The sequence below is a fragment of the Blastomyces dermatitidis genome (assembly GCF_000003525.1).
Source record: "Blastomyces dermatitidis ER-3 genomic scaffold supercont1.1, whole genome shotgun sequence".
NCBI classification, from domain to species: Eukaryota; Fungi; Ascomycota; class Eurotiomycetes; order Onygenales; family Ajellomycetaceae; genus Blastomyces; species Blastomyces dermatitidis.
The window spans coordinates 5,370,124-5,438,267 of NW_025544774.1; the positions used below are offsets into that span (position 1 = coordinate 5,370,124).

The 68,144-nt window shown below is 34.5% G+C and overlaps 7 protein-coding genes across 7 annotated transcripts; 2 read left to right on the plus strand and 5 right to left on the minus strand.

The window, feature by feature from the left end:
- Window positions 1–5,385: 5,385 nt before the first annotated feature.
- On the plus strand, window positions 5,386–8,492 carry BDCG_00709 (uncharacterized protein). Its single transcript, XM_045416223.1, has 6 exons — window positions 5,386–6,203; window positions 6,273–6,504; window positions 6,562–6,884; window positions 6,954–7,330; window positions 7,392–7,606; window positions 7,655–8,492. Exons 1-6 carry the CDS (start codon window positions 5,869–5,871, stop codon window positions 8,384–8,386), a joined length of 2,214 nt encoding a protein of 737 aa, XP_045272000.1. The 5' UTR covers window positions 5,386–5,868; the 3' UTR covers window positions 8,387–8,492.
- A 222-nt stretch (window positions 8,493–8,714) lies between these two features.
- Window positions 8,715–11,722, minus strand: BDCG_16188 (dynamin GTPase; the record flags this gene model as incomplete). Its single annotated transcript, XM_045425445.1, has 3 exons — window positions 8,715–9,250; window positions 9,563–9,803; window positions 9,863–11,722. The coding sequence occupies 3 exons, from the start codon at window positions 11,720–11,722 to the stop codon at window positions 8,715–8,717; spliced, it is 2,637 nt and encodes an 878-aa protein (XP_045279269.1).
- Window positions 11,723–12,884: 1,162 nt separating this feature from the next.
- On the minus strand, window positions 12,885–13,481 carry BDCG_16189 (uncharacterized protein; the record flags this gene model as incomplete). The annotated part of the gene is made up of 1 exon (XM_045425446.1): window positions 12,885–13,481. One exon carries the CDS (start codon window positions 13,479–13,481, stop codon window positions 13,218–13,220), a length of 264 nt encoding a protein of 87 aa, XP_045272001.1. The 3' UTR covers window positions 12,885–13,217.
- A 2,557-nt stretch (window positions 13,482–16,038) lies between these two features.
- On the minus strand, window positions 16,039–16,545 carry BDCG_16190 (uncharacterized protein). The gene has a single exon (XM_045425447.1). The coding sequence runs from the start codon at window positions 16,507–16,509 to the stop codon at window positions 16,222–16,224; it is 288 nt and encodes a 95-aa protein (XP_045279270.1). The 5' UTR covers window positions 16,510–16,545; the 3' UTR covers window positions 16,039–16,221.
- A 4,810-nt stretch (window positions 16,546–21,355) lies between these two features.
- Window positions 21,356–21,834, plus strand: BDCG_16191 (uncharacterized protein; the record flags this gene model as incomplete). The annotated part of the gene is made up of 2 exons (XM_045425448.1): window positions 21,356–21,565; window positions 21,637–21,834. The coding sequence occupies 2 exons, from the start codon at window positions 21,356–21,358 to the stop codon at window positions 21,832–21,834; spliced, it is 408 nt and encodes a 135-aa protein (XP_045279271.1).
- A 14,469-nt stretch (window positions 21,835–36,303) lies between these two features.
- Window positions 36,304–36,573, minus strand: BDCG_00713 (uncharacterized protein; the record flags this gene model as incomplete). The annotated part of the gene is made up of 1 exon (XM_045416224.1): window positions 36,304–36,573. The coding sequence occupies one exon, from the start codon at window positions 36,571–36,573 to the stop codon at window positions 36,304–36,306; it is 270 nt and encodes an 89-aa protein (XP_045272002.1).
- A 6,884-nt stretch (window positions 36,574–43,457) lies between these two features.
- On the minus strand, window positions 43,458–47,281 carry BDCG_00715 (uncharacterized protein). The gene has a single exon (XM_045416225.1). The coding sequence runs from the start codon at window positions 47,110–47,112 to the stop codon at window positions 44,713–44,715; it is 2,400 nt and encodes a 799-aa protein (XP_045272003.1). The 5' UTR covers window positions 47,113–47,281; the 3' UTR covers window positions 43,458–44,712.
- Between the last annotated feature and the right edge of the window lie 20,863 nt (window positions 47,282–68,144).

Genomic DNA, 68,144 nt, shown 5'->3' on the forward strand with positions numbered 1-68,144 from the left:
AATAAATTTCATGACCTGAAATCAGATGTAAAGAATGAAGTAGTATTATATAATTAAAAGAGAGTATTCTGTGTTAAATTGTAAATAATATAGACTTTGTAATTTATAGTAATTTCTTAAAGAGTTTATAAATCTTCAATAGAAGTAAAAAAAGTAAAAGAAGTGAATTCAGAAGATATAATAATAATTTAAGAAAGATAATAATTTATTTTTAATAACTGATCACTGATGTATGTAAGAAGAATTATTATAAGAGAAAATAATCTTCTTTCTTAACTTAGTTATAATTTTAGTACTAACTCAGATTGAATATTATCAATGTATAAAAGTAAATAAATAATCTTAATTAATTTCTATCATATTTCTTGAAATATCTTAATATTGTGAAAGAGAGTATTATTAAATTATATTATTAAATAATATTATTAAAAATATATTAATATTATAAATATCAATATTGAAAAAATGTTGATACTTATACATTATAGTGATTTATAAATTATGATAGTTAAATATATATATATATATTATTTCTGACATTGATTACAACTTGTACAATAATTTTTAAAAACTTAAAATTAATTTCAATTATTAATAATTATAAACTTATAACTAATTAATATAAAAAGAAAAAAACTTTTTCTATTTATTATCTTTCTTCTCTTTCTCATTCTTCTTATTATTCTTTATAATTTACTTCTTATTTTTATTCTTTCTCTTCTTCTTCTTATCTGAAATTATAATTATCTTAAAATCTTTCTCTGCTGTCTTCTCAGTGAAGAGTTTCTACTGCTCTCTCTCAGTCAGATTAATCTGTATTGCAAAATTCTGCATTTTCTAATCTACTATCTCAGGTTTCATTTCAGTAATAAGCAGATTGATATACTCAGAGATTAGAGCTATCTTCTTAATATTCTGAATTATGAAGTGTATTTGAGATCTGAATATTATCTTAATTCTCTTCTTCTCTATCAGCTTCTGCTAATCAATTAGAGAACAGAAATATTATTAAAAATTATTATCTTTTAATAAATAAAAAACTTATCAGTTTTAACTTCTTTATCTCTTACTTCAACACTCTCTCAATCTTCTTCTGCTATTACTTATTTATAGTAATACTCTTATTCTCTCTCTCTCTCTTTATCTTAATCTTAAATTATTCTCAGAACTTCTTCTGATTTTATTACTACTGTTTAAAACTCTTCACTGTCTTTTTTTTCATTCTTTTACATGTAGTATCATTTATATTATTTCTATACTTAGTTCAGTCTAAATTCATTAGAAGTGTTACTTAAAATCATTATTATTCTACTTTTTTACAGAGTCTTTTTAAGGTATTATAATATATCTTATAATCTGTCTCTTCTTACTTAAATACTTTCTTCTTCTCTTTCTTCAATCTGTGATAATACTCATGTGTCTTGATGATCTACAGAATCACAGAATATTTAAAAAGAGATGATATAATTAATTTCAGTAAGTGTTAAAGAGAGATAAAGACAGAAGAGACAGTTAGAAATAATATAATAATAATAATAATAATAATAATAATAATAATAATAATAATAATAATAATAATAATAATAATAATGAAAGAGAAAGTGTATTGAAATATATTACTAACTTATCAAATATAAAGAGACTTAAAGAAAATATTAACAGCTTTCAGAGATGTATAAAAACAGCTATAGTATTATATAGCAATATTATCTTTATTTAATACATATACTGTTGATATTCTTTATATATAGTTATTATATAATCTGTATCAGAAATACATGCAGAAAACAGATCTTTATTATTAGAGTAAATAATTGCAGCAATTCTCTGTTTTCATATTATAAAGATAAGTTATTTTCATTTCTTTCTTCTCTCTTTTCTCTTCTTCAAATTATCACTAATTTCAAGCTGGTATGAAAACTATTAAAACACTCTCAGAAATTCTCAAATTGAAGAGTATAGACTAATCAAATTTTTAATAAATATAGCAGAAATTAAATTATCTCTTATAATAATCAATTATTCACTTCTTCTTAATAAAACAGCAGTCACATTCCCTCTTCTCTTTTAAATGAACATGGTATAAGAAAAGTAAGTATTATATCAGATTATAATAATCAATACAGTCTTAGTACACTGAGCTGTATATATACAGTATATACTGAATTGAGAAGCTGTATGAGTTACACATTAGTATCAGCATCTCAATAAGAGCTGTATAATATGAAAAAGTCACAATTCTCACTTATATGCATAGAGAGTGAATCACTGAAGTAAGTGTATATATATTATATAAAAGTAATGCTTTTTAATAACACTCAGTCTCTGATATTATGAAAATAGAGTCTCTCTATGAGATCTCTTTTTATCAAAAGTCAGAGAATCTTATATTTCTCAAAATTATCTTTATACATCTTATCTGTGAAATTAATGAGAGAAATCATTGATTTCAGTATTCTACTCTTGATACTATTTAAGTGATAGCAGAGTTCACTCTGATCACACTTTTTAAGTGTATATTCTCTAATTATTCACATTTTTACAGATATATACTGATTATTTATTAGATAATATTAAGATAATAACTCATCACAGTCATATTACTCTTACTATGAGAAATACATAATTAATAAGAAATATTATAAAGACTCTGAAAAGTAAGTATTTTAAAAGTACTATAGCTCTATAATCTTGATTTTTTTTTATTTTTTTTTATTTTTTTATTTTTTTTATTTTTTTTCTTTTCTTTCTCTTTTTTTCTTCTCTTTTTTTTATTATAATTTTTTATTGTTTTTATTTTATTTTTTATTTTTTTTTATATTTTTTATTTTTTTTATAATTGAAATTATATAAATTATAATCTATATTTAGAAAAGTAATAATATTTAATAATACTCTCTATTAAATTTTCAACAAATAAGTACTATGTTATAATATTATGTAAGTGAGAAAAGATTTTGTAATCTTATTTAATATTATTTTTAATAATAAGATCAGAATGAAAATATAACTAAGAATTTAAATATATTTTTTATATAAGACTAGATTTTTATTTAAAAAGTAAATCTAAGATCTTTAATATTTAAAATAAAATGATTTAAAATCAATGTAATAAATACAAATTATAATTAGAAGTAATACTTTTAGATAATATAATAATTATAAAGTTTAATTCTAGTCTCAGACACAGTTATATAATTAGTCTATCTCTGAGTATATTAATCTACTTATCACTGAGATATAATCTGAGACAGTAGATTAAAAAATGCAGAATTTTAGAGTACAGATTAATCTAACTGAGAGTGAGCAGTAGAAACTCTTCTTTAAGAAGATAATAAAGCGAGATTTTGAGATGATCATTATCTCAGATAAGAAGAAGAAGAATAAGAATAAGAATAAGAAATAAATTATAAAGAATAATACAAAGAATAAGAAAGAGAAGAAAGATAATAAGTAGAAAAAGTTTTTTTCTTTTTATATTATTTAATTGTAAGTTCATAACTATTAGTTAATAATTGAAATTAATTTTAAGTTTTCAAAAATTATTATATAAGTTGTAATTAATTATCAATATCAGAAATAATATATATATATATATATTTCACTATTATAATTTACAAATCACTATAATATATATATATTAACATTTTTTCAACATTGATATTTATAATATTAATATATTTTTAATAATATTATCTAATAATATAATCTGATAATACTCTCTTTTACAATAATAATATATTTTAAGAAATATAACAGAGATTAATTAAGATTATTTATTTACTTTTATACAATATTCAATCTGAGTTAGTACTAAAATTATAACTAAGTTAAGAAAGAAGATTATTTTCTCTTATAATAATTCTTCTTATATATATCACTGATCAGTGATCAGTTATTATCTTTTATACATAGACTGACTGTGTGACCGTGTCTAAGATCAGAATCAGATTTTTTAATAGTTTTATTATCAATTTAACTAATCTCATTACATGATTTTAATATTAGATAGAAGTCTTATACTGTCTCAGTGAAACTTACTATTTACTCTTATTACATTTTTCAAATTAGATCATGATTTTCACTTCTCAATTTAAATTATTTTTATTACTTTAAATGACTTTAAATCTCATTTAAGTATTATCAAAAAGTGTTACTTTTTAAAAAATTAAAGATAGTCTAAAAAAAATCTTAAAATGTCTAAAAATAGTAACTTTATATCAAGAATAAGACTAAATGAGATCAAATGAAATCACTTTCTTATTTTTTTCAAGTCATGGTTTCATTTTAAGATCTGATATATAGTCACTTTACATGTTTTTTAAATAACTAGTCTTAGTGAGATTCATGCCAAGAAATGTATGAAATCAGATCAAATGAAATCAAATATGAAATTCATGATTTCAGCGGTCAGTCTACTGACCGCTGAAACTAGTCATTAAAAAAACATGCAAAGTAACTATATATCAGATTCTAAGATGAAATCATGACTTAAAAAAAATAAGAAAGTGATTTCATTTAATCTCATTTAGTCTCATTCTTAGTATAAAGTTACTATTTTTAAACATTTTAAGATTTTTTTTAGACTATTTTTAATTTTTTAAAAAGTAACACTTTTTAGTAATACTTAAATAAGATTTAAAGTTATTTAAAGCAATAAAAATAATTTAAATTGAGAAGTGAAAATCATAATCTCATTTGAAAAATGTGATAAGAGTAGACAGTAAGTCTCACTGAGACAGTATAAAACTACTATTTAATGTTAAAATCATGTAATGAGATCTGTTGAATTGGTAATGAGACTATTAAAAAATCTGATCCTGGTCTCAGACACAGTCACACAGTCAGTCTAGTGACTAGTCTATTTATACATACTTATCTGTAGACTGACCGTGTGACTGTGTCTGAGACCAGAATCAGATTTTTTGATAGTCTCATTATCAATTCAACTGCTTCCATTACACAGTTTTAACATTAAATAGTAGTTTCATACTGTCTCAGTGAGACTTACTATCTACTCTTATCACATTTTTCAAATGAGATCATGATTTTCACTTCTCAATTTAAATTATTTTTATTACTTTAAATGACTTTAAATCTTATTTGAGTGTTATCAAAAAGTGTTACTTTTTAAAAAATTAAAAATAGTCTAAAAAAACCTTAAAATGTCTAAAAATAGTAACTTTATACTAAGAATGGGACTAAATGAGACCAAATGAGACCACTTTCTCAATTTTTTCAAGTCATGGTTCCATTTTAAGATCTGATATATAGTCACTTTACCTGTTTTTTTGATAGCCAGTCCCAGCGGGATTCACGCCAAGAAATGTATGGGACCAGACCAAATGGGACCAAACGTGAAATTCATGGTCCCGGCGGCCAGTCTACTTATCTGGCGTGCAAATGGCCGAAAGCGGCCTTCCCGCACGGTCGCTTATGGCCGTTCCCTCGCCGGAATTGCCTCCACGCACCACGCATCTGTACCGCCCACGCACCTTCACCCCTGTTGCGCCAAGCACCATTCCAACTTTTTTCCTGTCTGATCGTAACGCTTCTCCCTTCATGTCGCAAGTTCAATCGCCCGTATGGTGGTTCCATCACAACTCTTTAGAACAGGACGAAAATGGCCTTCCCTTTGCTCGCCCAGGTCCAAATTGAGGGTGGGCAATCGCCCATCCCTCTCTCCTTCTGTGAAAGAGGTCACCAGCTGCAGTCTTTCCTCCAACTCTGATATTCACTACTCTCTAGCTCTGCCTCTATACACCATTTTCTATCAGACTGCTTTAGTTTGTCTATCTCTGTTGCTTCGCTCGATACTTTACTTTTCTTCCTGTCTTCGTTGTCCTTCTCAGTCCCCGGAAGAGAAGTATGATCCGTAGAGGTGAAGATGATCCCCGCCTGTCAGATAGCGATCCAGATAGCGGCTACAACAGTGGCTGCTTCTCGGATGCTGAGGACTCCCAGACGGACTGCTCGTCTGTCTCGGGCTGCGATGAAGATACCAAGGCTGGTGCCGACAGCGACATAAGCGACGACGAGAACAGTGACGACGACGGAGAGTGGCTGCAGAATCAAGAGGAAGAACATCCGCCCGAATATTATCTGCAGCTGGCAGCAAGCCTCGATACATCCAAGCTTCGACAACTGCGTTACAGTCCAAACACACAGGCGAGACTTGACTGGGTCGAAGAGCACTGGAAAGAGTAAGCCACCCTCCTCCTAACAGGGAGCCGCATTATCAACTTTTACTTACATCCCGTCTTTCCTACCAGACACTGCAGCTATGTCGGCTGGGACGTCACCGAGGCCTATCATGACATTACCATTCGGACCCTCTACTCGTTTCTCTCCTGGGTCTGTGACCGACGTTTTGGGAAGAACGGAAGACGAAGGGGGATCAAGCGCCTCAGCTCCCTGCAGACTTTCTGGAAATGGTTCCAGATGGTGTACAAAATCGGGGCCGGCAAGAGCATCGACCAGGAGATCATCACCAAATCCCAGGATGTAAGTTATTCGCCTATCCTCTCCACCCGAGAATCCGAGAACTGACCTTCAGCACAGCTCCTCAGGTTGATCGCAAAAGAAAAAGGCCTCAGCGAGGAGGCAATAGAGAAGGGAACAATGTATGTAGAGGATCTGGCGGAGTTTTGCCGGGTACTCCTCGCAACAACCGAGATGCTGTTCCTCGTTGGGTATCTGCGTATCCAGTTGATCCTATTCTGCCACTTCGCCGGGTACACGTCGAATCGACCGTCCGCGATGCTGGACATCCGTTTGGGGGATCTGGAGCTAACTCTGGTGAGAGACGCCGTGTTTGGACGGCCCCGCCTGGTGGTCAAGGTCACCTTCGACTATACGAAGAGATTTTTGGGCAAGAAAGCAAGGTAGGCCTTTGTTGACCCTGGTAGCAACGAACGCCACAGACCCTCAGCTGACTGAGTCTCACCGGGAAGCGACACCTTCCCTCTTCCAGAGATCATCTACGATCCATCGCTGATACTCAGCCCCCACGTCTTCCTCCTCGGTATGCTGTTTCACTTCAAAGCATTCAAAGACCCCAATATCACCTCACCTGAGAGCCTGTATAGATTGGATGTTCTTAAAGGGCTAAATCAGCAAAAGCTGCTCTTGCGGGAGGACCTGAGAGATAAGTTCCTGTTCTGCGAGGCTATCCGTGATGGGGAGACCGTCAAGCTACTCCAGGCGGTGCGGCTCTCGCCCAGGAAGGTGAGCTATCGAATGAAGAAGGGCGGTGAGCTGACGGGGTTTGAGCAAACGGTCAAGCCATATGTATTGCGCAATGGTGCCGCAAACAAATTGAATGAAAATCGTAAGATCCCATCACACCATATGCTTTCTCCCAACATCCACCGCCTCTAACATTCATGCAGCGGACGTGAGCGATTCAATGCAGAACCAGATTCTGAAACACTCCAACATCAGCACCTACGTAAAACACTATCAGAATCGTAACATAACCGTAAACACCTACCGGAATTACCGTGGACTCGACCCAAAAGCAGATGACTACCTCAATCTAAACTCAATGAGCTTATCCATTGACCCACGTCGACCCTGGAAGCTCACAGCCCAAGAGTCCCGATCAGTCAATGAACAGCCGAAGATCTGAAAACTTGCAAAATTGCTCAAGAAGCTCAAGCGGAGGCGCGACGCCACGGCTCCTGGAAAGAAGCGTGATGCGTTGGAAGACCGGTGCAGAGAAGCCCAGAGGCGCCTGAACAATGACAAGCAGCACGCAAGGGTGAAGCTGAAGAGGGAGAAACTGCAGAGATACAATGAAGAACAACCGGTCATTGACAGTAGACGCCAGCTTGAGGGCCAGATAGTCGACGAAGCGATGAAGAGTGTGCTGGAGCGGACGGAATATATGATGCCAGAGATGATAGTTCTCATCGATGCCCTCCTAACGCTCCCGAGGGACTCTTGGGATGCAGAGCAGCAGAGGCGAATCAACGCGATCAATGCAATCACATCATACTGCGGGGTCCAGGAGGGCTCCCTGCGCCAGTACCGAAGCCCGGACGTCAAAATGACTCAAGACAGAGAGGATGCACAACCGTCGGTAAATAAGCCACCAGTACCCGAGGAAGTTATTCGCTTGACTATCATCAAGTGCAGTGAAGCCAAGCGACCAACGATGTGTTTCCTCTGTCTTCAGAACGAGAAGTTGAAGCACCAGGAACGTATACACTCCTACCATGCGGGCAGTATAACCAAACACTTTGAGCGAAAGCACCTGAAGGATTTTAAGAAGCTCGATTGTAAGACCTGTAAAGTAACGCTTGACACCCTGAAGGACCTCCTGATCCATGCAGAGCAAAAGCACGGAACCGTCACTCGAAATCCGAGGTATCTAAGTCTCTGATGCTCGCGGGGGCCAGGGGCTAGGCTTCCCAGGCTGTTTGATCTCGACTGTGTTGCTGTTGTGTTTGGTTGAGCTGGATTCTCGACCAAAGTATGCTATTTATCGCGTGCTAGTTAATCATAAATCTCTAATAAATTTGAACGAGTTCGTCTACTTCCATAATGTAATCTTGATATCATCGAGAATAGCGACTTCATTCACTACTCAAATCCTTCACCATTCTATCTGATCTCGGATTCGTCTGGCACGTGGCCTAAAGCCACTTCGATCTCATATTGAAACGCCTCTCCAGTCGGCTTTACAGGACGCTGGTTCCGTCTACCTTCAGCTAACGAGGCCGTTTGAGAACCCGTTCCCCATGCCTGATCTGGCTGTCCAGCATCTGATCAAGAACATATTCCTCATCAAAAAACACCTGGTCCCCTGTTTCATCTTTCCAACAGCCCCTCGCAAAATACCTGAAGGCAGGATCGCGTGAAAACTGGATCATTTTGATATACTCCCAGTATTCTGGATACCAGCCCGCGAACTCCCAGTCGATAATTGCTGTAACCATGCCGTCTTCACTGACGAGGATGTTGTGGAGCCCAAGGTCACCATGTGCAAATCTTAGTTGGTGGTTATATTTTCTCAGGCAATTTTGGATTGTATCGATGTAGAATAGACCGCGATACTGCTTCGATTCCGGGTGGATTAGAGAGACAAGCCAATTATTGAACTCAGACTCGGTCCTAAATGGTCCACCGAATTCAGCGTGGCGGGCGCGAACATCGACTGCGGGCCCACCATCAACAGCACCAATCAAAGCCGTTGTTGGTGCCTGTATACTGTGCAGTTGCTGTAAAATTCCCTCCAGATCTTTAACTACTTGACAATTGCCCTATCGTAACCGGTGATATAGCCGACGATGATATGGTATGAGTTCTGCAAGAGGATAGTCGATATACTAATCGAATTCCGAGCAAATGCTACCAGACTCTGACATGATATGGCAATCAGAGTTATTGGTCAAACATTCGACATTGTCCTCTAGCGAATGAACCGTAGTGACCTGGTGTTCCGATGGATAGTCAACATCGGTTACGGATAGGCTGGGGACCGGGAGAGGGCTCGTTGCCATTCACTATATCAACCCATTAGATACCAAATATGTTCGGAATGGAATGCTCTTCATACAAAGACCACGGTTGCCAATGAATTGTTTGCACGTAAAAGCTCCTTTTGCGAGGATGTCAAGCTGTTTGTTCAATTCCTCTCGTTCAGCACGGTGTTCTTCTGACTCGCCTGCGATCCGCGTTACGATATCGTCTGGCATATTGAACACAGTAATGGGAGAGAGTATGGCACCCAGTGCCGAAACGAGCTTCATTTCAATAATTTCGATCGCAACATCGTCAATGAACCGTTTTAAAGCAACCTATGCCGCAGTTAGTCGAGAGTCACCTCTGCCGGATGGTTGCAAGCTTTGAGAGTCACCTTGTAATAAGCCATCATGTAATCCAAGGCCTCACTAGCGGCGAAAAATCTCATGTCCGGCTCCGTGCGTTCGACAAGGGAATCAAGAAGCTGGTGTAAGCTATCGTCGGAGCGTAGTTCCTTGTATTCAGTGTCGAGAGAAGATATGCTAAAGAAGTCCTTTAAGATTGTGGCGTACTCGGCTTTCTGCCGTTCGTTCCGTGTCTTCTGGTATGTTTCCGTGAAATAGTGATTGTAAGTAATTGGGTGGCCTCTTCTGTGTGGTGCAAGCAGCTCACTAGTCTTGCTGTTCAGCATTTTCAGCAACTCGTTTAAAGAAGGCTCTACCACGTCTTGCAAAACCTTTTTTGTGGTAGTAGCATCAGCAGTATGGGTAATGGCCAGGTGGAGAAAGTCTTTCGCAGCCTCCCAGACCATCGTGATATGCTCGCGACAAAGTTTCTCCCACGGAGCTGATTGTTCAAAAAACAGATCTTTCACAATCATAGGATTGAAAGTTCCAGGTAGCTCCCTGCCCTTCGACGTTTTCAAAAGTGCTTCTATGTGACGAACGAATCCTCCATGAGTGATATAAACTTGGTGCTCGTTCAGGCATTCAGTACTCTCGTTCTTCACAATTTGGCGATAGTTGCCGTATTGGCTAATTTTATCTGAAAAATCTTGATTGAGATTCTGTATCACCGCACGTATACGTTTCTGATAGCCAATGTTCGCGGTGGTTTCTTCGAAAAAGGGCTCGTTGTAAGTACCATCGACGGCTGCTTTAACTAAAGACTGATAGGATTGGCTAATCTGGAGGAGATAAGATTTTTGCTCCTGCAATGATGCCCGAGGCTCTCCAAGTTTCTCTAACTCGCGGTGTGCAGTGTCAATCTGAGCATTGATTTCTTCGATCAGGCTGGGCAACTCCGCTGCAATCTGACCTAGAAGAACTTTGCTCAGTCTTCCCCGTAATTTATCGATGCCTAAACTCGACCGGGGCATGTCTTCCCAAATGCCCTGAGAGAAAAATAGCCTTTCCTCGGAATCCCGTTCGGCCAAGGATGGTGACCCCTTATCAGAGTCCATGTTTTTCAAGGCATGCCATCCAAGACGAAACTCAACTTCTTGGTTTTTTGCGAGAGCGACAAAGGTTGATTCGCTATCCGACCCGACAGCCAGCGTATCAGGTTTTGTAATGACCCTTAGCGTCCGATGGCCTGATACATCGACTTCACGCGCGAGTTTCAGTACAATCTGGTTGGCAATATCATTTTTGGCGGATACCACAGCGAGGATAATGCTTCGTGGTTCTTTCATGTAGGCGCGGACGACATCCTGTACCAGTTCAACATCCGATGCAGACTGCTTTTTGGTCTCGGAATGTATGAGACCGGGGAGATCCACGATTGTAAGGTGCGGACGATCGGGCCCCGAAACTTCGACGCGAAGGAGATCTTTAGAGAAGGCTTTCCCATGTGTCGAGATCCCCATGGCCGCCTTAGCTTTCTCGACCAGTGCCGGAAAGCCTTCGAAGCTATCGAGCGTTTCACGAAAGGTTTCAAGCGAACGCTGTTCGGACTCACTTCGGGAGCCATGGGGGACGATTGATACGCTCACTCCTATCTGCGGACACTTGCGGAGCACTAACTCGGTTGGAAATCGAGTACACAGGTTGCTCTTAACGGGAAAGGAAACGCCAGAGATGGCTTCCAACGCCGAACTCTTTCCTGAGGATTGATCGCCACACACAATAATCTGTGGCAGCGAGATATAATGACTGATGCCCTGTGAACGGAGAGTATCCACAGAATTCAACAGATCAAGTTGGTCTTCAGTGCACAACCCTTCCAGGGCATCGGTGGTAAAGTGTCTTAGCATTATATCGCGAAGACCTTGGAACAAATATGTAATTCTTCTTGAAAGTATGAAACACAGGCTATATGGACACTAAAAGACACGAGAGAAATAGAGGCGTCACGAAAGTTGAGGAAGGTAACGAGGTGGGCAATACTTTACTATAAGTAGATGTGCAATCTGGTTATACCGCTGGTTCATCTTTGCATCCAGTATCGTCAGAGGATCTTTGTGCAACTGTGCCTGGTGGATTGTACCTCATAGTATAAACCTGCTTGGGGTACTCACAGTTCAAAGCGAGATAATGTCGCTATTTCTGCGTTGGATTTGTCATAGTACGCTGTCGCACCGCATAAACAAGAAAAATTCTCCAAAACCCGAGGTATAGTTTCTGTCTGGCAAGCCGGCAGTAAAGTGCTCTGGGATCTTGTAATGATCACACCGATAGTAACATTGCATCTTCGTGTATCATTTGTTCATAGCCTTTGAAATCCCGTGCCCTGTTCGGTAGGCAAATGGCTTTCCAAGTGTGAAGCTTCATCTCCATATATCGCCTTGGATTTTTTGTGCCAGTACTTCTCGAAGTAGCGGATAGGCAATTCAAATGCTTTTCGTGTGGGTGTCCCCATTTTGTTGAGTATGCGATATTAAGCCGCACTTGAGCAACGCATACTTGGAATTCATGTTACACGAAAATTCACTGTCTTTGTTACGACGCCCTTGCGCGTGAACTTGGCTTCAAGTCGCCCCAGATAGAAACATTGCTCGGAGCCACCCTGATAGGCTTATCGCTCGAAACGCTCTGCTCAAAGCTCGAAAACCGGGTCAATATCGATATTTCCCGGAAAAGTTCGACCTCCTAGTTGATCAAATCACTCAGTTTTTTCGGGAAGCACAAAGCTGCAAGACTGAATCAATTTATAAGTTGTTCGCTGATATCGTAAATAAAATTAAGGCTCGATGCGGACAGCCTACTGGCTTCTTAGAGGGGCTATCGACTCAAGTCGGTGGAAGTTTGAGGCAATAACAGGTCTGTGATGCCCTTAGATGTTTGGGCCGCACACGCGCTACATTGGCAGGGCCAGCGAGTTCATCACCTTGGTCGAGAGCTGCCAGCGGCAAGGTAGCCCGTATCTCTTTCTTGATGATCTTCACACCGGTAAAGGGAATATGACTGAGCCTGTCACGGGCCTATTTGTCCGACGCTGCGTGTATCTTGCGTTCTTTGGAAAGGTTTCCCAACCTGCTGCAAGCGGGCTGGAGGAGTCTGCCACGGGCGATATTCTAGATATCCCGCCATCATCAGCCGAAGAGAGTGCTCCCATGAGTGAAAATTGTCGGGTAAGCAGCAGGATTCAGATACGGTGGATGAGAGCGGCCGCGAGGCAAAGTGTTGGAAGCGCGCGAGCCAAGATATACAAGCAAAGAAAATAGAGCACCGGGAACAGCGCCAGAGAAGAAAAGAGAGGCGGGAAAAGCAAGATGGAGACCTAGGAATACCACTTAGGACAATATTTTTTTATAGCTCTTCCTCTTCCTCCGCTAGTTGATTCTCGAGTCTTGGGTCCTCGCACGCCCTAGATTTCAGCCGTTTTCGAATGTCCAACACCTGAGACGCAGACGCCACCATGTTCTCATCGACGTTCAACTCCCCGCCAATTGCCATGAAGACGGTGTTCGTGCCATCTTCGATCGCCGCATCCAAGCACTGCACGGGGGCGATCGGCTTGAGGTCCTTGTCGTAGAAGGTCGCGTGTCGGTTTCGCGCATCTTTCTTGGCCATTCGCTCCACAAGCGACCGATCGCATCCTAGCATCCAATACTCGCCCCAGCATCCACCAGTCGTCCTATATAGCTCCTAGGAGGTTTGGGTGAACATGAGGATCCTTCCAAGCGCCTGCACCGCTCAAGTGACTCTACTTAAGACGCTTCTAGTCACAGAAGGCAACTTGATTCAAACGGAAGTTCTTAGGAGTCACTTTGTAACAGCACTATCTTCTTATACTATAATTTGAAATATAAGAGCCTTTACGTGTAGACGGGAAGATACGTGATTTACTGTACATACATTAAATATTATGGCGATTGATAACAGAAGAGTAATTACTTGGAAAGGAGCTCCTATGATAGAAATCCTCACAAGAGGAATCTGCTGTGTGTAACGGCACGTTATAGTGATGCTGAGAAGCACTATGCTACCTAATAACTAAGATACAAAGCTGAGGAAGGGAAGAGAAAAGAGAAACAGAATCCCCTCAGTGGGACTATTATGTAGAGCTAGCGCCTGAAGCCCTAGCTCCAAGCCCTAGAATCCTGTAGGATAGTTGAAGGTTGTATTGATAGATCTATCTACAGGAACATAATATAGTGGTGGGTCACGTGATCTAGTGGGATCACTAACCGCAACGGCCGTAAGGGCCAACAAATCCTTCCATATCGGGAACTAGGAGCCAAAGCTCAGGCCAGGAAGCAGAAAACTTGACCTCGCTAAGTGCGCCACTTGACCTCGTTATGTAAGCTGACCTCGCAAATGTGGCCCGTGCCACTACCTGACCTCGCTTAATACATCTTTTCTTGTAATTTGAAACCACTCAATTATTTATCATCAATTCTACAATCAATTCTTAATTAATTCAAAATCAATTCAAAATCAATTTAATACTGAAATTATTCTTGAATTTAATAATAATACTGAATTGATTATTAACTGATTTTCAATCAATTATTAATTACTTAAATATATAGATTAAATCTATTTTTATTACTATAATCAATTCAGAATCAATTTAAAATCAATTCAAAATCAATTCAAAATTAATTTAATACTGAAATTATTCTTGAATTTAATAATAATACTGAATTGATTATTAACTGATTTTCAATCAATTATTAATTACTTAAATATATAGATTAAATCTATTTTTATTACTATAATCAATTCAGAATCAATTTAAAATCAATTTAAAATCAATTTAAAATTAATTATTAAATATTTTTATCTTGATATATTTTAAAATTCTGTAAAACATCTCTTTATATTCTATATGAATTTATCTGTTTATTTAATTGATTATGAATCAGCTATACATGCTTTGATTGATTGATGAGCTGAATGAATGAGTGGATTGAAAGGTTGAAAGTCAATTACCAACTGATTATTACTGTATTATGCGAGGTCAGGGTCATGATTATGTAACGAGGTCAAGTGGCGCACTTAGCGAGGTCAAGTTTTCTGTATACACAGCTCAGGCCCGTTACACTGTGAGGAAATTGCTCATATAAGCAACTAACTGGGAGAGCCTGTCTGCCAAGATTCAACCTAAAAAATAACTCACGTGAGCTAAATCCTCACAAGAGGAATCTCTGGTGAGAATTTCCGTCACATGAGCTTCCTCACAAAAAAGTATTCTTCAAAAGAGGGCCTTCAGAGGAATAGATAATTATGAGAACAAACATGTGTTTTTTTAATCAAGTTGTTATGCATATACAGATCCGCATATATCCGGTAGTTATCTAAGACAGCAATTTTGTGAAATATAGTGATTCAAGAAAGTCGACTTGAAACCAATTGCTTCATGTATCTGCAAATCTCTCGAGTTAGGCTACTTGGGTTTCTTCATGTCTTGAAATCTGATATCTATCGGTATTTTCTCAAGTCACCCAAAAGCATGGCTTTCGGAAAAATGCATGGCGTATGGGATTGTCCCAAGGAACCCTACTAGCATGCTTTGATCTTATTTCCCCAGGACATCGGTTATCAGAAATTATAGTAGTTTGTTTGGCTGAGATGTTCATTGTTTTATACAAGTCTCAAGCTGGAAGGAATCAAACAGGATAATTAGGGTAGAGCCGCATATCCCTGGGGCATTTCTGGGATATAGAGCACACATATCGGATAAACCCATTGCGAGCAATACCTGGGGCATTGCTAATTTGTAGAGCGCACATAGATAAATGAAATCATGCGTGCAATCCCTGGGACATTTCCGGGATGTATATCAAATGAAGTTATGCGTGCCATTCCTGAGAAAAGTAGGTTAGTCATGCTGATTTTTTCATCTAAAGTGTGAAAAGCGTATATCCTCGGGGGGTTTGAGTCCTTGGGGATTGCCATAGAGCGAGAAAGTATAACACTAATCCGGGGGGCATGGCTGTTGGCTCAGGGAATGTTGCACTTTTTGCAGAGTAATCATCTTTCTTGGGGCATTCTATTCACTCAGGACACGCCACATGTTTTGCGCGACAATTAGTTTTCCTGGGGCATCACCATCCTCGGGGGAGTTCTATCGTGAGGAATACCCCGTATATCAACCGAAATGTGTGAATCTCAGGACAAAACTCCACCTTGGGACAAATTTTGACCCAGGGCATACTGTCCCTCAAGGATTAAAATTTCCCAGGGAATGTGCAGATGACCATGCTTTTGTTCTGAAAGCCATGTATTTTAGTCTTTGCCTCGGGAAATTCAATTTACCAGGCATAGCCATATGTTTCGAAGAAAATATCCAGTGCCCCAGGGATCATCACAGAATTTTTTCGGGGTTGTCTTGACCAGGGATGGCTATGCATTCCAACAAACGGTCACATATCTGGACCCTGTTCAAAGAAAGGTTGAGATACGTGAACTGGCCAGGACTTACCATGTATGAATCCCATGGCAGAAGGAATCGGTTCCGGCCCAGGGATAACCACACTATGTTTCCTTTTTTGCGGGATCTTGTACGATGGTCACTTGGTTTCTCAAAACGTTGAGGCTTTTCTGTGCGGCCGTGATGTTGGCCGTAATCAAAGTTTCGAGAACGTTGGCACATCGAAGCTTCTACAAGAGCCGACGGACTCAAATGGGCTTATCGGTCTTCTATCCGAGTCAGGATTTCTTCCGGGAAATCTGTGTCATTAGCCATCGCTTGCTGTTGCACTTCTGCATTTTGGCTGGATGTTAGGGAAAGAAGTGAAGAAATTCCTGTTTTTTGACACTCATTCAGAATCGATGGCCATATTTATGCGTGGCCTCCATCTTGTCTGATCGCTCATCTGGTTATCCTCCACCAAAGGGATCATCATCCTCCCCACTAATGAACCGCGCATTTTACCTGTCGTCATCGATCACTCGCCTCAGGGGCGATTGGTGGATTCACTATAGTACCAACCCTAACTAGTTCAACGTGAACCTGTTAGAGCTGTATTTCTCAGATCTGGACCGTACGACGGTCTTCCGGCGTTAAACAATGTGTCGGATTGGGTGTCACGGATGAATATGTTGAAGACATATGAATCTTATTTGTATCAAGATCTGCTTGTTATATTATCTGTACACTATCTAATATATCTATTTCATACAAAAGATGGAGCTATTTATAGTAAAATATATGTGTGAGCCAAGAGAGCTAGCATAAGCAAGTATTAGATGAGTGTTGTAGTAAGCTGATGATGATGAGAAATATTGTAGTAATATGATGTTGATGGCATTCAATAGTGTATAACCTCTTTTTTCTGATACACCCCCTTCAGTGAATGTAACATGTAAATGAAAGTGTAAATGAAGCTGCAACAAAAAGAGTGTAGATGAATCTGTAGAGATTATATCAAGATAGGTCATTTATATCATCATTCTGCTTACACCTTGATGATATCTGATATATCAACTAGGCCTAGTATCTTGACAAATTCTGTATATTTCTGATGTGACAGAGCCTTAGTAAGGCCATCCGCTAGCATCTGAGCTATAGACACTCAATCAACTGTAATATCACTGAATTGAACATGTTCTCAGAGTCAGCTTTCATATATATCAATGTGGCAGAGCTTCATGATTATAGAGAAATCTTTCTTTCTAAGAATGTCAACAGTTTGACAGTTATTACATTAAATACAGATCTTATGACCAGATTTAAATTGAATATGTTGAAAGAATCTTTCTCATCAGATAGACTTCTTATTAACTTGTAAAATAGCTACAAGCTCAGCTTCTGTGATAGATGTAATTATAATTGTCTGTCTATTTAATTTTCAATCAACAGTCTCACTGAATAGTTTGAAGATATATTCTTATATAAAGCAGTAATTCAGATTATCTGTAAAAGAGACATCACTGACAGCTTTAATAATATCAGATTTGAGATCAATTTGTAGAGATCTATCAATATTATCATTATATTGAATAGTGAGATTCTTTATATTATATAGATAAGATATCATTCTATTCATCTCTAATAAGTGATGTTCTGATGAATTCATTATGAACATAGCTAGTTTATTCACTGTATATATGATATCAGAGTAAGTCATTATCACTGAATAGATGCAGAAGCTGATATATTATTGATAATAATAAATTTTTACAGATGTAGCTAACTTGTTAAAAGGCTCTAACAGAGCATTAGTTAGTGAGGTATATACCTTGCAGGTGTGTGTGAGATGATATGTATTAACTATCTTATCAATATAGATATTCTAGCATAGTCAGAGCTTTAAGTTAGAGTGATTGTGTATTATTTACATGTTAAGAAATCATTTCAAATCTCTCATCTAATGAATCTTATAGATGTTTTTAAAATCTTTGATTAGTTAATCTCTTTCTTTTGAATCTTCTCATTATGATAGAATGACAATATTATTCATATAGAAGAAGATGATTAATTAATTATTAGAGAAGAGATATCAATTCTCTGATATAAAGATGAAGTCTGATGTTCTCAATGTTAAAGATAGTTTATTTAACCAGAGAAGAGATGATCTGTATAATTCATATAGTGCTCATAGAAGTTTTAGCACATGATTTTGTAAGAAATCCCGCTTCTCGCGGATTCTTTACCTCTATTCCTATCTCTCATGTAATCAATAGAGCTAGCGGCCCTTGGCTATATATAACTATATAGACTGGAATTCGCGAATACTATTCATAACTCAGCTTGAATGCTATTATATATTTAATTTCTATATTTTATCTTTCTACTGTGAATACTTCTAGTAGTTAACAGTATATATTATATTAAGCTGCAAACATCTGAATAATCATCTGTAAGCACTTATTCTTACATTTCAAGCTCAGTCAGTCAGTAATCACTTATTATAACTGAAAGAATTAGAAACTTATATACTTTAATCTCTGTGAACTCTACTGCAGACACTCAGAAGCAGTTATCTGAATCATGAGTAATTTATGTAAAAGAAGTCTCAGAGAACTTATCAATTACTTATAGAATATCATTCTCTATATCTGTGATAGAGAAACTCTTTAAACTCATGAATAAATCAATCTTAGTGAAGAACATTCTTGAGTATCTTCTACAGAATTAAGCTATTTTTCTATAAGAAATACTTACTATTTATAAACACTCTTGCACTGAGTCTCTAGACATAATCTTCAGAGATATCTGTAAATTAAAAAGAAACTTTCTTAAGCTGTGATCACTTAAGATTACTTATTGAATTATAATCTATAAAAGCTTTTATAAGTTTGCATTTGAAATTGACTCACAAGCCTGACTATGTAATATGAAAGATGAAGAAGCTGTTATCTATATAATGACAGATCTCTATTACACTGAAGTCAAGAACTGGCTGAATTATCTAGAGAATGATTATAAGAGATTCTACTGATCTGTTCTTAAGATCTATCTAGAGAATAAGTTGAGAAACTTCATAAGCTGAATAGAGAATATCTGAACTACAATTATTAATATTAGAAAAAGAGATGAGAAATCTGATAAAGACTACTCACAGCACTTCATGAAATTATAATATAAATTGAGATCTGTAGAAACAGAGCTCTGAAACAAGATCTGAATAATAATATTTATAAAGAGACTGAATAAAGACATGCAGAATAAGCTTATTAAGTAAGACTTTAAGTTCTTAGCTCTGAAGAAACTGATAACTCTCATTCATTACTTATAAATCACTGTAAGAGTCACAGATCTGTAAAGAGCAGATCACTGATCAGTTCTGTAAGAGCTAGAATAACAGAGAACAGATTTATTAGAAAAAGATAACAAGATATAGAGAGATTCATATCTGACTACTGAGTAGAGAGAGAGAGCTTTACAAGCTTCTATAAATAGAGTATATAATAGAGAGATTAAGAAAAAGAGACTCTTCTTTATCTATTCTAAATCAGAACATCTTCACACAAACTGTTCAGATAAATTAAAATAGAAATTTAAGAAGTCATAGACAGAGTTAGTAACAGTCTTCTTAAGAGTCTTGAAGCTGATATCTGAATCTGTTACTCTCTTGATAAAAATGCTTACTTATGAGAAGAGATTATATCACAGTACTGCTGTCTCACAAGCATGAGAAGTATTAATAAACTCAGAATTCCAGGTCACTGTAATGTCTCTAAAGCTCATGAAATAAATAAGCTGAAAGATGAAAACTGGAAATCTGCTCTTATAACAAGTAGAGTGTGAGAACTCAGATCTGAGAGCTGAGAGACTTATAAGAGTTATCTTTGAATTACAAGATCTCTCTGAAATCTGAAGAAGATTTGTGAAAACTGTAATTATCACAGATATTATAGATAATATGTACTTAAGACTTGTATAACTTTAAAAACACAATCTACACATAGCTGTTTATAAGTGTAAGAATAAGTGCTCGCAGGCGATTATTCAGGTGTTTGCAGCTTGGCGTGATATGTACTGTTAACTACTAGAAGTATTCATGGTAGAAAGATAAAATGTAGAGATCAAATATATAATAGCATTTAAGCTGAGTTATGAATAGTATTCGCGAACTCCAGTCTATATAATTGTATGTAACCAAGGGCCGCTAGCCCTATTAATTACATAAGAGATAGGAATAGAGGTAAAGAATCTGTGAGAAGTGAGATTTCTTACATACTTCTTCCTCTCTAAGACTTCATCTGTGAAGCCTTTCACTGAGTGACTTCATAGTCAGCTCAGCACTGCAGTGATACTCACTAAAAACTCTTTACATCTATAAAAAATCTCAGTGAGAAAAAATCCCTTGTTATCACAAAGAGAAAAGAGTCTGTCACTCAGTTTCTTATTTTATGAGATTCTTTGTGATCTACAGATTCTTCTCTGACTATCACACAGATTCATCTCACATCTTTCATACAGAAGAGTTTCAGTTGACTCTCAATCATTTTCATGAGATTCTTGTGTGATCATCACACAGATTCATCTCACAGATGAATCACTCTCTGTGAGATCACTCTTATCAAAGAGAAACATTTGTGAGTTAATCTTTTATTCATTCTCACAAATCATTGCTCTTTGACACTGTAGAATTGTGAGGAATTTTTCATTCTTTTATCAACTCTGTAGAATTGTAGAATCAAGATATTCACAGTCTGCAATCACTCTTTATAGTCACATAGAAAGATTCAGGCCTGTGATTCACAATCACTCTTATTTACTAGAGTGATCTGACTGTTTCACAGAATCACTCACAGTGTAAGTAAATCTCTCTAGAGTAGTATAAATATCTCAGATCTGTCTGTGAAATCTCATCTTCTTTTCTCTTTTTCTATAACAGCTCTCATTCTTATAAACTGTGAGTATTCTCATTCATCTGTGAAGTGTTTTTATCTAGATGACAGAGAGAGAGTGTTTCTGACAGTGTCTGTATATTGATTCAAGAACTTCTCAAGAATAAAAAATTTTTTCAATTTCAATCTCTTTGCAAACAATGTCTGATCATTATCAAGCTTCTTATAGACATCTCTATAACTTCTCTGATCACTTTTTATCAGCTGATGAAGCAGGGGTACTGCTGTCTATAACCGCATCTTCATCTCTCTCAGCCCTGCCACTGCACCTGATCTTCAGACCAGTGATCAACTCTCTGCCTTTCTCAGACCAGTCTCTGACTTCAAGCAGTGCAGTTCCTCTCTTTACTGTAAGTCTTCTTACAAGTAATTTCTTACAGACTCTAGCTGACAGTTCTTACAAAGCTTCTGATGTTGTCAGTGTCTTCTGCAGTCTCACAGACCTATGATCATCTTCTTTCTGTCTGCACAATCTCTGACCAGGCATATGCAAATATGCCTAGGTTCTCTATCAATGGTCCTCACACCACAGTGCATTTCCACAATCTCATTGTCAATGAGAGATGAGTCCCCAGGTACCTGCAAAATCCAGGTAATCAAGGCAATGCAAATGTCATAAATTTATAACAGAAGTTGATCTGAACAGATAAGCTCTCTCTCTATATCTTCATTATTTCTGAGCTGAATACTTCAGTACAACTGAAAGAGTGAACACAGCTTTGTAAGAGATATCTGATCACATGTGCAGATGATCAGTCTTCAAGATTCTGCTGCAACTGTGCATGCTCTGATATCTGACTTCTCTGAAGTCTGTGCATTTCTGACAGTCTTCACATCAAATACAATAATTATCTGTATCACAGACATGATACTCTCTGCTTCTTTGAAGAGAGAAATTGATAGTTATGAGAGAGTTGAGTGTTACAGATGTTGATAATATGAGTGTGAATTTTCTTTATTTTTTCTTTATTAATCTCTAAATTGCATTTATGACCCTGTTTATTTTCTTGTTTTTTAGCTTTAATAAGAACATGTTTTCTTCTTCTCTTGTGTACACTGCAGACTGTTCATCTCAGTAGAAACTCATTATCTTATAGACTAGAATTTGCAAATGACAGTGTTAATGTCTTTATTATAATCAAGTTCTTAGTAAAGATTATATCATTCTGACTTGTCAGAATTTATAGTATGAAAGTCATGTTTCAGCTTCTGCAGATGTCTTATCTGCTCAGATGATTCTCAAGTGAACTTATTCATCTTGTCAGAATATTCTTGTCACTGAACCTTGAATCAGAGCTTACAATCTCACTTCTCTGAGTCAATAATCTCTTTAATCTGATATTCTCTTTCACTCTCTAGTGCTTCACAGACAGAGTGATGAGTCACAGAGTTCTCTTCTGAGAATTTCTTATATTCACAGAGCAAAGAGACATGAAAAACATTGTATATCTGCAACTTAGATGATAGTTTTAATCTGTAGAACTGCAAGCTAACTTTCTTTATAATCTTACAAGGCTCTGTCTGCAAGAGATTCAGCTTCTTACTAGATCTCTATATAATGATGTTTTCTAGACTCAGTCAGACTCTATCATCTTTCTTGAAACTCTTTATAATATACTTGAAGTTATAGTATCTCTTCTGATACTCTTGAGCCTTTCTCAAGAATTCACAGACTTTCTCTCAGATCTTCTGAATTCTCTCAGCTCATTCACAGACATTACCACACTCTATAGTATACTCTCGCGGGTTCATCAAGATCATCTGCAGATGAGTCTCAGTGAGCATCTCAAAGAGAGTTTTATCTGTACTGACATGCTTTGAGTTGTTGTATATGAACTCTGTGAGTGATAATCAATGTATTCAGTCATTCTGATTGTAATTGACAAAGTATTACAGATACTGTTTCAATATACTCATCAGATGTTCTGTCTGATCATCTGTCTGTTGATGAAAAGCTGTGCTTAGATCTCACAAGATCTTCAGTATAGTTATCAGATCAGATCAGAACTCTTCTGCAAAGATTGATTCTCTATCTGAGACAATGTTCACAGATAACTCATGCAACTGAATCACATTGCAGATGAAGATGTGAGTCAAATTCTTTGACTTCAAGTCCTTGCAGATGAATATAAAGTGTGCTATCTTGATAAAGCAATTCACTATCATCAGCACACTGTCAAAACAGGCATCATATATGTCCTTGCTTTCAGAGAGGCTTATAAGAGTATTCATTCCTAGCTGTTCTCAAGGTTCTCATGAGATAAGTAGAGAAGCAAGTTCTTCATATGATCTGAACTGCACTATCTGTAAATTCTGATAAACAGTATAAGAATTCACTATCTTCTTCACAAGTTCTTACATCTTCAGTCAGAAGTATTTTCTTATAAGTAACTCATGAGTTCTAGTATCTGCAAAATGACCTGCTAGAGAAGAGTCATGATGCCTTTTAATAAGTTCTATACATAGAAACTCATTCACAGACATATAAATTCAACCCTCTCTTTATAAGAGGTCATTTAAGTCTCTTCAATTCTTTATTTCTGCAGAGTTAATCTCTATCATAAGCAGTTTCTGAATATACTGAGCATATTCATTCTTCAGTTGCAGTTCAGACAATCTGAATAGAAGATCTTGCAAAGACTTATACTCTGTTTTCTCTTACATTAGGTCTTTCACAGCACTTCTCAAAGCCTGCAAATTCTTCAGATTATAGATACTCTCTTCAAGAATTCTCACAGAGATTCTCAGAGTGTTGACTCTCAGTATCACAGAGAGTAGTTGCACAGACTTCTTCTCTTTCTTCTCTCTCTTCTCTCATAGAGAATTGAGAGACTCTTCAGTCAATCTCTTCATAACACTCAGTCTGAGCATTCTGTGAAGCTTTTCTGTCTTCTCTAGTCTCTCTGTATCTGTCATCCTGGTCTTCTTAATATAGTCTGGCCTGTGAGAGAATTCATCTGCTGAGTTCTTAGTTCTCTTGATATATTCTATCTTGAATCAGAACTCACTCAGTCTCTGAGCTCAGTGAATCTATCACTGCAAGAGTTTCTTAATTGAAGTAAACTGTTATAAGCTGTCATAATCAGTTCTAACAGTAATCACTATTGCAAGGTTCTTGAAGTAGTGATACTAGTGACAGAAGAATTTCACTATCATAAGAAGCTTCTGATTATGAATGTCATAGTTGATCTCTGTGAGTTGCATCTTTCATGAGAAAAAGATCACTGAAACTCAGTTCTCATTTAACTGTAGTTATGAGACTATTTCTGAAATTGCAAAGAAGAAGACATCTGTCTTCAATCTGATTAAGAGTAAGAGATCAAAGTGAAACAGTATCACTGCATTCATGAATGTCTGTTTCAACCTTGTAAAGGCCTCATAAGCTTCTGAAATAAGAAAGTTCTCACAGTTCTCTCTTCTTAATAATCTTTTCATTCTCTGTTCACAGAATAACTTCTTCTTATTTTCACTCTTCAGCATGTCTGTAAGAGTCAAGGAGATTCTCATGAATACAAAGATAAATCATCTATAGAAATTCACAAAGCTCAGAAAGATCTGAATCTCATGAATACTAGTTGACTTCAGTTATAATAGAATAGTCTCAACTTACAAAGATTTCATCTGAATATCATCTGCAGTGATTACATATTCTAGGAAATTAATCTGATGAGCACTGAAGTTGCACTTCATAAGCTTAATATACAGTTCTGTCTCATCTAAGATCTTCAACACACTTTATATATACTCAGTGTGTTCTTCCTTCTTCATGAAGTACATCATCACATTATTCAGATATATTATCATGAAGACATTCAGATATGCACAAAGTATTTTATTAATGAAAGACTGGAATGCTGTGAGAATATTAGTCAGATCAAAAGACATCACTAAATATTCAAACAATTCCAGTGCAGTTCTAAAGACAGTCTTTCATTCATTCTCAGACTGTATTCACAGCTGTGTATATACATTGATTATATTCAGTTGTATGAATATGACAGCTTCTGTGAGACAGTTGATCACATTCTCAATCAGAGACAGAGAATAACAGCTCTTTATTGTCTTGAAGTTCAGGTCACAGTAGTTTACACACAATCTGAGATCTTTATTCTTCTTCTTCACAAACATCACAGAGACTCCTGCAAAGGCCTGTGAAGATCAGATAAAGTCATTCTTCAGATTCTTCTTCACATAGGTCTGCAAGGCCTCTGTCTCATGATAAGAGAGCTTATAGATTGATTCTCAGAAGGGTTTCTGCTCTTCTATTAAATCTATTATCAGATTCTTCTCACAGTGAGAAGAAAGCTCAGCTGTCTTAGCTGAGCTAAACATCTCTGTAAGATCTTGATATTTCTCTGATATCTGAAGCTCAGTTTTCATAACTGTGAGATTCTCAGACACTTACAAAGTTATTACATAGATAAGCTTGTCTTCTTTAATCAACTCTGCAGTATCAACTGCTTCTATCTTCATGAGTGAGTCTGTTAACACTGATCAGAAGTATAAACCTGACTCATAGACAGCTATATGCAGATTGTGTCTTTGAAGTTATACAAGTCTCAAATACATATCATCTGTGATGTCTGTGATAATTATAGTTTCTACAAATCTTCTCCAGATTTCAGAGAGATCTTGCAATTCAAAGATGACTCTTGTAAGTCTCTTAGCTCTCAGATCTGAGTTCTCACACTCTGCTTATTGCAGAAGCAGGTTCTCAGTCTTCACCTTTTAACTCATTCACTTTATGAGCTTTAGAGACATCACAGTGATCTGGGATTCTGAGTCTATCAATGCTTTTCATACTTGCAGAGCAGCAGTACTGCAGTGTGATCTCTCTCTGTGAGTAAGCATTTTCATTGAGAGAGCAACAGATTCAGGTGTCAGCTTCAAGACTCTTAAGAAGACTGTTGCTGACTCTGTTCATGACTTCTCAAATTCCTATTTTGATTTGTTCAGACAGTTTGTGCAGAGATATTCTGATTTAGAACAGATGAAGCAGAGTCTCTTTTTCTTGATCTCTCTATTATGCACTCTGTTCACAGAAGCTTGTAAAGCTCTCTCTCTCTACTCAGCAGTCAGACACAAATCTCTCTGTGTCTTATCATCTTTTTCTGACAAACCTGTTCTCTATTGTCCTGACTCTTACAGAGCTAATTGATAATCTGCTCTTCACAGGTCTGTGACTCTCACAGTGATCTGTAAGCAATGAATGAGAGTCATCAGTTTCTTCAGAGTCAAGAACTTAGAGTCTTACTCAATGAGCTTGTTCTGCATGTCTTTATTCAGTCTCTTCATGAATATCATTATTCAGATCTTGTTCCAGGATCCTGTTTTCACAGGTCTCAATTCACATCATAATTTCATGAAGCATTATGAGTAGTCTTCATCAGATTTCTCACCTCTTTTCCTAATATTGATGATCACAGTTCAGGTGTTCTCTGTCCAGCTCACAGAGTCTCTCAACTTATTCTCTAGATAGATCTTGAGAATAGATTATCAGAATCTCTCATGATCATTCTCTAGATAATTCAGCCAGTTCTTGACTTCAGTGTAATAGAGGCCTGTCATCATATAGGTGACAGCTTCTTCATCTTTCATGTCATACAGTCAGACTTGCAAGTCAATTTCAAATGCAAACTCACAAAAGCTTTTATAGATTGTGATTCAATAGATGGCCTTAAGTGATCATAACTTGAGAAAGTTTCTTTTCAGTTCATAGGTGTCTCTGAAGATCATGTCTAGAGACTCAGTTCAAGAGTGTTTACAAGCAGTAAGCATTTCTTGTAGAAAAATAGCTTAGTCTCATGAGAGATGCTTAAGAATGTTCTTCACTGAGATTGATTCATTTATGGGTTCAGAGAGTTCCTCTGTCACAGATGCAGAGAATGATGTCTCATAAGTGATTGATAAGTTCTCTGAGACTTCTTTCACAGAGATTATTCATGATTCAGATGACTGCTTCTGAGTGCCTGCAGTAGGGTTTGCAGAGGTTGAAGCATGTGAGTTTCTAGTTCTTTCAGTCATAACAGGTGATTGCTGACTGACTGAGCTTGAAATGTAAGAATAAGTGCTCACAGGCAATTATTCAGGTGTTTGCAGCTTGGCATGATATATACTGTTAACTACTAGAAGTATTTGCAGTAGAAAGATAAAATGTAGAAATCAAATGTATAATAGTATTCAAGCTGAGTTGTGAATAGTATTCACAAACTCCAGTCTATATGGTTGTGTGTAGCCAAGGGCCGCTAGCCCTATTGGTTACGCAAGAGATAGGAATAGGGGTAAAGGATCCGCGAGGAGCGGGATTTCTTACAATAAGTCAGGTTTATACTTTCAATCAGTGTTGATAGACTTACTTATAAAGATAGAATCAGTTAATACTGCAGAGTTAATTAGAGAAGATAAGCTTATCTATATAATAACTTTATAAGTGTCTGAGAATCTCACAGTCATGAAAACTGAGCTTCAGATATTAGAGAAATATCAAGATCTTACAGAGATATTCAGCTCAGTTAAAGCAGCTGAGCTTTCTTCTCACTGTAAAAAGAATCTGATAATAGATTTGATAGAAGAACAGAAACTCTTCTAAGAATCAATCTATAAGCTCTTTTATTATAAGATAGAGATCTTACAGATCTATGTAAAGAAGAATCTGAAGAATGACTTTATCTAATCTTCACAGATTTTCACAGAAGCCTCTGTAATATTTATGAAGAAGAAGAATAAAGATCTCAGATTGTATATAGACTACTATAATCTGAACTTCAAGATAATAAAGAGTTACTATTCTCTGTCTCTGATTGAGAATGTAATCAACTGTCTCATGAAAGCTATCATATTCACACAACTGAATGTGATTAATATATATACATGACTGTGAATACAGTCTGAAAATGAATAAAAGACTGTCTTTAGAACTGCACTGAGATTGTTTAAATATCTAGTGATGTCTTTTGATCTGACTAATACTCTTATAGTATTTCAGTCTTTTATTAATAAAACACTTCATGTATATCTGAATATCTTTGTGATAATATATTTGAATAATGTAATAATGTACTCTGTGAAGAAGAAAGAACACACTGAGCATGTGTGAAGTGTGTTAAAGATCTTAGATAAGACAGAACTGTATATTAAGCTTATAAAGTATAACTTCAGTGCTTATCAGATTAATTTCCTAGAATATATAATCACTGCAGATGATATTCAGATGAAATCTTCATAGATTGAGACTATTCTATTATAATCAAAGTCAACTAGTATTTATAAGATTCAGATCTTTCTAAGCTTTGTGAATTTCTATAGACAGTTTATCTTTATATTTACAAGAATCTTCTTAACTCTTACAGACATACTGAAGAGTGAAAATAAGAAGAAATTATTTCATAAATAGAGAATGAAAAGATTATTAAAAAGAGAGAACTGTGAGAACTTTCTTATCTCAGAAGCTCACAGAGTCTTTGCAAGATTGAAACAGATATTTACAGATATAGTAATACTGTTTCACTTTAATCTCTTACTCTTAATCAGATTGAAGACAGATGTCTTCTTCTTTACAATTTCAGAAATAGTCTTATAACTACAGTTAAATGAGAACTGAGTTTCAGTGATCTTTTTCTCACAGAAGATGCAATCTGTAGAGATCAACTATAATATTAATAATTAGAAGCTTCTTATAATAGTGAAATTCTTCTGTTACTAATGTCACTACTTTGAGAGTCTTATAACAGTGATTACTGTTAGAACTGATCATGACAGCTTATAACAGTTTACTTTAATCAAGAAACTCTTACAGTAGCAGATTCACTGAGCTCAGAGACTGAGTAAGTTCTGATTCAAGATAGAATATATTAAGAGAACTAAGAACTCAGCAGACAGACTCTCTCACAGATCAGACTATATTAAGAAGATTAGAGTGACAGATATAGAAAGACTAGAGAAGATAGAAAAGCTTCACAGAATGCTCAGACTGAGTGTTATAAAGAGATTGATTGAAGAGTCTCTCAATCTCTTATAAGAGAAGAAGAGAGAGAGAGAGAAGAAGTCTGTACAATTACTCTCTATAACACTGAGAGTCAACACTTCAGAAATCTCTGTAAGAATTCTTGAAGAGAGTATCTATAATGTGAAGAGTTTGCAGACTTTGAGAAGTGCTGTAGAAGATCTGATACAAGAGAAAACAGAGTATAAGTCTTTATAAGATCTTCTATTCAGATTGTCTAAACTGTAACTGAAGAATGAATATACTCAGTATATTCAGAAACTGCTCACAGCAGAGATCAATTCTACAGAAATAAAGAATTGAAGAGACTTAAATAATTTCTTGTAAAGAGAGAATCAGATTTATATATCTATAAATGAGTTTCTATATATAGAACTTATTAAAAGGTATTATAACTCTTCTCTAACAGATCATTTTACAGATACTAAAACTCATAAGTTGCTCATAAGAAAATACTTCTAACTGAAGATATAAGAACTTGTGAAGAAGATAGTAAATTCTTGTACTGTTTATCAGAGTTCACAGATAGTGTGATTCAGATTATATAAAGAACTTACTTCTCTATTCATTCTGTAAAAATCTTGAGAACAGCTAGAAATGAATACTCTTATAAGTCTCTCTGAAAGTAAGAACATATCTAATACCTGCTTTGACAGTATACTGATGATAGTAAATTACTTTATCAAGATAGCATACTTTATACTCACTCACAAGAACTTGAAGTTAAAGAATTTAACTCATATCTTCATCTGTGATATAATTCAGTTGTATGAATTATCTGCAAACATTGTCTCAGATAGAAGATTAATCTTTATAGAAGAGTTCTGATCTGATCTGATAACTATACTGAAGATCTCATAAGATCTAAGCACAGCTTTTCATTAACAGACAGATGATCAGACAGAATATCTGATAAGTATATTGAAACAGTATCTGCAGTGCTTTATTAATTACAATCAGAATAACTGAGTGTATTGATTATCACTTACAGAGTTTATATACAATAACTCAAAGCATATCAGCACAGATAAAACTCTCTTTGAAATACTCACTGAGACTTATTCATGAATAATCTTGATAAACTCATAAGAGTATACTATAGAGTGTGATGATACTCATGAATAGACTGAGAGAATTCAGAAGATTCAGAAGAAAGTCTGTGAATTCTTGAGAAAGATCTAAGAGTATCAGAAGAGATACTATGACTTCAAGTATATTACAAAGAGTTTTAAGAAAGATGATAGAGTCTGACTGAGTTTAGAAAATATTATTATACAGAGATCTAGTAAGAAGCTGAACCTCTTACAGACAGAGTCTTATAAGATTATGAAGAAAGTTAGCTCACAGTTCTACAGATTGAAACTATTATCTGAGTTATAGATATATAATGTTTTTTATATCTCTTTGCTCTGTGAATATAAGAAATTCTTAGAAGAGAACTCTGTAACTCATCACTCTGTTCACAAAGTACTAGAGAGTGAAAGAGAATATCAGATCAAAGAGATTATTAACTCAGAGAAGCAAGATCACAAGCTCTGATTTAAAATTCAGTGATAAGAGTATTCTAGTAAGATAAATGAGTTCACTTGAAAATTATCTGAGTAGATAAGATATCTGCAGAAGCTAAGACATGACTTTCATGCTGTAAATTCTGATAAGTCAGAATAATACAGTCTTCACTAAGAATCTGATTATAATAAAGATATTAACACTGTTATTTATAAACTCTAGTCTATAAGATAATGAGTTTCTACTGAGATGAACAGTCTGCATTGTATATAAGAAAAGAAGAAATTATATTCTTATTAAAGTTAAAAAAACAGAAAATAAACAGGGCTGTGAACACAATTTAGAGATTAATAAAGAAAAAATAAAGAAAACTCATACTCACACTCTTAATACTTACAACACTCAATTCTCTTATAACTACTAATTTTTCTCTTCAAAAAAGCAGAGAGTATCATGCTCACAGTACAGACAATTGTTGCATTTGATATAAAGATTATCAGAAATGCACAGACTTTAGAAAAGTCAGATATCAGAGTATGTACAGTTGCAGTAAAGTTTTGAGAACTGACTATCTATATATGTGATTAGATACTTCTTATAAAGCTGTGTCTGCTCTCTCAGTTATGCTGAAGTATTAAGTCTGAAAATAATTGAGATATGAAGAGAGAGCTTATCTGCTCAGATTAACTTCTATTACAAATTCATGATATTTGCATTGTCTTGATTATCTGAATTTTACAGATACTCAGAAACTCATCTCTCATTGATAATAAAATTATGGAAATGTGCTGCAGTGTGAGAATCATTGATAGAGAACCTAGACATATTTATATATATGTGATCAAAGATTGTGCAGACAGAAGAGAGATGATTGTAGACCTGTAAAGCTGCAGAAGACACTGATAATACAGAGAGCTTTGCAAGAACTGTTAGCTAGAATCTGTAAGAAATTACTTATGAGAAGACTTATAGCAAAGAGAGAAACTGTACTACTTGAAGTCAGAAGCTGATCTGAAGAAGATATGAGATGAGCTGCTAATCTGAAGATCAGATGCAGTGATAAAACTGAGAAGAATGAAGATATGATTATAAGCAGTGACATCTCTGCTTTATCAGCCAGTAAAAAGTAATCAGAGAAGTTGCAGAAATACTTATAAGAAGCTCAGTGATAATCAGATATTATCTATGAAGATATTGAAATTAAAAATTTTTTTTTCTTAAGAAGTTCTTGAATTAATATATAAATATTATCAGAAATACTCTCTCTCTGTCATCTGAATGAAAACACTTCACAGATAAATAAAGATACTCACAGTTTATAAAGATGAAAGCTGTTACAGAAGAAGAGAAAAGAAGATGAGATTCTGTGAATAGATCTGAAATATTTATACTACTCTAGAGAGGTTTACTTATACTATGAGTGATTCTGTAGAACAGTCAGATCACTTTAGTAAATAAAAGTGATTATGAATCACAGATCTGAATCTTTCTATATAACTATAAAGAGTGATTGCAGACTGCAGATATCTTAATTCTACAATTCTACAGAGTTAATGAAAAAATGAAAAATTTCTTACAATTCTACAGTGTCAAAGAACAATGATTTATAAGAATAAGTGAAAGATTAACTTATAAATACTTCTCTTTGATAAGAGTGATTTTACAGAGAGTGATTCATCTGTGAGATGAATCTGTGTGATAATCACATAAGAATCTTATAAAAATGATTGAGAGTTAACTGAAACTCTTCTGTATAGAAGATATGAGATGAATCTGTGTAATAGTCAGAGAAGAATCTGTAGATTATAAAGAATCTCATAGAATAAGAAACTGAGTGACAGACTCTTTTCTCTTCACAGTAATAAGGGATTTTTCCTCACTGAGATTTTTTATAGATGTGAAGAGTTTTTAGTGAGTATTACTACAGTGCTGAGCTGATTCTATGAAGTTACTCAGTGAAAGACTTCATGAACAAAGTCTTAGAGAGAGAAGAATATGTAAGAAATTCTGCTTCTTGTGAATTCTTTATCTCTATTTCTATCTCTTATGTAATCAATAGAGCTAGCAGCTCTTGACTATATATAACTATATAGACTGAAGTTCATGAATACTATTCATAACTTAGCTTAAATGCTATTATACATTTGATCTCTACATTTTATCTTTCTATCATGAATACTTCTAGTAGTTAACAGTACATATCACGCCAAGCTGCAAACACCTGAATAATCGCCTGCGAGTACTTATTCTTACAGATTTAAACACTTCAAATTTTGCATTCTCTTCAACTTTCATCATTCATCAGATAGTTTCACATATACTAGCTCATTAATATCACTATTAATGAAGGTATTGATTTCATCTAGCTGTTCTGCATCTAGATCAAATGCTGCTGTTAAAGCTAACAATATTCAGAGATCTCTGACAGCTAGAGTGTGAGCTTTTATAGTGAGATCTGTGATTGATTGAAGATCTCTGCATACACAGATGCAAGCTTTGTATTTCAAAAGAAAACCTTCATCATCAAATTTGTAGATGAATACTTATTGTAGAGAAATGACTGAGACATCTCTCTGTGATCTGCTAGTAATTTCATATGTATTCTGTAGAGATATACTATTCCATTCTCACTTAACAGTATTCTCAAATTCTTTGTGATGCGAGTGTTTTTCAACATCTGTTCAGTGATTCAGTGAATCTGATAGTTGAGATCTATAAATTCTTGATATAGCTGTATTGTTGATAACTATGAAAACAGTATTAGGAAATAAATTTTGAGACTTGTAGAAGTCTGAGTGTGATTGAGAGAATGCCTCATTGATCATTCATAATGAATTGTTTTTAACATTTGAAACTGCCACAAGGTAAGCAGCTCTGCATTTTCGGGTTTTGCAGCCATCAATGATATTTGCTTCATCAAAGTCAGCACTGATATCATGAGCTCTTGATGCAATGTTCCATGTTCAATTATCTATCATAGTTGAATGAGTATTAATATCAACATCAGGATCTGTTGATTCTGGCGTTGAATCTGATGTAGAAAGAATTGAAACATTAGAAAGAATTGAAATATCATGATGTTTATTCTCATTATTCTTCTCCTCTATTTTTTCAGAGCTTTGAGCATTTTCTTCGGGGCAGAAAATATCAATATTTGCAGTGTCTATAATCTCTTTCAATTGATTGATAGAAGTCATTGATGATTCTTGAACTTTCATATGTAGAAGCTCCACCTTCTTAGATACTCAATCTCTTAGTTGTCTTTCAATGTAGAGATCTTCTGGGTTGAATTTTCTATTCTCATCAAACATCACATCTCTTGCTCTTATCACCCGTTCTAAGTGTGGAATCCAAATTCAATAGATGTTTGTAGAATCATATTCAAGTAGATATTCAATATATGCTCAGAGATCTAGCTTCTGAGAGCAGTTTCTATTGAGAACTTCATTTGATATCTTTGTATAGATGCGACATCTGTAGATTTGAAGATGAGTACAGAAGTGTGATTTGATTCATAGAAATTCTTTCAATGCTTATAGAGATGACTTTCAATCTAGAATTCTAGTAGGGGTTCAGTTCACTAGATAGATGACAGTAAGTGCAATCTCAGAGAAAAGTGATTGTGACAGAAGAGATTCTATCTGTAGAGTTCTTGTCTTTGTTATTAATATTGCTTCTACTCACTCTGCTGCATCATTTTGCTCATGAATATACTCTGATGAATACTTCACCTCTAGATCTTCATTATTCACTTAATTTATGAAATCATCTGCTTTTGTTAATTGCAGTATCATTGTCAATATAAATGATCTTTGTAGTAGAGTTGAATTAACATTTAATTCAATTGATAGCTTGTCTAAGAGCTTTTCAGATTTCTGATTTTCGGATAGCTGTTATAGCTATATGAAAATGTAGATAATCACATATGAAATGTGTGAGATAATGCTCATCATTATAGCACTGTGTAGAGCCATGTGTGATATTCACATATAGATGTTTAAATGGTATTTGAGATCTAATATAAATATGTCTAGATATTTGATTTTTTGCATTAGATAGATGACAGGGTTCACAAAGCTCAGTAGTAAGCTCATTCACAGCATCTTCTAGATTGGTGATTTGAACACCAGTTGCATCATTTATAAGCTTTTAAGTGATGATTTTCAATGAATGTTCTAATCTCTTATACCATGTTAACTGAGTAGCTATAGAGATCTTAGGTTTTTGAGAAGATTTTATGCATATTGACTGGTTAGAAGGATGATTTGTAGAAGTTGAAGAATTTGAAGATATCATTTTTTCAGATATAGTGATGTTAGATGTGTGTGATGTAATAGCTGCATCAGCTTCAGTAGTGAATTTTTCTGAAATAGTTGAGAAAACAGCTATTTCACTATATTCTGTAACTAGCAACCTCTCAAATACTTCAACACATAAAAAGATTGTATTATCTGCGCATTTTTGCAATCTGAAGTTCTTTTCATTATAATAGATGCCTTCTATATGAAAACACAGTTTTCATGTGATGATATTTGTATGAAAATTCGGGATGTAAGCTGTGTTAATGAGATTGATATTGAACTGCTTTTCTGCTTTATTTATCATGATAGTTCTAACAGTTTCATAATCTTCAACTTTAGTACTGGAATTGCCTGTATAGACTTCTGCATTCTTGTTCGCAGATGTAAAGAATAGAAAATGTGTTCAATTATTATATATATGCTGTTTCATACCAGTATCAAAGATTTAGAAGTTTCAGAGGTAGAAGTAAGAATGTAAAGAGTTTATCAATATTTTTCAGATTTGCTGATCAATAGATTGATAATCAATAGGTTAATAATTGATAGATTAATAATCAATAGATTGATAATCTGATTGCTTCAGAATCATTTCTTCTAGAACTGCTTCATTAGTATCTATTATATCTGTATTCATGAATGAATCTCTAGATATCACATAATCAACACATCTCTTCAATTCTTGATTTTTAAGAGCTTGATCAATCTGAGTTCTCTTCTCATTTTTCTTTCATTCAGATGACTTTCTTGATGAATTGATATAGTAGCACTGAGTGTATCAATGACAGGCTCTGCAGATGCAGTTTTCAAATGTTACTGATAATAATTGCTGAGATCTTTTATTAAAAGTAGTAAAGTTCATAGATTTATCTTCTTTAAGAATACTCATTTCTCTATATCATTTCTTAAAGTTCTTAACTAACTCTATCAAAGATATGACATCTTTATTACATCAGATATTCTTAGTTCATACTTGTATATAATCTACATTAATAGCTAGATTCATATTTAAGAAGTCTTTCTTCAAGTTGAACTGTTCAGCTATATTCATCTCTTTGATATCATCTTTAATAAGTAATTAGTCATTTAATCACTTCTCTAGATCTCTGTTTTTCAGTGCTTTGCAGAGATCATGATATCAGGTTCTCACATCATCTTGATAGTTCATGATCATAAATGAGAGTCAATCTCTTAATAAATGAATAATCTTCTTCATATTATTATTCTTACTGCATACATGTTATAGCTCTGTGACATTCACTGTTCTTCATATAACATCTCATATCTTTGTCATACCTTCATTCATTTTCTCATATTTCATATATTTGATTTTCCATGCAGTGATCTTAATATCATATACTATCTTGACCTCTGTGATAGCTTCTTCTGAACACTCAGGTTTCAGAGGTTCTTCTAGTTCAGAGAAGATATCAGGTTTACCAAGATTGATGAAGTCTGATATCTTCTTGTTCTTTGCATATTCTAGCATATGCTTGTACCAAAGTTTCCAATCTTCAGAAACGCTAAGGTGTACAGTTGCACTAGACATTGTTTTGTAATGCTCAGGCTAGACAACTACAGAAAGTGATCAAGTTCAAACTTGGAATTTCAAACACAGTTCAAAAAACTTTGAAAATTTCTAATACAATCACTGACTCTTCTGTTTGCTCTGCTTTCTTTTCTACTTCTTCTTCTTCTTCTTCTTTAAATCAGAAGAAAACATATGCTCAAGCAGCTGAATCTGCTGCCTCTAAACCTGCTGTCTCTAAATCTGCTATCTCAAAACCTGCTCAAAATTCTGAGAAAACTGAGAAGAATACTGCTCATACTTCTATTGATAGAAGAGTAAAGAAAAAAATGCAAAAAGAGAAAAATCTTCAAATCTCCAGAGATAGAAGACTTATTCTCAAAGTCTCAAATCAGGATATATTGCAGAGAAATAAGCTAGACTCAAACCTCATTTTCAGAATTAGAAATGAAATCAATCAACAGTTCTTTTCTCAGTTAATGACTGATATTGAAGTTCAAAAACCAGTTATAGCTTCAATTGAGCCATTCTTCTTTGAAAACTCTATCATTCTGACTACAATGCCTGAATTCAGTGCTGAATTCCTTATTCAGAATGAGAATCTCTGGAAATCAGCAGTAGAATCTTTGTTAAACACAACAATTCTATCTGAGAGAGATGAAAAGTGGGGCAAATTCATTCTTCATGATATTCCAGTTGAAATTTTTGACTGTGAAGAAGGAATGCTACTTCTCAAAAATGAATTAGAAGAATACAACTCTATTCAACTGAGAAAGAAGCCGGTGTGACTAAATTCAATTGAGTTCAGACAAAGCAGAAGAAATGTCTCTGTTCTAGTATATACAAAGACAATGAAACAGTCAAAGATCTCTGAAGTAAGAGTAGCAGGTTTGAAAATGAGAGTTCATGAATACAAAGACTCAAGAATGAATCTCAAAGCTCAAACACAGTGTTCAAACTGTCAAAGATATACACTTTGCAATCTCCTATTTCAGAGACTCAAAATGTGCATTCTGTGCCAGAGATCACAAAACTAGTGAGCATAAATGTGAAACATGCTCAAAAAGAGATGAAATATGTCAACACACTCTGCTTAAATGCTCTAATTGCAAAGAAAAACATGCATCTAGCTCAAAAGAATGTATGTTCACTTCAAGAACTCAAAAGAACTGGAGAAAAGATGAAGCTCAGAGTAAATCTAGAACTGAAGAGAATAGTCAAGCCAGTAAACTCACAACTGCAAGCTCAAAAACAAGAAACTCTCAATTATCTAAGTCTTCAAACTTCAATTCTTCAGCAAAATATAAACAGAATTTGAATCCTCAAACTCCTGTTAAGATTAGAGAATTGAGAAATGACTCTGATGATAAACTAGATATAATACAAGCAGTTGAGATTCCTACTTTTCAGAACAGTTATAATCTACTATCTAATAATAGTGATTAGATTCTACTCTACTCTCTTTTAGTATGAATATACAACAAAAACAATAAAAAAAGTTTAAAAACTCTTCAAAAATCACATTTATTCAAAATAATGTGAATAGAAACTCAAATTGCATTTGTTCTTATCTTCAAATTGCATTTGAATAAAAAGTTGATTTTGTACTGCTTCAGGAGCTGAATTTTGATGCTGAGCAAAAATATGTCATTTCTCACTCAAGCTACTACTGCTTTTTACCTCAAAAATCTGAGATAAAGTCAAGAGTAGTGATCTATGGAAGAAAGAGATCAAGATATCAATTTAATCTAAGATTTGATATCATGTCTGACCCTGATATTCTGGTGGGTGACATTATAGATAAAGAAAATGAGTTTGATACTATACAGCTCATAAATATCTATAATGAAAAGTCATTGAAGGAATATAACAATATCTGGACAATTAATAGAGAATTTCTGAATATAACTTCATCAAGAAACTCTATAATTGCAGGAGACTTCAATGCACATCATCTCTGATGAAATTCAGAATGCAAGAGAGCAGTGAGAGCTGATAATCTGGTTAAATGAAGCTTTGAGCATTCAATAGATTTGGTTAATAAGTCTGATCAACAAACATTCTTTAGAAAAGGCATGAAACAGAAGTCTATTATAGATCTAATCTTCATGTCACAAAATCTAATGAAAAGAAGACTTGTAAACTGATTTATTGATTCAAATGAGACATCAGGATCAGATTATGAGATTATTCAATTTGATATTGAACTGAGTGAAAAATAAATAAGTGAAAATCCTCTTCTCTCTAATCAGTATAACTTTGAAAAAGCTGATTGAAAAGCAGTTGAAGAAAGTATAAAACTGTTAAAATCTGAGAGACAGAATGAGCTATATTGGAATTCTGATCAAGATATCTCAAATGAAATGCTTGAGAATAGAGTGAAGCTTATTACATCTATTATTCTAACAAGTGTTAGAGATAATATTTCAAAGAGAAAATCTTCTGAGTATTCAAAACCTTGATGGAATGAGAATATCTCATCTAAAAGAAAAGAATTAGCTACTGCTAGAAGAGATTGAAAGAATGATGTAATATCTGATGAAGAGTTCAAAGCTGTCAGAAATGAATATTTTTCAGATATTAAAAGAGCTAAAACAGACTGCTGGAATAAATTTCTTGAAGAAGCACAAGAGAAGAAAGTTTTTAAAGCTTTTAACTATACTAAAACAAGAAGTGTAGCAAAACTTCCAGTCTTAGAATATGAGTTTCAGAATGAATCATATACAGCAAACTCTTTTGAGGAAAAATGTCAAGCTTTTATGAGAATTCTCTTTCAGAACTCACCAGATTCAGATTCAGATTCAGATTCAGATTCAGAGGAAGAGAATATATCACTTCTTAACTACATTAATGAAAATGACTGGGAATGGCCGGATCTTACACAAGATGAATTAGAGTCAGCTATCTTCTCAAGTTCTGTTAAAACTGCTGCAGGTCCTGATTCAATTAATCACTTGATTATTCAGAATACATATTCCTACTTAAAGAATGAATATTTTGAGCTCTTTTTCAATCTCTTGAAAAATGGATATCATTCTGAATACTGGAGAGAAGCCACTGAAGTGATTCTTGCAAAACCTAATAGAAAAACTTCAATTTCTAAGTCATATAGAGTAATATCTCTATTGAACTGCCTAGAAAAGGTTTTAGAAAAGATAATAGCTACTTAACTATTTTTTATAAGCTCTATAGATAATTCTCTTTTATTCAGTGAACAAATGAGAGATAGAAAACAGTGTTCTGCAATTGACACTGTTCTCTCAGTTGTTCATGATATTCAAATAGCAAAGCATGAGAATCTGGTCTCAACTGCAGTTTTTATTGATATAAAAGAAGCATTTGATCATGTTTCAAAGTCAAAGTTAATTCAGATATTGAAGATATTAAAACTGTCACTTTCTCTAATAAAATGAGTTAACTGTTTTATGTCTAAAAGAAGTATACAACTCTTCTTTAATGGAATGAAACAAGACAAGACTGAGATAAAAATAGAAGTATCACAGAGATCTTTAATCTCACTTATTTTATTTGCAATATACACTGTATATCTATTTAAAAATAGAAATATGAGAATAGTGTGATCTCTGAGTTATGTGGATGATATTGGTCTAGTCTACAGCTTAAAAACTATCAAAGAGAATTTGAAAGTAATTGAAGAAGCTGTAAAGAAAATCTTTGTTAGAGCAGATATCAATCAAATTCAATTTAATATGAATAAAACTGAGTTAATTCATTTCTTTGCTAGATTTAATGAGAAAGAACTATCTCTAACTCTGTTAAATAGAGAGATTAAACCCAGTGTAAATGTCAAATGATTAGAAGTATGGTTAAACTCTAAGTTGAATTTTAAATATCACATTCAACAAAGAACTGTCAAGGCAGAAAGACTATTAAATAACATAATCAGACTATCAAATACAGAGAGAGGTCTATTCTTCCAGGCTATGAGACAGTTATATATAGCCTGTATTACATCAGTAGCTGATTATGAAGTTCAAGTTTGATGAAATAATCAAGGAAATTTCACTGAACTCTTTCAAAGTCTGCAAAACAGAGCCTTGAGAAGAATTCTGAGAGCATTCAAATCATCTTCTATTAAAGCAATAAAAATTGAAGCTTCAATTCCTCCTTCTGCTATTAGATTTGAAAAGGCCTGTATGAACTATGCTCTGAGAGTTATAAAGATGAGCTCAAATCATATAATCAGAGAAAGAGTCTCTTCTTCATTTTCATCAAGTAAGTCTGAAAATGAACTGAATTGAAATAGATTTCTTGATTGAAATGAAAATAATTCTTCAAAGAAAATGTCTTCTCAACTGTACAGACTATGCTCTCTGATTAAAAATCAATTTTCTTCTTTAAATGTTGAAAAAGTTGATCATGAGAAGTTATCTCTCTGAAGAGAAAAGCTTGAATCTCTTATAGATTTATAAATAAATGAACTATCAAAAGAGAAAGAATATGAACAGTATTCAAAAAGAATTTCTACAATCAATATAAAAGATTCTATTCTGATTTATTCAGATGACTCAAAAAATGAGAACTTGAATAGATTAGGCGCAGACATTGCTTATACTGAAGATAATATCAATTTTATCTCAGATTTCTGGAATATAGACTCTGAATGTGAAGTCTTTGATACTGAACTATTTGTAATAGTGAAAGCTTTCAAACTCATTGAAATAAAATCTCATAGAAGAGGAAATTGTTTGAAAGAGGCATGAATATTCTCTAATAGTCAAGCTGCTTTAAAAAGACTTAGAAATAGTCAGATTCATAATGATCAAATGAATCTTGAACTGATCTTAAACTCTGTTTTGAAAATTCAAAAGAGAAGAACATCAAAGCTGATTATTCATCTGCACTAAGTTCCTGCTCATATGAATATTCATGACAATGAATTGACTGATTCAGCTGCAAAAAAGAGTGCAGAATTAGGCAGATGTATTTAAAAAATTGTGTCCTGGTCTTTTATAAAGAGAAAAATAAAAGAATCTTGTTTACACAAGTGGAATGAAAGCTGATAGAAACAAAAGAAGAGTATACATTATTCAAGATTTGAAACAAAGCTCAAGTGAAAATCTTGTTCAATCAAATGTAAAAAGAAAATATTCTCATCTATAATACAGCTGAAACTAGAACATGGCTATTTCAAATCTTATATACAAAGATTTGATGATAGATTTGAATCAATAGAATGCTCATTCTGTAATACAAATGAGAATTCTGAGTATATTGTAATACACTGTGCATTATACAATAGTCTCAGAGCCAGATTGAAAGAGAAGTATAATCTAAATCAATTAAATATGAGATTCTTATTCTCAACTGAGACAGGAATTAAATACTTAATAGACTTTCTATCAGAAACTCAAGCAGCTATAAGAAAATGGCTAAATTCAGAATTATCTGAATATGAAGAGGAGGAAATCAACCAGATATAGTCTGTTAAAACAGCTATATACTATCTTTTAATAATTTGTTTTGTTACAGTCTTTCTTTATTTTATCTTTTCCTTTCAATTTCTTTCTGTCTATCTATTTAATATGTCTATCTTTAAGACTGTGTTCTCTTTTCCTTTGTCATGATATTGTCAAATGGTTTCAAAGTATGAGATGATGTTAAAATACTGCAATTTATAAACAGTTTTTGTATTCTTAGCTGGAATTTTCTGATTTTACATATCTGGAATTGATGAATGTATAATAGTTAACTTTACAGATATAGGAAAAACCCTGAGAACTAAAAGTTCTCAGGTAGATGTCATAGTCTCTGACTGCATACATCTATAATTGAAGAATAATAATAATAATAAGACATTGTTTTGTCTGTCATATCAGTCAAGTATTTTAAATAGATATGATCAGAATTTAGAGTGTATAACAGTTGAGTATATCAGAATGTATACTAGTGAGAATCTATTGTCTCAGTTTGAATGATAGTTATCAGTTTGAATGAGGATTGAGATCAGTGTATAATCGTCTCAGTTCGAATGATAGTTATCAGTTTGAATGAGAATTTGAATCAGTGTATAACAGTCGAGTAGATCGGACTGTATACAAATGAGAATCAATTGTCTCAGTTCAAATGATTGTTGTCAAATTCGAATGAGAATTGAAATCATGGTGTATCGCGCTTCTCTTCAGATGCTGCTTACTGGGAATCAGGTATGATATAACAGTCAATTAGATCAGACTGTATATGAATGAGGATCAATTGTCTCAGTTCAAATGATTGTTGTCAAATTTGAATGAGGATTGAGATCAGTGTATCATGCTTCTCTTCAGATACTGCTTACCGGGCTCATAACTGTCGGATTGAGTGTTACGGATGAATATGTTGAAGACATATGAATCTTATTTGTATCAAGATCTGCTTGTTATATTATCCATACACTATCTAATATATCTATTTCATACAAAAGATGGAGCTATTTATAGTAAAATATATGTGTGAGCCAAGAGAGCTAGCATAAGCGAGTATTAGATGAGTGTTGTAGTAAGCTGATGATGATGAGAAATATTGTAGTAATACGATGTTGATGGCGTTCAATAGTGTATAACCTCTTTTTCCTGACACAATGCAACAACAAGAAGTTAGAACTGCATTCCATGTGATGTTATTATGGCGAGATTGCTAATAATCAGCAATGTCTCTTGATTTCTGAACATTGTGCCATAAGACTCATAGTGCCTGTGGACATCTTGTGAGTAGACAGCTTCACACTGGGCATCGATCTCCCTCTTCAACCCAAGTTTTTCTATGACGCTGCATGCTTCCGAGAAACTGGATTAAACTTTGGCTATGGACCCCAAAATAGACTACCTGAAAATCAACGGCCCCACCAGTCGACCATCAGGGTGATTATCACCCTTGAAATCGGGGCCTGTGCTTTATTAGAGTTAGCGCTCATACACTGCGGGTCAGGCCACACATTTCACGGGGCCACGCATTTTGATCCTTGTCGGTATTAAATTTAGATCGAAATGTATGAAGTCTATCTTTGAGACCAGCTCTTTTCTCTAACTATAAAAGGACACATTCTCTCCTGCTATCAAGTTATGCCAGCCTACAAATATCCTCATTCATGAAAACAGACATGTCACCATCGGATCCCGAGAAGTCTTCAAGTCAATGGACAGAGAGAGACAGCCTTGTCCAAGCGCGAAATCGAACAAAGAGAACATTAATAAATAAAGCGTATGAATACTTTCAAAAATGCAAGGCCGACGTTTATCTCTACATCCACTATGAAAACAAGTATTTTATTGCAGAATTCTTCAGGGATTCTAATACTACCAGCTTTCAACTCTTGAATGAGTCGCTGGTATGTCAGAATTTAATCCCATATATTTATTGTCTTGCTAAGTTAAATAGAAGAAAGTTTACCCACTCCCGGTACGAACAACATCTGAAAACCTTCCAAAAATAGTCAAAGATAGGAATAGAGTTCAAAAAAATAAGCGAGGGGAGAACTGATAGGTATATATTGTGAGCAGCTTTAATTCCAGCCAATCAATGAGGGCAACAGTTGAAAGTTTAAATTATCCAATCATATACACTGAATTCCTCATCATTTCTAAAAGCGCTTTTTCTACTTTTCTATAGAGCACCCTCTAAAAATAACTCTGGCCATATGGTCTCTTAGGCCCTGTGGCCCTTTATGCCATGGGGCCTCCCATAATTAAGCAGACGTACTCCTTTGCTTCTTATTGGAAGGAGTGGTTATGACGCTGAGTATCTGATTCAACGGCAGTGGAAGGAGTTGGCTCTGAAGTCGACTGACATGTTTGAAGGACGGCTTCTTGTGTACTTCCAGTACATTCATCGTCTAAAATTTGATAAAACCTCTTCTTTTCCCTCTCTTCATTTTTAGTAGGACTAATACATATTGGTTCTGGGAAGAAGACATAAATGTTGGCATAGGTCCCTATTCATTTCAGACCATTAGTTATGGGACATATCCAGTCCCATATCCGTACAAAATACAGACCCAAGAATACAGGTCAGATTAGGGCACATGGTATCCAGCCTGGATCGGTTGAGCTGTGCCGACAGGCCTGGCTTCATGGAAAGATGACCCTCAATGCGCCAAGTCTATATCACATGGTTCGCCTTGGAGGGGTAACAATGGCATCATAGGAAAGAAGTCAAAGTTCGTTAGGAAGCAGCTGGTTGTGTATTTGGGAGACAACGAGAGAAAATAGCAGCATCATCTCGCTTTCTCTTCTTTGAAACTCTCTTGCTCAAGAGACGCTTTTGGGATGAGATTCTTGCTCGGTCGAAATCTATAATCATCGCGCCTTTATTCTCCGCATTCCAAAATATATTACCGTCGTGCGCGTCACAATGTCGAATCCCAAGACCATGAATATCCAGTAGAGCCTCTCGAATGCTTTGAGATATACCCAGACCTTCATGTAACCTAATGGGCCTCCCTGCATGACTGAGAAAGAGTAGATAACCAATTCTTGCAATACCGTCGTAATATAGCGGACGGCTGGATATATCCACACTTCCCAGACAAACAGGAACACGTTTACCCTGAATAGATCGTAGGCTTCGATATACCTTTTCTTCATGCAGGGAATATCCAAACTCAACAGGGGTTCCTTTCGCCACAAAGCTATAACCGTGCATGAAGTGAGTAAACGAGAACAGAGCGGCGGAAAGTCCGTGCTTGTGCATTGATTCGCAACCGAAAGGGCCATCATCTTTTCTCAGAATCTGCGCGCGAGCTGACTCCAGCAACTCTTGCTGATTAATAGCATGCCGCTTACCACCTCCATGACTTGCCACATTCGGACATTTTTTATCGAGAAGACCGCCTCTTATCAAGCCCAGGAGACACTTCTGTGTGCAGTATTTCTGTCCACTTGATTGTGTATTGCTGCCCCCTTGGCCTGGTTTCGGGGGAGGCATGACGACCATGATATTTGAGGGGCGGCCCGTAAGTCGCGTGCTTGGACTGTCGGGATCGTATCCGCCATTCCCACTGCTGTCATCGTCGCTGGTCTCCCAGTTTGTTGACGTTTCGGCGGGACGACATGAAGAGCTGGCGGCTAGACCCTTCAGTCGTGTCTTGACTGGTGAGATGCGTATATATTCATTTCTGCTCCATCGATTCTGCTTGTAATCGGACAGCTTCTCGCTGCTTTTTTCTAGATCTGATTCAAGAATATCGTCATGTGGAGTCTCCCATTGCTTGAGCATCGCCTCCGCACGGTTGCGCCAGCTCTGGTCGTGGGGGTCCGTCCTCAATGCCCGAAGAGTGAAAGCCAGCACCTGTCCTATTGCGGTCAGGTGTAGCTTATTATCGCAGTTAGAACCGCTGACCCAGCCGGTGGTTTCTCCAACATCATCATTTGGAACTGAAAGATAATAGTAGACGGTGGTGGGATCGTCAGGATCCACATGGAGAAATATAAACGCTTCTCCAGTGCATAGATAGCAGTTCTCAAGACCAGCTCGGATCATATATGAAAATGGCTGAGATATACACGCAGCAACTCTCCAGCGAGCTACCTTCATGGGATCACCCTCCTCGACATTCTCGATCACTTCACCAACATCCATATCCACAAGCCCTGCCTCAATAATGCCCTTAGTGAGCTTGTGTGGTGCCTTGTATTCGACGATATAAGCCGGTATTTCTTCGTCCGAGCCGGTGTTGTAAACACAGAACTGGTCGGCACGGGGGTGAGATGATCTTGATCGTACGGTTGGAGTTTCTGGGGGGGTATCCATATCGAGCTTCTTATGCCGCTTGCGCGCCGGTGACTGCTGAGAAGAGCTAATGCCTGACTCGGTATATTTGTTTTCAGGGCTTAAAGTATTTCCATGGTTTTCAAATTGTATCTGTCCCTTGAGATTGAATAGGTTCCGGAGGTCTTGGTTGGAGTGTAGCTGTCGAATAATGCTAGACACACGATCTTCAACGGTATATCGCTGATAGTAGTGGAGATCCAGCTCAGAGCCCAGTGATCTCACCTGCAGCTCATGACTTGATTCTTTCAGCGTGTGCAAGGATGTGAAATGTCCTTCCGAAACAAAGTCGGTGGCAAAAAGATCCTCCCAGACACGCGACTGTTCCTTGGGAAATGTGGTCCATTCTCGGATTTTATCTGGACGCAGTTTGGATTCGGCATTTTCAGGATTCCCCTGAGTTCCGGTCCTGTGGTTTATACGTGAGGATAGGCCCACAGATAAATAAGTGTGGCATGCATCTAAAAATTGAGGAAGAGAAGTTGGCAGCAACTGTTTTTCTGTTCGTTGCTTTTTCTCTTCTGCCTGTCGCTGTCTTCCTTCTGCTTGTCGTTTCTCTTCTTCTGCTTGTCGTTTCTCTTCTTCTGCTTGTCGTTTCTCTTCTTCTGCTTGTCGTTTCTCTTCTTCTGCCTGTCGCTGTCTTCCTTCTGCTTGTCGTTTCTCTTCTTCTGCTTGTCGTTTCTCTTCTTCTGCCTGTCGCTGTTTTTCTTCCGCCTGTCGCTTTTCTTGCCTCGCTTCTTCCAAGAGCTGGCGAAGCTCATGCTCCTGGAGCCTCCCGGAATCCTGATGGGCCATAACCAGAGGCTGAATTATCAATGATTTTCTCGCAAGTTGGGTATTGTTGATGAATTCTAGTGTTAGGACATATCAGCGTTAAGTTGATACTCGTGGGAAGTCAACAATAAATAAGTAGGAATCCAACCGCCTGAATCATCACGTGATTATCGATGATCTTGGAGGATAATATGTAGCATCCGCCCTAGTGGCGTTGCCGTAGCGACCGCTCCGCCTACACGTGATCTCATATGTAATATATATAGCTAGCTCTTCCTACACGAATACAACAGATTAACCATCCCACAGGTTATAGCCCGGATAGCACATTTTTACTTTTGTTTAAAAACACCTGTGTAAGCATTGGATGTGTTCACCCTGGATAGGAGAATTCTTTTACCATGTTTACATTGCATGTTTCAAGTGTATCTGCTTGACTGGTGATTGAAATAGCAGAACTCTACAGTATAATATAATGTGTTTTTTCTTTTCAATTCCTTCATTCAACTCTTCTTTGACTGATGAGTGGTATATCTATGCTACAGAGTGATAGAAGAAGAACTTTACATTTACATTCTCACACTCAGACATCTATCAATGAAGAATCAGAGAAAATAGATACTATACAATACACAGAAGTCATAGAAGAGATTATGAAGTTATCTACAAATAGCAGAGCAGATCATGAATCAGATAATAGTATTTCAAGCTCATAAGCAACACATACAGAAGTGTGACACACAAGTACCATGTCTAAAATGAGTTCAGATAATATAATATCAATGATATTCAATAATCTGATAATATTCTGTGACAGAATGAGCACATGTTAAGTAGCTATCTCTGCAGCAGATGATTTCAAATCTGAGATCTATGAATATCAAAAGAATGTTTAAAAAGCTATGAATATCAAAGCTGTAATCACATTTGATGACAATAACTACAAGATCTGATATACAGAAATTCTTGTGAACACTGAAGTTATTAACAGATCTGACATTCTTACAAAGAATCAATATATCTGTTCAGAAGACATCAGTCAAGATACATTAAGTGCTGAAAAATGAAGCATTTATATCAAAGCACTGTATCAATATATGTTGCAGTTCTTATTAGAATCTGTATATATAATTATTGAAACTCTTGAGCCAGATAATGCAGTCATACTATGAGAAAGAATTGAAGTTAAATATACTATCTCACTTGTGAAGAAACATATGAATATTGTGAAAGAATTCATCATCTTACATGTCAAAGATAATAATTATCTAGTATTTCAGAGAAGATTCTGTTATCTAGTTACACATCATAAGAAATTGATAAATAACTCAGAAGACTTCTATCACAATCTCTTTCTTATTGATCTGAAGAAGTATCAAAAGTCTTTTATTAAGATATATTTAGATAATTTCTACACATCTGATCAGAACTCTATATACAACATCAATATTAATAATCTTATAAAACAGTTGACAAACTGTATAAGCAAGTTCAAGAATGAAAATTCTAAGTCTCAGTAAGTTAATATAACTATCATGACTCTCTCTACATTATCTACATACAGTTTCAAATGTGAGATATGCAGTTTAAGATAGCACTGAAAAAACACCTGTTAATGTCTGTATTCAGAACTTGCTACTGAACAGTAATATGAGTTAAATAAGAAATATATTATTACACCTGAGAAGAATAATAGTAACAATGCTAGTATCAGCAGATGCAGCAAGTAGAAGAGTAAAAAGAAGAACAAAGATAATAAGAAGAAGAAATTCTCTGATCTTATAATCTCACAATCTGCAGCTGTCAACACAGTAATTGCTTTTTCAGTAATTATTGACATAATAAACAAACCTTGATTTCTTGATACATATGCAAGTTTTCATATAACAGATGAAAAGCAGTCTCTCATTCAGCAGAAGATGTACAATAGTAATATGAAGATTCATACAGTGAACAGAGATTATGATCATGTCAAAGAGATCAGCAATCTTCTTCTAGAATCTGAAGAAGAGAATATCACTGTCTGTGATGTTTATTATATTCTCAATCTCACAGTCAATCTATTGTCATTCATCAGATTGAAGAACTAGAATTTTCAATATAAGCTTTCAAGCTTGAACACTCTGTTCTATTTCATTATTAAAGTATCAAGTGAAGTGATTTTCACTGCAATCTGTACATCTCAAAACTCAATTTATAAAATAGTTGAAAGAATGTCAGAAGTTGATGTACATCATGAGTCTAAAGCAGTCTACTTCACAGTGAAATCATATGTATATAATAATGACTATGCTAAAGCTATAGTCACTATTGATGACAATGATCTCATCATTGATTAATCTCAACATTGAGAATCATCTACAACTGTGAAAACACTTGTGAAGTGATATGTTAACCTGAGATATATACATGTGAGAGCTATTATAGCATTGACAAAGAATTCACTATCTGATATTCATATCAAAAGCATCAAGATCAATTTCTTTTGCAACACCTGTGTTAAAGCAGATATGATATATAAATACTCAATCACTCTCATGTCACAGGCTGTACACTCAATGAAGTGAATTTATATCAATCTTGCAGGTGATGAGCAGATGTTGAGTGAGTCTATGAATCACTCTGTTGAATCACAGCAGAGTAATAAATATTACATGTTAATTATGAATAACATGATCAGATATAGATGAATCTATTTCTTACATATCAAGAATCAAGCTTACAATTACTATATGCACTGAGTTCAATTCATAAAGAACCTAGGTTTTACTGCATCAGCATATGTCAGAACTGATGTTAATGATGTATTCAGATTTATGAAGATTACAGCATTATTCATCAATCATGACACAGTATGAGAATCAACTACTTCTCAATCATCACATCAAGATAGCATATCTGAGCGTGAAATACATACAATTATGACTCATGTCAGAGCAGTTCTTATCAGTAAGAAGATTCTGAAGAAATTCTGAGCAGACATTCTGAAAACAGTTGTTTCAATCACAAATAATACACTCACATCTACAGTTCTATATAATGAAAAGTATTGGCCTGCAGTTGCAGATGATGATAGTAAAGAAGCTGTTTATAGCTCTTATACAATTCTCTTTTCAGCATTGACAAACATCTCACTGCAGATCACACATTTTCATAAGCTTGAAACTGATGTTTTTACTCATCTTCATGAATCACAGAAGCTGTTGAATAAGTTGTCTGCACAGGTCAATTTATATAAGCTTATTGAATTCTGTGAACATTCAATCTATCACTTGTGAAGTTCTACAACAGATAAAATTATTGATACAAGTGATGTGATTTTCCTCACAAAAGTGTAAGAAATACTGAAGATTACTATAACTACAACTGCAGCAACTGACACTGTTTCTATTACCTATTTAATGAAGAATTCTGACATTTCTGAATTGATGAGTACAGATTGAATGCAGTCAGTGAAGGCATTTGCAGCTTACACTCTCATCTTCATTACTGATTCTCTTCTGAAATCATATAAGAATGCTATGAATAGATCAGAGATGATGAAAGATTATTGAAAGAAATTAATACAATATGAAATATCTGATCTTGAGAGATGCAAGATCTGAACACTTATTTCTAGACTGACCGTGTGACCGTGTCTGGGACCAGGACCAGATTTTTTGATAGTCCCATTACCAATTTGACTGATCCCATTACACGGTTTTAACATTAGATAGTAGTCTCATACTGTCCCAGTGGGACTTACTGTCTACTCTTGTCACATTTTTCAAATGAGACCATGATTTCCACTTCTCAATTTAAATTATTTTTATTACTTTAAATGACTTTAAATCTCATTTGAGCATTACCAAAAAGTGTTACTTTTTAAAAAATTAAAAATAGTCTAAAAAAAACCTTAAAATGTCTAAAAATAGTAACTTTATGCCAAGAATGGGACTAAATGGAACCAAATGAGACCACTTTCTCATTTTTTTCAAGTCATGGTTCCATTTTAAGATCTGATATATAGTCACTTTACCTGTTTTTTTAATAGCCAGTCCCAGCGGGATTCACGCCAAGAAATGTATGGGATCAGACCAAATGGGACCAAACATGAAATTCATGGTCCCGGCGGCCAGTCTACTTATTTCACATTCTGATATCTCATATGATGAACCAGTGGCATCTGATTGCTGAGTATTTATTGAAAAGAATCACTCTGATGATCTCAATGCTGATGAGAATGATATATTGTGAAAATCTCAATGAGTTATATATGATAACTGATTGAAGAAAGACACTCATCAGAAGACTTATATCTCTGTGATTACAGATATAACAAATTGAATGATGTTTATGATTACTGTAAAGTGTGATTGAACTCTATAGTAAGTGAATATAGTAATGACATATCTGCATAATAGATTAGAGAAAACAGTCTATATAAGACAACTCACAGACTTTGAATAAGAAACTCAGTGTACACTCATCTGTGCAGTTGAAGAATCTCTATATGAATTGAATTCAGCTGCTAAAATATGATATGACTACTTGACAGCTATACTGTGAGAAAATGACTTCAGTCTGAGTTCTTATGATTCTGCTCTTTGAAAGCATTTAGCCTGAAAACACCTGTATATGATTATATATGTTGATGATCTTCATATCTTTGCAGATATCTTAAAGAATGCTGATTGACTTATCAACATTTTGCAGCAAAAACTAGAGATCAAAGACTTAAAGAAACTCACAAAATATCTAGAAATGAAAGTGAAATATATGAAGAATGAAATTAAATTAACACTCTGACATTATATCAATAAATTGATAGAAGATTTTCACCTAGATGATGCAACTGCTGTCTGTACACTCATGAATAAGAATCTATGTCTAGATGACTTCTCTGTCTCTGAAAAAGAAAGCAGTTTTACAAAGCAATGATTTCAGCATGATGTTGAGTGTCTGTAATACTTAGCTGTCAAGCTGCAGCTGAATATCACTCATGTGACATCTCTACTGGTACAGAAGAACACTGCTCTCATTCTTAAGATGTGAAAGGCTCTATTACACATCATTCAATATTTGAAAGAAACACATGAGATTGGCATATTCTACACAAAGAATAATGATAAGGAATCTGAGAATGAATTCCTGAACATGGCATACATGCTGATTAGATATACTGATTCTGATTGAGCTGACCTGTTGAATAATGATCATAAATCTACATTCAGTTATATCTTCAAATTGAGAAATGCACTGATTTCATGATGATTGAGCAAGCAATTCTGTGTATTCTTAAGCTCTAATGAGGCTGAATACATGGCATTGAGCAAAGCTGTATGTGAAGCAACATGGTTGAGAAGTATGATAATGAATCTGAGCTTCATTGAAACAGAAGACTCTCTGCCAATCAAGACAGATAATAAGAGAGTGATTGATCTTGTCACAGTGACTGCAATCACTGTGAGAAGTAAGCATATTGACACCTGATTCTATTATGCCTGCAGCCAGTTGAACAATGACATAATCTCAATTGATTACATCTAAACTGAAGAAATGACAGCAGATAAACTGATTAAATTCTTGAGTATAATTGCATTTCATTGATTTCTTGATTTACTAGGTTTTACAGATGAAGAGAGACAGAATACACAAACTCAATGCAGATAGCATGATTTGAATGAATTTGAGAATGACATAGCTAGATTTGCAAGAGATGATTGATTCTTTATTATGATGTTTGTGATCTTGCATGATGATGCGAGAGAGGGTGTAGCATCCGCCCTAGTGACGTTGCCGTAGCAACCGCTCCGTCTACACATGATCTCATATGTAATATATATAGCTAGCTCTTTCTACATGAATACAACAGATTAATCATCTCATATAATAAATGAATAGATTGAGGTGACACGTGATTAGAGTAGGTGTAGTAATCATCAACACTTCCCCTTGCTACACTGTGGTCTATAAGCCGCCACTCAGGGCCTCTCTCATTCTCAAATCTTTCAAAAACACAATAATAATTAATTACATGAATTGAACTCTGATTTCCTCATTAGAAAAGGCATCTGTATGATAATAACTAGACTGGCTGATGGAATTATGAATTTCATATTTAATCTTATTTAATCTAATCTCATACATTTCTTGATGTGAGTCTCACCAGAATCAAGCCTCAAAAAAATCTGAAAATGAACTATTTCTGAGAGAAATGATATGAAAAATGACTAGATTTAATTCAAGAACAGTAAAATAAGAGTAATTTCTCAGAATAAACTGTGAAAGATAATCATTCTTTCAAAATTAAAATAAAATTGAGACTGAAAATTAAAATCAGTCTCATTTAGTTCATTCAGTAATTACTTATATAATCAGAATTTAGTAATAATTATTAATAATACTTATGAAATAACTAAATATATTCTTATATAAGTTTATTCTTTACTTTCTTATAAAAACTACACTTTTCTAATATACTGTAATTAGAGATATTAAACTATCTGATAATTTTATATTTTATAATCATGAGTGTTTTGATTATTTCTTCTTATAATTGTTCTTAGTAATAGTGATAAATATCTTGACTTGAGTTAAACTTTCACTTCATTCTCATCTCTATTAATGAAATTATTAGAATATTATATATTATCAGTATAATAGTTAAATATATACTCTTAATAATTTTTTATAACTCTAGAATTGATTTAATATATAAATTCATCAGATTATCTTGAAGATAGTAATTAAATTTAGTTTTATAAGTATATAGTTTTATCTGATTTTCAGTTATAATCAATGTATATAAGTTCTATTTCAAAGTTAGTATTATAGTTTTATATAATATAAAGTGTTATCAAAGATTATTACTTATTAGAGAATTATATTTCACTGTCTTTATATTTTAAATATCTGCTTATTTAAATCTCTGATAGTTAGTATTGTAGTAATCTTAGACTAATTTAATATATAAGTCTCATTTCTTCTCTATTCAATCTTAAGAAGTGTAGATATTAACTTAATAAAAGAGATTTAATAGAGCTGTTATTATTATTATTATTCTTCAATTATAGATGTATGCAGTCAGAGACTATGACATGTACCTGAGAACTTTAGTTCTCAGGGTTTTTTCTATGTCTGTAAAGTTAACTATTATACATTCATCAATTTCAGATATACAAAATCAGAAAATTCCAGCCCAGAATACAAAAACTGTTTACAAATTGCAGTGTTTTAACATCTTTTGATACTTTGAAACCATTTGACAATATCATGACAAAAGAAAAGAGAAAAAGAACACAGTCTCAAAGATAGACACATTAAATAAATAGATAGAAAGAAATTGAAAGAAAAAGATAAAGAAAAAGATAAAGTAAAGAGAGACTATAACAAAACAAATTATTAAAAGAGAGTGTATAGCTGTTTTAACAGACTATATCTGATTAATTTCCTCCTCTTCATACTCAGATAATTCTGAATTTAGTCATTTTCTTGTAGCTGCTTGAGTTTCTGATAGAAAGTCTATTAAGTATTTAATTCCTGTCTCAGTTGAGAATAAGAATCTCATATTTAATTGATTTAGATCATACTTCTCTTTCAATCTGGCTCTGAGACTATTGTATAATGCACAGTGCATTACAATATGCTCAGAATTCTCATTTGTATTGCAGAATGAGCATTCTATTGAGTCAAATCTATCATCAAATCTTTGTATATAAGATTTGAAATAGCCATGTCCTAGTTTCAGCTGTATTATAGATGAGAATATTTTCTTTTTACATTTAATTGAACAAGATTTTCACTTGGGTTTTGTTTCAAATCTTGAATAATGTATACTCTTCTTTTATTTCTACCAGCTTTCATTCCACTTGTCTAAACAAGATTCTTTTATTTTTCTCTTTATAAAAGATCAGAACATAATTTTTTGAATAGATCTGCTTAATTCTGCACCCTTTTTTACAGCTGAATCAGCCAATTCATTACCATGAATATTCATGTGAGCAGGAACTCAGTGTAGATGAATTATCAGCTTTGATGTTCTTCTCTTTTGAATTTTCAAAACAGAGTTTAAGATCAGTTTAAGATTCATTTGATCATTATGAATCTGACTATTTCTAAGTCTTTTTAAAACAGCTTGACTATCAGAGAATATCCATGCCTCTTTCAAACAATTTTCTCTTTTATGAGATTTTATTTCAATGAGTTTGAAAGCTTTCACTATTGCAAATAGTTCAGCATCAAAGACTTCATATTCAGAGCCTAGATTTCAGACATCTGAGATAAAATTAATATTATCTTCAGTATAAGCAATGCCTGCGCCTAATCTATTCAAGTTCTCATTTTTTGAGCCATCTGAATAAATCAGAATAGAGTCTTTTATATTAATTGTAGAAATTCTCTTCAAATGCTGTTCATATTCTTTCTCTTTTGATAGTTCACTTATTTGTAAGTCTATAAGAGATTCAAGCTTTTCTCTCCAGAGAGATAACTTCTCATGATCAACTTTTTCAATATTTAAAGAAGAAAATTGATTTTTAATCAGAGAGCATAGTCTGTACAGTTGAGAAGGCATTTTCTTTGAAGAATTATTTTCATTTCAATCAAGAAATCTATTTCAATCCAGTTCATTTCCAGAGTTAATTGATGGAAATGAAGAAGAGACTCTTTCTCTGATTATATGATTTAAGCTCATCTTTACAACTCTCAGAGCATAGTTCATACAGGCCTTTTCAAATCTAATAGCAGGAGAAGAAATTGAAGCTTCAATTTCCATTGCTTTAATAGAAGATGATTTGAATGCTTCCAGAATTCTTCTCAAGGCTCTGTTTTACAGACTTTGAAAGAGTTCAGTGAAATTCTCTTGATTATTCCACCAAACTTGAACTTCATAATCAGCTACTGATGTAATACAGGCTATATATAACTGTCTCATAGCCTGGAAGAATAGATCTCTCTCTGTATTTGATAGTCTGATTATGTTGTTCAATAGTCTTTCTGCCTTGACAGTTCTTTGTTGAATGTGATATTTAAAATTCAACTTGGAGTTTAATCATACTTCTAATCATTTGACATTTACACTGGGTTTAATCTCTCTATTTAAAAGAGTTAGAGATAGTTCTTTCTCATTGAGTCTAGAAAAGAAATGAATTAACTCAGTTTTATCCATATTAAATTGAATTTGATTGATATCTGCTCTAATAAAGATTTCCTTTGCAGCTTCTTCAATTACTTTCAAATTCTCTTTGATAGTTTTTGAGCTGTAGACTAGATCAATATCATTCATATAACTTGGAGATTGCACTATTCTCATATTTCTATTTTTGAATAGATATGCAGTGTATATTGTAAATAAAATGAGTGAGATTGAAGATCTCTGTGATACTTCTATTTTTATCTCAGGCTTGTCTTGTTTCATTCCATCAAAGAAGAGTTGTATAATTCTTTTAGACATAAAACAGTTAACTCATTTTATTAGAGAAAGTGGCAGTTTTAATATCTTCAATGTCTGAATTAACTTTGACTTTGAAATATGATCAAATGCTCTCTTTATATCAATAAAAACTGCAGTTGAGACCAGATTCTCATGTTTTGCTATTTGAATATCATGAACAACTGAGAGAACAGTGTCAATTGCAGAACACTGTTTTCTATCTTCTATTTGTTCACTGAATAAAAGAGAATCATCTATAGAGCTTATAAAAGATAGTTAAGTAGCTATTATCTTTTCTAAAACCTTTTCTAAACAGTTCAATAGAGATATTACTCTATATGACTTAGGAATTGAAGTTTTTCTATTAGGTTTTGCAAGAATCACTTCAGTGGCTTCTCTCCAGCATTCAGAATGATATTCATTTTTCAAGAGATTGAAAAAGAGCTCAAAATATTCATTCTTTAAGTAGGAATATGTATTTTGAATAATCAAGTGATTAATTGAATCAGAACCTGCAGCAGTTTTAACAGAACTTGAGAAGATAGCTGACTCTAATTCATCTTGTGTAAGATCAGGCCATTCCCAGTCATTTTCATCAATATAGTTGAGAAGTGATATATTCTCTTTCTCTGAATCTGAATCTGAGTCTGACAAGTTCTGAAAGAGAATTCTCATGAAAGCTTGACATTTTTCCTTAAAAGAGTTTGCTGTATATAATTCATTCTGAAACTCATATTCTAAGACTGGAAGTTTTGCTACACTTCTTGTTTTAGTATAGTTATAAGCTTTAAAAATTTCCTTTTCTTGTGCTTCTTCAAGAAATTTATTCCAGCAGTCTGTTTTAACTCTTTTGATATCTGAAAAATATTCATTTCTGACAGCTTTGAACTCTTCATCAGATATTACATCATTTTTTCAATCTCTTCTAGCAGTAGCTAATTCTTTCCTTTTAGATGAGATATTCTCATTTCATCAAGGTTTTGAATACTCAGAAGATTTTCTTTTTGAAATATTATCTCTAATACTTGTTAGAATAATAGATGTAATAAGCTTCACTCTATTCTCAAGCATTTCATTTGAGATATCTTGATCAGAATTTCAATATAGCTCATTCTGTCTCTCAGATTTTAACAGTTTTATACTTTCTTCAACTGCTTTTCAATCAGCTTTTTCAAAGTTATACTGATTAGAGAGAAGAGGATTTTCACTCATTTGTTTTTCACTCAGTTCAATATCAAATTAAATAATCTCATGATCTGATTCTGATGTCTCATTTGAATCAATAAATCAGTTTACAAGTCTTCTTTTCATTAGATTTTGTGACATGAAGATTAGATCTATAATAGACTTCTGTTTCATGTCTTTTCTAAAGAATGTTTGTTGATCAGACTTATTAACTAAATCTATTGAATGCTCAAAGATTCATTCAATCAGATTATCAGCTCTCACTGCTCTCTTGCATTCTGAATTTCATCAGAGATGATGTGCATTGAAATCTCCTGTAATTATAGAGTTTCTTGATGAAGTTATGTTCAGAAATTCTCTATCAATTGTTCAGATATTGTTATTTTCCTTCAATGACTTTTCATTATAGATATTTATGAGCTGTATAGTATCAAACTCATTTTCTTTATCTATAATATCACTCACCAGAATATCAGGGTCAGACATGATATCAAATCTTAGATTAAATTGATATCTTGATCTCTTTCTTCCATAGATCACTACTCTTGACTTTATCTCAGACTTTTGAGATAAAAAGCAGTAGTAGCTTGAATGAGAAATAACATATTTTTGCTCAGCATCAAAATTCAGCTCCTGAAGCAGTATAAAATCAACTTTTTGTTCAAATGCAATTTGAAGATAAGAATAAATACAATTTGAGTTTCTATTCATATTATTTTGAATAAATGTGATTTTTGAAGAGTTTTTAAACTTTTTTTGTTGTTTTTGTTGTATATTCATACTTAAAGAGAGTAGAGTAGAATCTAATCACTATCATCAGATAGTAGATTATAACTGTTTTAAAAAGTAGAAATCTCAACTGCTTGCATTATATCTAGTTTATCATCAGAGTCATTTCTCAATTCTCTAATCTTAACAGAAGTTTGAGGATTTAAGTTCTATTTACATTTAGCTGAAGAGTTGAAGTTTGAAGACTTAGATAGTTGAGAGTTTCTTCTTTTTGAGCTTGCAGTTGTGAGTTTACTGGCTTGACTCTTCTCTTCAGTTCTAGATTGACTTTGAGCTTCATCTTTTCTTCAGTTCTTTTGAGTTCTAGAAGTAAATATACATTCTTTTGAGCTAGATGCATGTTTTTCTTTGCAATTAGAGCACTTAAGCAGAGTATATTGACAAATTTCACCTCTTTTTGAGCATGTTTCACATTTATGCTCACTAGTTTTGTGATCTCTGGCACAGAATGCACATTTTGAGTCTCTAAAACATGAGATTGCAAAGTGTTCATATCTTTGACAGTTTGAACACTGTGTTTGAGCTTTGAGATTCATTCTTGAGTCTTTGTATTCATGAACTCTCATTTTCAAACCTGCTACTCTTACTTCAGAGATCTTTGACTGTTTAAGTGTTTTTGTATATACTAGAACAGAGGCATTTCTCCTGCTTTGTCTGAACTCAATTGAATTTAGTCATACAGGCTTCTTTCTCAGTTGAATAGAGTTGTATTCTTTCAATTCATTTTTGAGAAGTAGCATTCCTTCTTCACAGTCAAAAATTTCAACTGGAATATTATGAAGAATGAATTTGTCTCACTTTTCATCTCTTTCAGATAGAATTGTTGTGTTTAACAAAGATTCTACTGCTGACTTCCAGAGATTCTCATTCTGAATAAGGAATTCAGCACTGAATTCAGGCATTGTAGTCAGAATTGTGGTTCGGAAGAACGTACAACCGTCGGATAATACCGCGGCCGCTTCCGAACTACTAGTGTACGCGTATGAAGTGTAAAGGGGCCATAGCGTACGCTAATTAATTTAGTGTATGAGATTACAATATAAGAAGCCGGCGTACACCTGTAATCATACACTGGCTTAAGCAACCTTTGAATCACATCTGATAGCATGTCTAAAAACTGGTGAGAAGCACAGACTCCTCCAGGGCATGATAATTCCATCTACAAAGTGATTTATAGTTATCATGTCAGTGTGGTCCTAGAATGTCTCAAAAGATAGTGTACAAAGAACAGTGAGTGAAAGAGCATCTGATTGATGCTGCTTTGCTTATTGAGGGAAAACTTCACACCCAGGTGCATGCCACATATGAGATGCAAACAGATGAGATGTGAGAAAGAAGATGAGAGCAGTGAACCAGATTCAAAGAAGTTCACTCCCTACTCAAAAGAAGGATAAAAGAGGGGGTGGCCATCACTGAAGTCATATGATGATAACAGAAATCATATAATGATATAGCAATATAATGATACAAGCGATATAACAATAGACATCATATAATCAATCAGAAATCAATCACTGAAATGAATATCTTTCCTAGCTGATACAAACAACACCCTTCTCTGCTACCTGAACTGGAAGATATGCAGAATCTCTCAGAGAGTTTACTTGAAGCAGTAAGAAAAACAGCTGAGATCACTGAACCGGAATCAAAGCTTCATACACATATGAGGATTCTAAATGAGATTGAGGCCTTGTGTACACAGTGGCAGACTGAGACAGAAGCTAAACAATAATTAACATTTGCTGTGAATCAAGCATTCACTATGAAGAGCTTCACCGACACAATTGTCACCATCAATAAGAATAGAGAAAACCAGATCTTAGGCCTGCAGCAGAAGATCAAATGTTTATACAGATAGATAACTACACTGAACCTGAAGATCTCATCATAATCATTCACAACCTCTTCAGAAGCATACACATCATCAGAGACTGCTGCACAGGATGAGAATTCAAGCATGAAATATATCAAGTCAGAAGATCTGTCAGAGTCATTAAGCTTTAATAATGACTGAAAAAATGATGCTGCAATCAGCTGGCTAAGTCAGATGTGATCATATTATCAGATTAAACATGAACTCACAGACAGACAGTTAATAAAATTTCAACAAGTCTTAAGATCTGCTATATTTCTATATGAAAAAGTGAAGTTATTATGAATGACTGATGAAAAGATGAATCTTGCAGACTTAGAGTGATATTCATTCTCATGAATATGAAATGAGTTTTTCAAGTGAATCTTGTACAACTTTGAGAAAGTGAATATATGAGATAAGTATTATGAACACTTCACTGAGTGTAGATAAGTGAGTAATCTTACATTGTACTTCACACACTTCAGCTTACACTATCTCATATTAAATGAAGAGCTTTCAACATCTTTCTGTTTACAGATCTTCATTCATGATCTTATACTTAAGTTGAGAGCAGAATGAAAATGCTTAATCTCACAGTCAGACACAGTGAAGAAAGTATACAATATTCTCATTGTACAGAAACAAGTGAGTCAATTGTGATAGAAAATACTGCAATCAAGTATGTCTCAGTGAAGAATGAGTAATCAGACTTCTACAACACAAGTCATACATCTGAATGTGATGAATCTAGATCTGAATACTATTGCTAAAGCACTGAATTCTCTGAAAAAGAAATTCTCTGAGTGAAAATCTTGATATTATGAGCATCAAGCTTGCTTCAACTGCAGATGTCAAAATCATGATGTAAAAGATTACACTCAGTGTGTGCAGTCAAAAAACTAGCTGAATCAGTGAGCTCAGAGACACTCACTGATATTCTATGAAAAGTCTTCAAAATGAAAGAGATGTCTGTGTTAGATAATTCTCTGAATTCTGCAAATGCAAAGAAGAAGCAGACTCTCAAATGAGATGCAGATAAGAATGATGAAGTGAATACTCATCTCAATACCTTGAGACCTGAAATGTTAATGTATAGAGAGCACTTGAGTAAGAATCAAGAGATGACTGCAAAAGTGTTAACAGACACAGAAGCTTCTATGCAATATATTAAGAATCATATGATATGAAGATTGAAAGAGGTTCACTGAGTGAAGAATCTCTGATACATAAGATTATCTGATAACTGATATTTAATATCATCTGCAAGAGTAAGAGTTTCCTTGCACTTTGAAGAATAATCTTGTTATATTTAAGTGTGAGAGCTGCAGAACATGAAATACAACCTTATTCTCAGACTCAATTGATTTCAAAGATTCAATTCACAGATTCAATGATGTACATGTCATATGCAGTTGACTGATAGAAAGAAAATGATTCATACAATTCTATTAACTGATATGAGAAGGACATTTCATATCTCTGATATAGAAGAATTAAATCTGCTTATGTATCAACAAGTAAAGAGAATAATTTGCAAGATCTTATCTGAAAGCATTCTGTATGTCATACAGGACCCGGAAGTGGAGGAAACCAAGATAAAGAATATGCAGAAGGACAAGCATATGAAGAAGCTTCTGAAGAAGCATGAGAAGGTCTTTTGAACAGATCTTCCATCAGAATTGCTGCTGGAATGAGAATTCATACATGAGATTGACATGAGGGATGTAAAACCAGTCAACCAGAATGTGTACTCCCTGTCACAAACACATCTCAAAGAATAGAAGTATCAGATCACAGACCTTCTAGAATGTGGTCTCATATGACTCTCATCAAGTGTGTGAGGCTTTCCAGTTCTATTTGTGAAAAAGATGAGTGAGAAGTGACAGATGTGTATTAATTATCAAGCACTTAACAAGCTTACAATCAAGAATGAATATTCACTGCCATGAATTCAACAACAGTTAAATACAGTCAGAAATGCCTGATATCTATCAAAGATCAATCTTCTCTCAGAATACTGACAGATCTGCATAGATAAACTGTCAGTCTCATGAACCACATTTAATATGCAATGAGAGAAGTTTGAATTTCTGATAATATAATTCAGTCTGATAAATATGTCTGTCATCTTTCAAACAATGATAAATATAATTCTTTATAAACAGAATGAAATCTCATGTCTCATATATCTTGATAACATTCTAGTCTTTTCAAACTCATACAATGAACATCTGAAGCATCTCAATGAAATGCTTACAACTCTGACAGAGTATAAGCTCTACATCAAATCAATCAAGTGTGTGTTTGAAATGAAAGAGTTGAAGTTCATAAGACATATAGTGAGTGATGACTGTATATACCTCATTCTGAAGAAATTGAATGTCATAGTGAATTAGCCGTGGCTGAGAAACATACATCACATATAACAGTTTCTTGAGTTGATCTCATACTACTGCAGGTTCATCAAGGATTTCACACAAATATCTGTATCACTCTCAGATCTCTTAAGAGAAACAGATGCAAATCTGTGAAAGAAGAAGTTTCATTCAATTATCTGAAATGTCATGTGTGAAGAGGCTTTTCTCACACTGAGAAAATGTGTAACAACATTCTCAGTGCTTATTCAATCAGATTATAATAAACCTTTCTACATTGAGACAGATGCATCTGAATGAGCTATCAGAGACACTCTTCTACAGATGAACAAGAATGACAAGCTGCACTCAGTGATGTATGATGGTAGAAAACTATCAGATGCTGAGCTCAATTACTCAGTGCATGAAAAGAAATTGCTAGTGATCAAGCACACACTGATGTTATGAAATAGATATATTAACAACAGGTATATGACAACAGTGATCACAGATCACAAAAGTCTCATCTATCTATAATCAATAATAAAACTGTTCAAACACTTAGCATGTTGAATCTCAGAGTTTCAAGTGTACAATCTTCATATCAAATACTGAAAGAGATTGAATGCTGTGATGTCTGATGTAATCAGTCACAGACTCAATTTCATGAGTGAGAGTTCTGCAAACCAGGCACAAGAAATATTCATGTTAAATGCACTGAGAAGATGCAAGAAATCAGAATGAGTGAACATCATGATCTCTCACTTGAAGAATAGCAAGATGTCAGATGACAAGCATCTTGCAAGAGTAGTAGAAGAGATACTTTTGAACTTCAAGCTGGGAAAATTAAGAAATGAAAATGATGTTGTGCTTTACTGCAATCTAGAATACACAGAAGCTCTCTATCTAGAATCTTCATTTAAATGCAACTTGATGACTTGCATGCATAAGGAATTCAGTCACTTAGAAAGTTCTGAACTTATGAGTGTACTCAAATCAAGAGTATACTAGCCAAGCATGGCTGAGAACATTCAGATGTATGCTCATGAGTGCCTGAATTATCAGGTCATGAAAGAATCTAAGAAAGGGTTAGAATGTGAGAAAGTATAACATCAGATAAAGTGTATAATACAATTGTTCAAATAATGAGAGATGAATCTTATAGACATATTACTGCAAATATCAAATGAAAATCAATGAATAATCACTGCTATTGATTACACTACTGACTGGCCAGTTATGAGAGCAGTTTCAGAGATGACTGAGAAGATGATGATGAAGTTTCTACATAATAAGATCTATGTTAACTATGAAATGTTATGTGAGATTCTAACTGATAATGATATGAATCTTGTAGAAGGAGCAGTGAGGCATTTCATGAGTCAGTTATAGACAAGACATTGTAGAACAACATCATATCATCCGCGGATGAACAGGAAGATGAAACACTTAAATGAAATCTTGAATAACATACTGATGAAATATCTAGTGAGTAAGCCTATGAGACTATGAGATGAATATCTCAGGCAGGTGCTATTGGCCACGCGGATTTGACAGCATGCAGTCTTCAAGTGTTCATCATTCTACCTGTTGTATGAATTGCATCCGCACATCCCGGAGAATGCTTTGAAAAAGGTGAGAAAGGGAACAGCAGTTGCAGATACAGCAGTCACAGACACAGAACCAAGATTGAAAGAGATCAGCCACACACACACAAAAGCTAATGAGTTACTCCTGAACTGAGCAATTCAATTGAAAAGAATACAAGACTCACTTGTTAAGAAATCAAGTCTCAAGATGGAAATATGAGTTCTCATATACAATGAGAGTTCTGAGAAGTTTCAATCTAGATGATTTAAGCTATATAAGATACTTAAATCACATTCTCTGAGAATGTACACATTGAAAGAATCAGAGGAATGAGTCTTATACAACTTAATCAATGATTCACAACTTATAAAAGCAAAGATACAAGACCTGAGTGAATTATAATTATTCACAGCACTATCATCAGTATTGAAAAAGAAGAGACTTACAATTGAAAAGTCTCATGAAGTAAGAGAAATCATAGATACTTACAAATCAGATAATCTCACTTATTCTGACCTTTCCATGATTATAAGAAAAGAATGAAAAGAAATGAAGAAATCAGATGAACATCACACTTCAATAAGTGATGAGACTGTAGTCAGTTATACAATAACATGCTGCAGATAGCAGATGTAATATGATAAAGAGCAGTCTCAAAGCAGCAGACTTGCATATGAGTCAGATTGCAGAAGAAAAAGAAATTCAGAGTTGAATTCAACTATTTACATCAGTTCAATTGTGAAGATCACAGAGAACAAACTATCTGAAACATTCACAGACATGTGAGATCAAGTTATCTTGATCTCTGAGAATACTCAGAGATCAGATGAGATTAGTTTCAATAAGTCATTTACTGTAGTGATCTAAGTGAGTGAAGAGAGACAGTATAATGCATGAGACAGAATCATAAAAAGTTAGAAGCTGCTGAATCTAGTCACTGAATGCTGTATTATATAGAGGTTATATAAGAGTAGTGACTAGCAGATAGAGAAAAAGTGTAAGAAAAGAGATGATGAATTAATTATCAACTGTAAGAATCAGCTGTAAAAGATAAATATTATTATACACACTTCATTCATTTTCATACATCACACATTTAATCTATTTTCAACATCACATCATCTGAAAAACATCAAAAATAAAGAAAATCTCAAAACTCAAGATCTGTAAGAGATTTGAGAGTTATAAGTCACTCTCACAACAACACTGTGCATGTCTCTGATTTCTCTACTGCTCTGTGTATGACATTAATGTCATTGATTGCAAGATTGACTGAAATGTCAATATAGAAATGCACACGCGTATATATAGAGAAATTGAAGGAGAGCATGGAACCCACAGAACCAGAAGCCAGGGCAGAGAGAATGAAAATGAAAGAAACAGAAGAAGAAGAAGATGTAGAACTGAATGAACAGTGAAAGTCATCTGAGGCTGAATGCTTATAATCTGATGTATGCACAATCTTTTTTACAGAGAAGGGAGAGAAAGCAATGAAAGAAGCTTGAAAGTGAGAGAGAGTAGTCTTAGCAGTGTTATCATCTTCAATCAGAATGGTCTCTGATGCCGGAGCAACTAAGAATCATTATTAGTATATAAAAATCATAAAATCAGAGATGAGAACAGTTACTGAATGAATATTCACTAGCCTTAGAATTGTACATATAATTACAACATGCACAAGGCTTCTCAGAAAGAGAGAGAGAGACACAGAGAAATACAGAAAGCAGAATGCAGTGTGTGAACAGCTCATTCTCATGACAACATCTCAGACAAGATGTATGAGCCTCACATCTGTGAGTGTAAAAGAGTACAATATCTGCATTTCTGTTTTCAAAAACACAGATATCTTTCATCTGCATTACAAAGTTGAATAATAGATGCTAGAGAATAGGCTGATACAGATCAATCATCTTAAAGAAATTCATCAGAGCAGATATCTCTGCAATGTTGAACTTTATAATTATAAAAAGCTTCTTAATATCTGTGAATATCATGACTTTGTGCACAGTAAAACCTATAATAATTTTCCCTAAGAACAGAAAAATCAGTGTCAGATTGAAAAGATGAAAAGAAAAAGACTCACAATTTTAATACTGTTAAGAAGAGAAGTAATTCTCTGATATAAATGAATAATTGTCTCATCATAAATATTTAAAATAAATGTAATAATCAGTGTCTGTGACTGAGCTTCAGATAGTTGTGTTGTACACAGTCTTCATATAATAAATTATTCTGAGAGTCAGTAAGAAGGGCAGAAGTGTACACACTGAGAGACATGATTCATTAAGTCTATATAACATCTTCTTGAATTGAGAAGAGCTGATAACAAAAGCAGAGACAGTAAAACCAGAAGTGACAGAAGTGAGGATCACAGGAACAGGGGTAGCAGGAGCGGGAGAATTAGACACAGAGACAGGTGTAGAAGATTGAGAGAAAGCAGCAGAGAAAGAAACAGAGAAAAGAGAAGAGAACACAGAAGACTCAGTTATACATGACACAGACAATTTCTTCATTATCACATTCTTCAAGTTCTCAATCAATAATTCAATATTGAGTTCACTATCATCAGCAGACACAGATCTGTCAACATGTGATGATTCTATATAAATAAAAACAAACATATCAGTATCTGTGTTCATGCAAAATTGTGCCAGAAAATACAATCAGAAATCTGCTGAGAAGAGAAACAGTTAAGAGTATATAAGAAGATGTGTCATCATTCATGATAATACATCATTCTGGTGATTGTTAGAAGATAAATAAGTCCTGATCATGTTTCATAATATGTTATACTTACTGCTAACAAACTGCCTGGTATGAGCACTACAATGACACTTGTTATGGAAACAGGGGATCATTGTTAGAAACACATATAATGTAATAGATGAACAGATGAAAAGAGTTAGACAGAAGAAGAAGTAGAAATCTTGAATGAGATAGTGATGTTTAATGATGATGATGATGAAGAAGATGATTGAAGAATGAGAAAAGTTAGTGAATAAGTGATGTAATATAGTGAAAGTTTCTTTGAGAGAGTGTACACAGAATGCTAGCTGAATCAGAGATAGATCACACAATTGTGAAACACTAGTGATGAGCTAATCTGCATGAAGCTAGGGTGTACAACATGATCACATGGGTGTGACTGAATCTGGTGGGAGAGGATGTGGTTTGGAAGAATGTACGACTGTCGGATAATACCGCGGCCGCTTCCGAACTACTAGCGTACGCGTATGAAGTGTAAAGGGGCCATAGTGTACGCTAATTAATTTAGCGTACAAGATTACAATATAAGAAGCCGGCGTACGCCTGTAATCGTACGCTGGCTTAAGCAACCTTTGAATCACAGAATGATGGAGTTTTCAAAGAATGATAGTTCAATTGAAGCTATAACTGGTTTTTGAACTTCAATATCAGTCATCAACTGAGAAAAGAACTGCTGATTAATTTCATTTCTGATTCTGAAAATGAGATTTGAGTTTAGCTTGTTTCTTTGCAGAATGTCCTGGTTTGAGACTTTGAGAATAAGTCTTCTATTTCTGGAGATTTGAAAGTTTTTCTCTTTTTGCATTTTCTTTTCCACTTTTCTATGAATAGAGGCATGAGCAGTATTCTTCTCAGTTTTCTCAGAATTTTGAGCAGGTTTTGAGACAGCAGGTTTAGAGACAGCAGGTTTAGAGACAGCAGATTCAGCTGCTTAAGCATATGTTTTCTTCTGATTCAAAGGAGAAGAAGAAGAAGAAGTAGAAAAGAAAGAAGAGCAAATTGAAGAGTCAGTGATTGTATTAGAAATTTTCAAAGTTTTTTGAACTGTGTTTAAATTCCAAGTTTGAACTTGATCACTTTCTGTAGTTATCTAGCCTGAGCA

Bases quoted from the DNA above. Each gene is read 5' to 3' on its own strand.
- BDCG_00709 (XM_045416223.1), top strand. From the start codon at position 5,869: ATGATCCGTAGAGGTGAAGATGATCCCCGCCTGTCAGATAGCGATCCA. The intron at 6,885-6,953 runs GTAGGCCTTTGT...CTCACCGGGAAG, and splicing joins TTTTTGGGCAAGAAAGCAAG to CGACACCTTCCCTCTTCCAG. The intron at 7,607-7,654 runs GTCAATGAACAG...TTGCTCAAGAAG, and splicing joins CAGCCCAAGAGTCCCGATCA to CTCAAGCGGAGGCGCGACGC.
- BDCG_00715 (XM_045416225.1), bottom strand. From the start codon at position 47,112: ATGGCCCATCAGGATTCCGGGAGGCTCCAGGAGCATGAGCTTCGCCAG.
- BDCG_16190 (XM_045425447.1), bottom strand. From the start codon at position 16,509: ATGTGCCAACGTTCTCGAAACTTTGATTACGGCCAACATCACGGCCGC.